This window comes from Nyctereutes procyonoides, unplaced genomic scaffold (assembly GCF_905146905.1).
Source record: "Nyctereutes procyonoides isolate TBG_1078 unplaced genomic scaffold, NYPRO_anot_genome, whole genome shotgun sequence".
Lineage (NCBI taxonomy): Eukaryota > Metazoa > Chordata > Mammalia > Carnivora > Canidae > Nyctereutes > Nyctereutes procyonoides.
This window is the reverse complement of record NW_026575024.1, coordinates 26751182-26816278: the sequence shown is the minus strand read 5'-3', so window position 1 is coordinate 26816278 and position 65097 is coordinate 26751182. Positions and strand designations below refer to the sequence as shown.

Below are 65097 nucleotides of genomic sequence, written 5' to 3'. Positions count from 1 at the left end.
TTCTTGTAGCTTGCTCAAGAAAGTGCTTTCTTGGGGATCCCTGGGTGGCTCAGTGGTTAAGTGCCTGCCTTTGGCCTAGGGCATGATTCTGGAGTCCTGGGATCAAGTCCCACGTCGGGCTCCCTGCATGGAGCCTGCTTCTCTCTCTCTGCCTGTGTCTCTGCCTCTCTCTGTTTCTCTGTCTCTCTCGTGAATAAATAAATAAAATCTTAAAAAAAAAAAAGAAAGTGCTTTCTTAAAAAAGATAAAGCCCTTTATTGATACATTAGAATTAGTGTAACTCTGGGGCACCTGGCCCAGTCCGTGGAGCATGTGACTCCTGATCTCAGAGTTGTAAATTCGAGCTCCACATTAGGTGTAGAGATTACTTAAAAATAAAATACATATTTTTTAGAATTATTTATTTAGAGACAGAGAGAGCATGAGTGTGGGGAGGAGCAGAGGAAGAGAGACTCCCAGCCAGACTCCCTGCTGAGCATGGAGCCTGAAACAAAGCTCCAACTCAATCCTGAAATCATGACCTGAGCCGGAATCAAGAGTTGGATGCTCAACCAACTGAGCCACCTAGGTACCCTTGAAAATAAAATCTTAAAAAAAAAAATTAGTAATTCTGATAAAAATATTTGGATTCAAAACTCACAGTCAAAATAGCCTTGGGATAAACACATTCATGAGGTCAAAACATTTGGGTCAAAACGTCCTATAATAGTATAATTCTCTGTAAAAAATAAAAAATAAAAAAACAACTAACCCCAATAACCTAACAAATCATTATGAAAATGATAAATGGGGTTGCCTGGGTGGCTCAGTGGTTGAGCATCTGCCTTTGGCATAGGTCGTGATCCCGGGATCCTGGCATCGAGTCCCACATCGGGCTCCCTGCCCAGAGCCTTCTTCTCCCTCTGCCTATGTCTCTGCCTCTCTCTCTGTGTCTCTCATGAATAAATAAATAAAATCTTAAAAAAATAAAAAAGAAAGAGAACAAAATAGAAAGTGTTGCAAAAGTCACAACCAGGAAGATCACAGAAAAGAAAATAAGCGGCCTCCAAAGTTCTTATGGAAAATTTCAAACATGCAGAAAAGACTAATCTAACAATCTCCACTTGTCTCCCCAGCGTCTACAATTATCACAATTATCTTTTTATCTGTTCGTGCCCACTCACTTCCCCATCCCCACAACTGAATTATTTATTTTAAATTCGTTTTTATAAATTTATTTTTTAAGTCTTTTTTTTTGTTTTTTTTTTTAGAGATTTAGGAAAGTGACAGAGAGAGAGGGAGAGAGTGAGGCAGTTGTGGGGGAGACAAGGGAGAGGGAGAATGTAAAGCAGGCTCCATGCCCAGCATGGAGCCCTATGCAGGGCTTGGTCTCAAAGTCCTGATATCATAACCTGTGCTGAAATCAAGAGAGCCATGTATAACCGATTGTCACCCAGGTACCCCCTAAGATTTTATTCTTAAGTAATCTCTACATCCAGTGTGGAGCTTGAATGTACAACCTAGAGATCAAGAGTCACATATTCTATCAACTGATCCAGCCAGGCATCCCACCCCAGAATTATTTTCAATAACTCATGTCACATCGTTTCATCTGCAAATATTTTAGCGTATGTCTCTAAACAGTAAGGACTATTTAATGTATGCAACTAAAACACTATTGATGTGTATATACATACAAGTTTTTTTTTTTAAGATTTTATGTATTTATTCATGAGAGACACAAAGAGGCAGAGACATAGGCAGAGGGAGAAGCAGGCTCCCTGCAGGGAGCCTGCTTCAGGACTTAATCTCTGGATTCCAGGATCATGACCTGAGCCAAAGGCAGATGTTCAACCACTGAGCACCCAGGTGCCTGATATATATGAAAGTTTTAACAATATTTCCTTAATATCAAATACCCAGTCAGTATGCAAGTTTCTCTAGTTGCTTCAGAAAAATTATATTTATTTGAATTTTTGGAATGAGGATCCACTTTTTTTTTTAAGGTTTTATTTATTTATTTTTTCATGAGAGACACACAGAGAGGCAGAAACATAGGCAGAGGGAGAAGCAGCACCTTTTTTTGAAAAAGTGAGGGACGGGCAGAGGCAGAGGGAGAGAATCTTAAGCAAGCTCTGTGCTGGGCTCCTGGAAGGGCTTGTCCAGGCACTTGATCTCATGAACCTGAGATCATGACCTGAGCTGAAATCAAGAGTCAGATGCTTAACCGACTGAGCCATCTAGGTGCCCCTGGAATGAGGATTCACCTTAAAGCCTAAGATTGCAGTTGGTTCATTTGCAATTTTGGTTTTGATATCAAGGTAATTCCTTTCCTTTTTCTTGAAGAGATTGTGTAGAAATAGCATTAATTCCTTAAACATTTGGTAGAATTCGTTAGTGAATCACGTGGTTGGTGGCCGGGTGTTTAAATTACTAAATCAATATCTTTGACTATTACAGGGTTGTTCAAATGATCTATTTTACATTGGGTGAATTGTGGTAGCTTGAACTCTTCAAGTAGTAAGTTATATCCACTGCAAAAAATTTCCCTCTAAGCACTGCTTTTACTGTATCCCTTAAATTTTGGTATTTTGTGTTTTCATTTGTCTCTAAATTTTTTTCTAATTTCCTTTGTGATTCTTTGTGATGCCTTCCTTCTTTTATTTATTGGTTATTAAACAGTGTACTCTGTTTAGTTTCCACATATTTGTGAGTTCCCAGTTTTCTGTTATTGATTTCTTCATTCAACTGTGGTTGGAAAAGATACATTAAATGATTTCAATCTTGTAAGTTTATTGAGGGGCATCTGGCTGGCTCAGTCCTAAGAGCATGTGACTCATGATTTCAGGGTCATGAGTTCAAGCTCCATGTCGGGTATAGAGCCTATTTAAAAATAAATAAATAAAATGAATTAAATAAATTGAGACTTGTTTCTTGGTTTAACATATAGCCTATCCTGCAGAACATCTCATGTGTATTAAAGAATGTGTATTCTGCTTTTTGTTGGGTGGGGTGTCTGGTAGGGTTAGCTGGTTTATAGTGATGCTTAAATTCTCGACTCCTTATTTCCTTTTGTGTATATTTTAAAGATATTTTCTTAATGGTCACCATGGGGATTACAATCAATGTCTTTTTTTAAAAAATATTTTATTTATTTATTCATGAGAGATACAGAGAGGGAGAGAGAAGCAGAGACACAGGCAGAGGGAGAAGCAGGCTCCATGCAGGGAGCCCGATGTGGGACTTGATCCCAGGGCTCCAGGATCACGCCCTGGGCCAAAGGCAGGCGCTAAACTGCTGAGCCACCGAGGGATCCCCCATAATCAATGTCTTAAATTTACAACAATCTTGTACTGATATCAATTTGAGTAACATAAAAAACTGCTCCTCTATTGCTCCATGCTCCCCTTTTCTATTATTTTTGTCACAAATTGTATCTTTATACATTATGTGACCATTAACACAGATTACTAGGTTTTTTATGCATTTATATTTAAAAAAATATTTAAGTAATCTCTGCATCCAGTGTGGGTCTCGAACTCATGACCCTGAGATCAAAAGTTGTGTGCTCCTCCAACAGAGCCAGCCAGGCACCACCTTTTTTTATGCATTTGTGGCTAAATCATGTAGGAAACAGTTACAACCTCAAAATACAAGAATGCTTCTTTTATATTTTTCCTTGTAGTTACCTTTATCAGAGATCTTTAATTCTTTGCATGTCTTCAAATTTCACTGATTTCTGTCTACTCTTTTCCTAATTATTTCCTCCTTCTGCTTGCTTTGAGTTTACTTTGCTCTATTTTTTTTTTTTTTTACTTTGCTCTTCTTTTTCTAGTTTCTTGAGGTGGGAGTTTAGATTATTGAATTGAGACTTTTTCTCTTTCCTGATGTGTGCAGTTATTGTACACATTTTCCTCTCAGGACTGCTCTCACTGTGTCCTGCGCATTTTGATATGTTGTATTTTCATCGCATTTAACTAAATATGCATTTTTTTTTTTTTTACTTCCCTAGGGTCTTCCTCTTTGACCAATGAATTAGTTAGAAATGTGTCATTTAGGGGCTCTTCGGTGGCTTAGTTGGTTAAGCATCTGCCTTTGGCTCGAGTCATGATCCTAGGGGTCATAGGATCAAGCCCTGCATTGGACTCCCTGATTGTGGGGGTCTGCTTCTCCCTCTCCTTCTGCTGCTTCCCCTTCTCAAATAAATAAATAAAACCTTAAAAAAAAAAAAAAGAAAATGTGTCGTTAAGTTTCCAAGCATTTGGAGATTTTCATATTATCTTTCTGTTGCTGATTTCTAGTTTGATTCCACCGAGAACACACTGTGTGATTTCAATTCTTTTAAATTTGTTGAGGTATGGGGCAGCCCTGGTGGTGCAGCGGTTTGGCGCCCCCCCAGCCTGGGGTGTGATCCTGGAGACCCCGGCTCCCTGCATGGAGCCTGCTTCTCCCTCTCCCTGTGTCTCTGCCTCTCTCTCTGTGTGTCTATGAATAAATAAATAAATTTTTATTTTTATTTTTTTTAATAAATAAATTTTTTAAAAAAATTTTGTTGAGGTATGTTTCATAGACAGAGCATGGTCTGTGTTGGGTTGTATCCAGTGGGCACTTGGAAGGATTGTGTATTCTGCTGCTGTTGAATGCAGCATTCTAAATATGTCCATTGCATTCTATTGTTTGATGGTGCTATTGAGTTCTTCTGTATTATTGGTGATTTTCTGTCTAGTTGTTCCATCAGTTGTTGAGAGGAGTGTATTATTAATTGTGGATTTGTCTGTTTCTCTTTTTAGACCCATCATTTTTTGCTGCTTGTGTGATATATCTTTTTTATCCCTTTCCCCTCCATCTTCTGCTATATTTGAAGTGAGCTTCTTATAGGCAGTACATAGCTGGTTTTTAAAATTCACTCTGCCAGTATCTTTTTATTTTTATTTTTTAAGTAAGCTCTACCCTCAACATGGGGCTTGAACTCCTAACCCGGTATCAAGAGTCACATACGCTACAGACTGAGCTAGCCAGGTGCCCCTCTGCCAATATCTTTTTTTTTTTTTAAGGTTTTACTTATTTCTTCATGATAGAGCGAGAGAGAGAGGCAGAGACACAGGCAGAGGGAGAAGCAGTCCTCATGCCGGGAGCCCGACGCAGGACTCAATCCCAGGACTCCAGGATCATGCCCTGGACCCAAGGCAGGCGCTAAACCGCTGAGCCACCCAGGGATCCCCACAATATCTTTTAATTGGTATATTTAGACCATCACACTTAATTACTGCTATGCTAAGACATATCTCCCAATTTTTTTTCCTTTTTTCCTGTGTGTTTTCTCTGTTATTCATTTCCTTGTTTTCTTTTTCTGGCTTTCTGTGGAAAAATATGAGTTATTTTTATAATTCCATTTTATTTTTTTTAATTTTTAAAAAGATTTTTATTCATGAGAGACACAGAGAGAGGCAGACACAGGCAGAAGGAGAAGCAGGCTCCTTGTGGGGAGCCCGATGCAAGACTCAATCCCAGGACTCCAGGATCACACCCTGAGCCAAAGGCAGATTCCATTTTATTTTTTCCATGGTGTTTTTGAGTGTCTTTTTTGCATAGCTTATTATTTATTTATTTATTTATTTATTTATTTATTTATTTATTTTAAATATTTTATTCATTTATTCATGAGAGAGAGGGAGAGGCAGAGACACAGGCAGAGGGAGAAGCAGGCTCCGTGCAAGGAGCCTGACGTGGGACTCGATCCCGGCACTCCAGGATCATGCCCTGGGCTGAGGGCAGGCACCAAACCCCTGAGCCACCGAGGGATCCCCTTTTTGCATAGCTTTTTAGTGGTATTACATTATGTGCACATACCCTACCACAGTCTACTGGTGCCATCGTTTCCCAATTTGAGTGAAGTATAGAAATATTACCCTCTCTACATTCCTTTACCCACTTTTATTGTTTCCAGGTAGGGGTGGGATTGTGGGCTCCCAGTGTGGCCTCCATCAACATTGTATGAGGAGGAGGAGGCAGGAGAGTGCTCATTACTGGCCAGCAGACATGAAGGTCCTGACCTTGGCCTCATCTCACAACATCCCACGTGGGTAGGGGTGTTGGGGTACCTTGACTCATGTGGGTGGATGGGAGTTGCCAAATCCCCCCTTGGCCTTTGTTGATGTGGATAGAGCCATAGTGTTTTTCAGTGGTGTTTGGCTGGAGTAGAGCTCTTACAGTCTAAAAGTTTTCTGTCCTGCTGGGTTGCTCCTTTCCTAATCCTTTGACTAGTGAAAGCAGGCCCTGGAGGCTGTGTTGTCTTTTCTGTGTCCATTGGCTTTTTTGGGTAGTCAGCTCCAGCTTCTTTGGCTCCAAGTCTGGGATCTCTGGGGCAAAAAGAAAACCCATGGAACTTGCCATCATGTCATTCCTGGGGTCCTGAGGTCCCTGGCTGGTTTGCCTTGTCTTCACCTTCCAGAGTTATCTTGCTCTTGTTTTATATAGTGCCCAGGGTTTTTAGTTTAATTAGCAGGAGAAAAAGGGAAAAGTAGATCTGTTCTGTCTTCCTGGAAGAGTGAGTATAGAAGCAGGGTCACTTGTCCCAAGGAGTTCCCCCCGGTCTGCATCTTACTGATTACATTCCCATGTAGTTTTTATTGTACCCCTGCACCCCCTGCATTTTCCATCTATAGTGGTTACATTTAGAGGCTTTGGTCACATTTAGATCTGACTTTTTGACAATAATATTTCATGGGTGTGCTGTGTTCCTTGGCCAGGAGGTACATGATGTTTACTTAGCGTCTTCATTTGCCATTTGCAGCCTTCGTTGGTCATTGTGTGGATTCATTAACTTATCAAAGATACAGATGGCCTTTAAATTATTAAAAAATGCCAACCTCAATTAGACTTTTGCAAATGAAATTTTAAAGTATGGGATACTATTTTTTCATCAACCAGATTCACAAAGATAAAAGAGTGTTAACATGGATGTTGGCAAGGGTGCAGGAGACATGCAGTTCCACAGGATGACAGCTTTGGCTGTCTCCATCAAAACAACAAATACATACATTCTTTTGCCTGGTGATTCTACTTCTGTGAATGTCCCGTGGGTATACATTTACGTGTGCAAAATGATGGATACACCAGGTTGTTGACTGCAGTATTGTCTGGATTAGCAGAAGTTGAGAACTACGCAATTGTTCCTCCCTTAAGGATGGTTCCCAGCTGGTGTGCTTAGTCTCACCAGTGGTGGTAGATGTGTTGTTGCCCCAGCCATGTGCCTTCAGCCCACCCTTGGAAGCCATGTGCAACTTTGGCAGATAGTTCTCATTCAAGAGAACAGTCACCTGTGTCTTTTTGGCCATAGGTTTATGCTTTAGCCCAAGAATGGGTTTGGCAGGAAGTGCCAAAGGCTGAGGAGAAGCCCTCAGCCAAAGAGGGACAGGGGTTGGTGGAGAAATACCTCAAAGTTCTTTTCCCTAGAATATACCACAGGTCTATCAAAGGATCCCCTGGGAAGGAGCCCCATTGTCTGAAGTGGCAATTTACTTATCATTGCACCCTGTCTTGGCTTCCTGTCCTTTCCAGCCTCACCGTCCTGGCTGTTCTGGGATCACCACTTACACCTGAATCCTTACTTTTAGACTTTGCTTTCAGAGGATATGCATACTAAGACACAGAGCTTGGGGCAGTTGGAGCCTCAAGACTAGTCCCCTCAGGGGTCTGTGGAGCAGTGGTAGCAGGTGTGGGAGTGGTCTGACAGCATAGCGTATTAATATTTACATTTATGGTGCCGGATGCCATTTTTAAGCGCTTTACAAACATAAAACCTGCATTAAATCTGCATAAACACCTCTTACTATCATCTCCATTTTACAGGTGAAGAAACTCTGGCACAGAGAGGTCGAGACACTTGTTCAAGGGCACCCAGCTATCCCAGGAAGTATGGTTTGAGAGCCCTGCTCCTAACCACTACACAGCTGTCCCTCCGCTGGCCCTCATTGCTTCACCAGGATGAGCTGAACATGGCCAAGGTTGGGCTCTTCCTTGACATCTACTGCAGGGGTCAACCACAGAGCATGAGGCCACCAATCTTCCAGGATGGGCCTCCACAAAGTCTGCGAAGCCACTGGAGGAATTTGTTTTCCAGGTGCCCAAGGAGCTTGGCATGAAGCCCAGGTGAGATTGATGTTCCTAAAAGGGATGGCCAACCAGCTGCGGAGTATTGTCCCACCACAAAAATTGTTTGCAAACAAGGGCTTTATTGTTCTTTTCATTTATTCCTGTTATTTTTACAAGGTCATAGGACAGGGAACAGTTTTTTGGTTTTGTTTTGTTTTTCAGGGGGTAAGGGACACTGTTTTTTACATCAGTGCAATTTGAGCCAAGCCTTCCTCACTTGGGGACTGGTCATTTCCCCACTCAGCCAACAAATTTACAAACTATCTTGTTGGCTAACCACTAGGGTGTTTATATTCCTTTTTATGTAAGTACTCTATACCCAAAGTAGGGCTCAAATTCACAACCCCAAGATCAAGAGTCCCATGCTCTACTGAATGAGCCAGCCAGGCACCCTTGGTATCTCAGTGTTTTAAGAGCACCCAGTTGTCAGTAGAGCACGCAACTCTTGATCTCAGGGTCAGGAGTTCAAACACTGCACTGGGTGTGGAGGTTACTTAAAAAAAGGACTTCCTCAAATTTTAAGATCGACAAATATGATCTCAATAAATTTGTCTTATCTGATTTTTATTTTTTATTTTTTATTTTTTTTGGCTGATTTTTAAATAAATGTCCATGCACTAATGTTAGAATTCTGGTCATATGAAGTATTAATTCCCTTCTAAATTATTTAAACCACCCCATTGCAGTAGGTTCACACATGAATCATTAGCTTGAATAATTTCATGTAAAAGACCTTGTGAATTCTTATGAAATTTAAGTGGTTTTACTACAAAGTCTGTCCCTTTCTTTCCTTCTTGTTCTTTCTCTCCTTCCTTTCCTCTCTTCCTGTGTGCTATTTGGCCTTGCCCAGGTTTAATAAGTTGTAGTTTTCCAAAAAAAAGGAGAAGGAGGAGGAGGAGGAGGAGGAGGAGGAGGAGAGGGAGAGGGAGAGGGAGAGGGAGAAGAAGAAGAAAGAAGAAGAAGAAGAAGGAGGAGGAGGAGGAGGAGGAGAAAGGACTCGAAAGCTTTATATCATTTCCTGTATTCTGGAACTTAATTTAGAATACCTGAAATGAAAAAGTTCATTTGGACTTGAAATCCACTTGAATACATTATATTTGTCAATTAAATAAAGGGAAGAACTGTTGGAACATTTAAATATAATTTCAGTTGTAAGCTTTGGGATGGTTAAAATTTTTATCACCAAAATTTGAAGAAGTCATCATTAATAAGCCTTGATGGGGGATAAGCTTACTATATAAAAGCTTATATAAAATATGCATTGTTTCAAAGTTAATACTTCATTATGAAGTATGTTGTATTTCATTTTTCTCATCGTAAAAATAGTATATTGAAATGGAATGGATTTTCCCCCAGTACTCACGTAGGCAGTCTGAAAGCCCTTCCAAAAACTTTCCTTCAGTGTGCAATTCCAATATTTTATGCATGTGCATGTATTAAGGTTGGAAATCACTGAGTTAAGAGTCTGGTTAGAATACTACACAGCTAGAAAAAATAATGAAGCTGCCATGAGTGTTGATAACTGTTGAAGGTACCCGATGATTACACAGAGATTCATGTATGAGTAGGAAAAGTTCTAGAAGATACATTATTTAGGGGGAAAAGGCAAGGCAGAGTGGTGGTTACCATTTGTTTAAGAAAAGGCAGGGGGAGGCCACGAGGATCAAAATATACTTATATCTATGTATTTGCCCGTATGTGAAAAGATGTTTCCAGAAGGATCAAAAATCTGAAGAGTGGCTCAAGTGGCTAAGGTTAAAGGGCAAGGGCAAGGGCAGCATCGTGGGGCTCGGGTAGAGGGAAAGGCTGGAGACTTTGGTGTTGAACTAAGAAGAATGATGACCCTAGTCCCAGGAGAGCAGAGGCAAGCTCTGAATCCACTACCCAAGGCCTGGAAGTGTGGAGGTCCCTCTGGTGAGCCGGGCCAGACACCAAAGACTGGCCCGCGGGAGGCCAGCGACAGGGGCGTCGCTTCAGGTTCCCCCCTCCAGCCACCAGGGGGCAGTCAAGCCCGCTCCTAAAGGCGGGCAGGGCAGAGCGTCCGAGGCAGCCTCCCGCCCCCAGCCCCGCCCCTGACCCGAGTGCCCGCCTCTGAAATCCTCGCTCGCTTCCCCAGACCCCTCCCAGTCCTCTGGCTGCTCCAAGTGGGAATCTGTGGGGAGCCCCTCCTCCCACCTCCGGGGGACCAGCCCGATGGTGCGGTCATTGCTGCCCTGCCTCCCCATCCAGCCCTCCCCCAGGCTCTGTTGGGTTATTTCATTCAGTCTTGACCACAATCGCGCGAGATGGGCACTGCCATCAATCCCATTTATAGGGGAAAGTCGGAGCTTAGAGAGGATAGGTAACTTGCCCAGTCACATGCCCAGGAATGGTGACCCACAAGAGACACCTGGCCTGCCCACCCTGAGAACCAGAGCCTTAACCAAACCATGATTTCTTCACTGGTCTTCAGGTTTCCACTTTGCTTCCCTCCAGAACTTTCTCCACACAGGGTGTTTTGTTTTGAGGGCTCTAAGGGGGGCATAAAACTCCCTGACTTACAACTTTCCTTTGGCTCTCAGGGCCCTCAGGATCAAGTTCAGTCCCCTCACCCCACCTCTCTGACATTGTCTTGACCCAGGAGACCCTTCTCAACTCCACACACCAACTTTCCTTCTGTCTGAGGAAAATTCTTACTCATCTTGTGCACTTGCTTCTTGACCAGAACCACTCTTCTTGCCTCCCCCATTCTTTTAGCTAACTCATATGTTCTTCTGGCCATAGCTCTCATTATCGCTTCTCAGGAGCCTAGACAATCTCAGGTCCCATATTAAATACTGTTGGACACTTAACTATGAGCCTCTTGAGCTGCACTGGCCTCAGACATGTGCTTTACTTTTGTAATTATAATGGTGACACCATTCCAAAAACTCCAATCCCCCTGGATTCCTTTTTTTAAAGATTTTATTTATTTATTCATGAGAGATACAGAGGCAGAGACATAGGCAGAAGGAGAAGCAGGCTCCTTGCAGGGAGCCCAATGTGGGACTCAATCCTCAGACCCCAGAATCACACCCTGAGCCGAAGGCAGATGCTCAACCATTGAGCCACCCAGGAGTCCCTCCTCTTTCTTGAACTATCTCTAATCCATCAGTAAATCTTGTGGGATCTACTTTTAAAATGTTACTTCAACTCTGGAGGCCTCTGGGTGGCACAATCAGTTGAGAGGTGACTTTTGGTTTCAACTCAGGTAATGATCTCAGAGTCATTAGACTGAGGCCTGCATCAGGGTCCCCACTTAGTGTGGAGTCTGCTTAAGATTCTTTCTCCTTCTCCCTCTGCCCCTCCTGCTCACACTCTCTATAATCAATCAATCAATCTTAAAAAAAAAAAAAAAAGTCTGACTCCTTCCTATCTCCTTCCCCACTAGGTCCTTCATAAGTCTTGTCCTTCTTCCTTATGGTCATTTAGCTTCTACCTTTGCCCTCCAACAGCCAGACTGTCTCATCCTTATATTTTGTCTGTCTCCCAAGAATGCGAGTTCCATAAAGGAAGGGCTTTGTTCACTGTAGAATCCCCAGTGCCTAGGAGTGTGCCTGGGCAGAGCAGGACTCAGTAAACACTTGCCAAGTGGCTGTTTGTTCTCCTAGAATGTCAGTTCCTGAGGGCAGAGACTGTGTCCATCCACCCATCCTGCTCACATATACCCATTGCTTAGCACACAGCAGGTGTTCAATAAAACCCCCATCAAAGAATAGGTGGAGAAATTCAGGCCCAGGTGGAAAAAGGGACTTGTCCAAGGCCCTCCCCTGAGGGCAGCAGAGCCAGCAGTGATGCGCAGCTCCCCTGCAGCCCTGTTGCCAACCGCACAGCCCCTCCTTCCCCAGCCCGGGGCACAAAAGAGCCCAGGCCCTTTGCTCACTGAGTCAACACAGTTTATTACTGAACTGCACTTTCACCTTCACACAGACTATTTCAAAGAGCTGGAACAAGTGTGGGGGGGGGGATTGGGGGGGGGGACAGGTGCCCCTTAGGAGCCAGGACCCCCAGCTGGCTTCCCCAGACCAGGGCAGGGGAGGGAGCATCAGGCCGTTCAGTCTCCGGGCACCAGCTCTCCACGTGCACACGCACAGCAAGCCAGCAGCTCCTCACACATAAATACAGACACGCTTAACAAAAATAGTATATCATCTTCACAAGGAATAAAAACTAGTCTCAAATATGTACAGCAGAGAGCCTGGGATGGCCAGGGATAGGCCGGGACCCCCAGGGATGAGACAGGCCATGGGTGGAGTAGAGGAGAGGGAGGCCTGAAGGACTCCTGGCCAGGCCACTCTGACCTTGGCAGCCTGGCACCCTAGGCTGAATGGGAGTGGGGCACATATTTGTTTGGCCAGGTACGTCTGGCCCCTCTTGCCACCCCCACCTCCACCCTGTGCATCAGGGTCTCCTTCCTGCCCTTCCTGCCTGAGGTAGGGAAGACTCTAGGGCTCCCACAGCTGCTCCCTGTAGCTCCCCTTCACCTCTGGGCCAAGGCCCCCAAATCCCTGGGCTCCATGGGCAAGTAGCTCCAGGCAAAGATGCCACAGGCTGATCTTCTTGCAGGAAAGTCAGGCAGCTGAAGCCATCAACAGCTCTGGGGCACCTGCCTTGAGCCCAGTTGGTCCCTTAGTCATGGTCATGGGAGCCAAGGGAGGGGAAGGGGAAAGGAACTGGGGTGGTGCTATACTGCAAGGGCCACCCCAGCTTTGGCACGGGGTGCTTCCTGCAGCTACAGCCCTCTTCCTCCTGGGTGGGGCTGGCCTCTATCCAGGGGCCTTTGGAGGACATTGGGATTGGGGTCAAGGACTTTGGCCAGGCCAGAGGTGGGGAGGAGGTCCTGGTCCTTGTTTCTTTATCCCAAGCAGCTTGAATCCCTAATTAGTCAGAAGTGGCCCCTAAGTGGCTCTTGAAAGGGATGAAAGGAAGGGGAGCCTAGGTTCTGGAAGGGATAGGAAATGATTAATTTTGAGGCCACAAACATCAAAACGAAGGCAATCTAGTCTCTCCTTCTGGGGAAAAAGGTCAGAAACTTTCCAGCTACCTGGCAGGAAAGCATTCTTGAGGAGGCTAAGGGGTTGGGGGTTCCACCAATTAGGCAGGGCCTCCAGCCCCCAGCCACAAACACCCCCACACCTGCCAGCTTCCATGGGGCAGATTTTGGGGAAACCTTGTGGGTTCTGAGGCCAGAGAACTGAGGTGTGGGGAAGGCGGCTCTCACAGAAGCGTGGTAGATTCTAAAAAACTAATTGCGGGAGACCTGGTCTATGCCCAACCCTGTGATGGGAAGGTGGCCGTAGGCTGCATGTAGTGGTTCTCCAGGTGGCAATGGTGGCTGGACAAAGGGGCGTGGTAGGGGCAGGACAGGGGTGGGAGGGTAAGTGGGTGGTCAGTGTCTGGTCATTTCCGACTGAAGAGCGAGCCCAGCAGAACCACGCCAGCCACAGTCATGCCTGTCAGGAACCAGCGGTTGAAGCGCTCCTGGCCCTTCCGGCTCTCGGCTGCTGCATTGTTCCCGTAGAGTTCCACAAAAGTATCCTGCAGGGATAGAGAAGAGAAAGGACGGTGTTGTTTGAGTTCTATGACAGTAATATGGGTGGGTGGGTGGGAGAAGGGGCCACCTGCATGCAATAGTGATTTGAAAAACTATAGCCATCCATGCCCACTCTGGGCCAAGTTCATAGCTGCCCTCCTTCTTGCCGCCCAGCTGGGGATGACCAATGCACTTTATAGCTGACATAAGGGTGCAAAGCTGGGAAGAGCTTTGTTCAAGGTGAACTGGCTAAAAAGTCATACTGGAGAACCTGCCTCAGGAAAGAGATCAGCAGGGGCAGGGAAGTAACAGGAGGCTAGGTGGCTGGAGTACAGGGCTGGAGAGAAAGGGATGGGGAGACACCGTGAGCCACAGCTGGCCTATGAGTGGTCTAGAAGCTGAGGAGGAGGGTGGAGTCTGTGCATAGTGCACACCCACTAGGCCTTAGCCTTCCTGCTGATGCACCAATGCAACTAAGAAAGGGAGGGATGGAGGGAGAGGAGACAGGGCTAAATTCCCACCGATTCAGGGGAAGGCCAGGTACTATTGGCCTGAGGCTCCTTCTCCCTCTGGAGAAGGGAGGGGAGGCTGGTGGGTAGACACTGAGGGCAGAGTAGAGGGATACCTTCTACATGCCGGCCTAGGATGGGATCTGTGAAGCCCTGTCGCTGTCCCCCACCCCCTGGTGTGTGTGTGTGTGTGTGTGTGTGTGAGAGAGAGAGAGAGAGAGAGAGAGACAGACAGACAGACAGACAGACACTCTGGGCCCAGAAGGAGGTGAGCAACAGCCCTTAGCAGTCAGGAGGGAAGCACATGATATGGGGAAGGTGGGGCTGTGGGTTAAATTACCCACCCCAGGGCGGAGCCAGCGTGTGGGGCACCCTTTAATGAGTAAGCTTTGCACCCCTTTTGTCCTGTAATGATGCTCAGTGATGCTGCAGTGCAGGCCCTCTCTCCCCATTTACAGACTGGAGCCTCTGGGCCTAGGGAGTATGTGTGTTTAGTGTGAATGCATTACCGATGAATGAACAGAGCCCATGATTTTCCTCTCCACTAAGAGCTCACAGCCTGGGCCCTCATTTCCACCTGGTCCCAACTGGCAGTGGTGGCTGCTCCCTCAGACAACACCTGCCATCTCCAGCTGGTTCCAAGTCCCACCAGGCCAGTTTGCTCACTGTGAGTGAGACCTGCCTGGCCTTACTTCTGGTCTTGATAACCTTGCTCAGTCCATGCTCCATATGGAGGATTTTTAAAAACATAGATCAGATCATGGCACTTAAAGTCCTCCAACAGCTTTCCCTTGAACTTAGAACGCTGGTGTCATTTCTGTTCACACCCCTGGTACCTAGCAGAGTGCCATGAGCATTGAACTGCCAAGATGACTCATATACTTCTCAATATTTATTAAGCCATTAAGGAGGTAGCAGTGACACATAAGCTAGAGCCCTTACCAGAATGTTTACCATGTAAAGGTGGAAAAAAACACTAGAAAAAGTCCCTCCATTCAGACCATGTCACTCCTTCCCATCTCATCCCAAAGTCTCAGCCTTCGCAAGGCTTCCCATTACACCTAGAATAAAGTCCCCATTCCTTACCATGGCCAGGGAGGTCTAGTGGGACCTGCCCTCTCCCCACTGCACACTCCCCTCATCACACCGGCTTCCTTGCCTTTCCTTGAACATCTGCTCAAGAGCTTGCTGTTTTCGCTGCCTGGAGCACTTGACCCCAGATCACCACCTGCCTCCCTCCCTCCCTCATTTCACTCCTGAATCTGCTCAAATGTCATCTCCCCAGGGAGGCCTGTCTTGGTCACCTCTTCTAAAATGGCACCCATCCTCATCTCTATCTTGCTCTATTTTTCTTCCTAGCACTTTTCATAACCAGATTTGACACTTTGTTTTGTCTCCTGCACTAGGTGTGGCTTGACAAGGACAGAGATCCTGTCTTGTCTCTATATACTCTGTATCCGGAACAGCGTCTGGCACATGTTGGTGCTCAACAAATACATGAGTGGAATAAAGGTACTACAAGTCTACTAAGTGTCAGGCAGTTACCCATTTCACCTTCGTCAGGTGTATTTGAGCCCTGTTTCACAATGGATAGAAAAGACCTCTTCTGGGTCACTCAGTTAATAGGTGGCATAGCTAGGATCAGAACTAGGATTCCTCAGCTCCAAAGAAGTAAAGCTATAGTGGGATACCTTCCTATGTGGGGGGCTGGGATGATCTGTCAGTAGTACTAAAATGGATTCTAAGAAGAGGGATGTGGGGGAGCCTTGGGTCTGGGGAGAGAAGAGCAGAGGTGTGGCATCAGCCAGCCCCCCTTTGACTTTGTTGCTGCCCAGGCACCACTGGCATCGATATGCTTCCCCATCTTTCCCCCTTCATCCTAGGTGTTGGCAGATAAGAAAATTCTTACAAGGGGATCCCTGGGTGGCTCAGCGGTTTAGCACCTGCCTTCGGCCTAGGGCGTGATTCTGGGGTCCTGGGATCCAGTCCCATGTCGAGCTCCCGGCATGGGGCCTGCTTCTCCCTCTGCCTGTGTCTCTGCCTCTCTTTCATGAATAAATAAATAATTTTTTTTTTTAAAAAGAGAAAATTCTTACAAGAGTTATGATTTTTCTGGTCCCAAGCAAAGTAGGCCCAAGTGGAGTCACAAAAAAGATTGATCCAAGGGGTGCCTGGGTGGCTCAGTGGTTGAACATCTGCCTTCAGCTGGGGTTGTGATCCTGGGGTCCTAGGATCAAGTCCCGCATTGAGCTGGGAACCTGCTTATCCCTCTGCCTACTACAGTTTCTCTCTGTTTCTAATGAATAAATAAAGAAAATTAAAAAAAAAAAAAGAAAAAGAAAAAAAAAAAAGATTGATCCGTGATGGGGGGAGAGCCCTGGACTGTAGGGAGCATGGGAGAAGTGAGACCAAGGCCAGAAGGATCTAGCTATCCCAAGGGGCCTGATGTCTCACAAGAAACCAGGGACACTGGGGTTGAAGCCAAAGTGGGAGAGGCCTGGCTCCCTCGATGGGAACTTTCCTAAAGTAGAGGGCTGGGAGCCACAGGAAACTTTCCTCTCTGGGGCTGAGTTGGAGTAAACAGGCCCTGTCCCTGCAAGGGCACAAAGCACTCACTGTCCAGGAATAGTCATTCCAGGGTAGAGGGAACATTATCATTTCACTGCTATAGAGAACAAGAAGACTCTGACCTGCCCAGCCCCCCCACTCATGTATTCCTGGCCAGGACAACCTTCATCTCCTTTTCAGGAGCTCTTTCTCCTGAGGAAGGGGGAGGAAGATTTCCAGGGGCTGTGGATTCTGGGGACTGCTTTTGCAGACAGAGCATGAGCAAAATGGGGTGTGCTATTCCGGGGCGGGTGCTGGGGAGGCAATGGTGTGGGTATATTTAGCTCAAGGTTCACACGACACACTTGGAAACAAACACAGCCATTTTCTCAGTGGGCGGTTGCCCTGGATAAATAAACAGCATTGCAGAGCAGCCTGGTTCTGGAAAAGCAGAGATAAGCCCCAGTGCTCCTCAGTGGGTCCCTCTAGTTTCAGCTAGAGCTGGCATGGTGGCCATGGGGGTGGGGTGGGGAGGATGGGGGAGTGATGGTGGTGGTGAGACATAAGGGTGAGTTGGAAGTAAGTCTCTGATGTCACAGAAGCTTTCTGGAGACCCAGGCCTGAGGCTATCTGCATCCTCAGCTTGGGTGAGAGCAAAGTGGGGGAAGTTTCTCTTTGCAGCTGTGACCACTGACACAGGATCCATGCAGAGGTTTTCAGGGCCACTGGGGACAAGCAATGGCTGGCTAATGACCTCCATGGGAGGGTCATGGACTCTAAGCCAGGCAGACACCACAAGTTAGGAAGGCCAACTCACCTGCCCATTCTATAGTTTCACAAAGCTGGCTTGTGGTAGAGCTTGGACTAGGAATTGGTGTCTTCTGACTTGGCCCCTCAGAGCGGTGAGCCAAGAACCAGGGTCCCCAGGAGAAGCCAAGACTAGGACCACTTTTAAGGTCTTGCCTGTGCCACAGCCCTGGAATGGCCCCACTTGACATACTCCAGAGGGTGTCTCACCCCTGTGTGTCCTCTAACTGGTCACTCTCCCCACATCATTTTCCTGTTAGCCAACTTCTACTCAGCTTATTAGACTCCATTAGTGTCTCTGTTGTGCTTCCAAGGTTTTGGACTCTCATTCACACCATAAATATTTCTTGAGTGCAAACCATGCTCCAAGCCCAGCACTAAAGACAGAGTAGTGAACAAGACAAACAAGATCTGCTTTTATGGAGCTTATGTTCTAGTCTGCACACTCTCAACGGGAGGGCAATCACCTCCAATGGGACAAAGCAAAAAATTCTTGGATAGTGCAGTGGTTTGTGGTTTTCCACAAGGCCATAGCACATAAAGAGATACAGAGTACAGCTGTGGTATTCAAATATCCTGGGAAGGCAATTAGGACAGGAATGTATAAAAAGATGCCTTAAGGGGGTGGCGATAAGGAAAAAAGGTTGAAAAACACTGTTCTAGTGGGAAGTAGAGAGGATAATAAGAAACAAGACAATTTCAGAGATGACGGGGTTTTGAAGACAGTAAGTCATGGGGAGGTAATAGAGAGTACCTGATAGAGGTAGAATGGTTAGAGAAGGGCTCTCTGGGGAAGTGAGGTTTAAGCTGAGTGTTGAAAGACAAGGTGGCAGTGGTCAAGGGAGGATCAAAAATCCTGGGTAAAAAAGAGCATGTTTCAGTGGTAGCAACAAGTACCTAGACCTGACGCAAGAATGTGAGGCAGGGTGTCCCTAATTCGAGGCCCGTTTGTGTGTCAGTCTCCTTGCCTCAGTCTGGGGTCTAAGTGTAGGCAGGGACCAAGTCTGACCCACGTCTGAAGCCAGGCCCATCTAGACAGGCACAGACTGACTACAGCTAGATCTCTGCCGAGAAGCCAACTGAACACTGTAGGCCACCCTGCGGCCATCTGCAACCCTGGTGAAGTCAGGAAAAAGGCAGGCACAACAATGTCCCAAAAGTAGCAGCCCATCCACCCTGCCAGGGTGTGAAGCACAGCACCTGCTTAAGTCTGATCAATCCTCCTATGCCATTTCTCTCACCTCCCAGTTTCCATGCTTCTTCCTAGTGGTGTGACCTTGAATAGTCCAGTGTCCTCACTTGTTAAATAACAATAAAATAATTACAACTGTTATGGCAGCTGATCTTTATTATACATTTGAATGTTTTAGTTGTGCCAAGCACTGAGCTAAAACACTTTACTATGACTAGGTCATATTCCCTGATTCCACGTACAATCACAATCATTTGAGTGATTGTTTTTTGTCCTGTCTCCCCCACTAGACTGTGTCTGGTTTTGTCCCTTTTATCTCCAGAACCTGATGCTGTACTTGGAGCACAGCAGGTGCCATTCTTAATGAATCTATTTTATAGTTGTTTTTTTTAAGACTTTATTTTTGGGGGCCTGGGTGGCTCAGTCGATTAAGCGTCTGCCTTCAGCTCAGGTCATGATCCAAGAACTTGCTTCTCTCTCCCTACTGAACAGGGACCCTGATGTGGGGCTTGATCCCAGGACCCCGGGGTCATGACCTCAGCTAAAGGCAGATGCTGGGCTGACTGAGCCACCCAGGTGCCCCTAAATTTTTTTTAAAGATTCATTTACTTGAGAGAGAGCGCACACGCGCACACACACGTATGTTATGAGGGCAAGTGGGGGGCAGAGGGAGAGAATCTCTAGCAGACTCCCTGATGAGTATGTAGCCCGATGCAGGGCTCGATCTCACAACCCATGAGATCATGACTCGAACTGAAATCAAAAGTTGGATGCTCAACCAATTGAGTCACCAGGAGGCCATAAATGAATCTATTTTAGATGAACAAATGAAGGACTACTCATTTAATCCTTGTATTTGTCAATGGCTTCATTCTACAGAGTGAAAATGGAGGCTTCAGAGTTCATCTACGCTCTTATCTAGGAAGTGGTGGGACTGGGATTTGTCTGAGGTTCTGGCCTCTTGCACATTCTGATTGATGTCTGATCCTGCCATCTCAGTCCCTGCTGTCCCTACCCACAGAGAATCTAACCTACACAGTGGCAGTGACAGTAGATGCTTCCTGAGCACTTACCCTGCAAAGAAAGCCCTCTCCTTAATCCTGGTGGATTAGTTCACTGAACTGTCTCCATAATGTCAGGCAGTGGGTACTGTTAACTCATCATACAGCTGATGGAACTGCAGCCCTCAGATCATCTGTGACTTGCCCAAGGTCACACAGTGGCTGGGTTGCCTGCACCAATAGTCTGGCTCCAGTGTCTTTGCTCCCAATCTCCATATGGGACTGTGTTCACTTTCAAAAGGACAATACTTACCAAAAAAAAAAAAAAAAGGACAATACTTTTCAAGGCCCCATCATGAATCAGGTGAATATACTTCTAAAACTGAAGGATGACCTTATCTACACCCAGGTAAACTGAGGCTCAGAGATACCAAGAGACCTGCCCAAAGAGGGTATGTGTGGAAGTCAGTTGCAAGGTCCAGTACATGCAGCAACGAACCTCATATTCCAGGCCAGGGCTATAGTCCTGAGTCCCTCTAGGAGGGGGAAGGTTGCCCAAGGCCACCAGCTGAATGAATGAGCTCTGGCCCCCAGCCAACTGAGGGGAACTGGGTGCCACAGGAAAAGGATGTGACGAAAACCAGGAGGGAAAGTGAAACCCTTCCGTCCTGGCTTCGGCAGGGGAACAAGTGCTTGTGCCAGACGGGCCCTTCCTTCCTCTAGGGTGACTCTGGATGGCCGAGCCCCACCACTTCCTTCCTGCTTGGTTATTTTGGGAAAGAGGTAGGTGGAGAAGAGGAAGGGGCTCCTAGCAGCTCAGAGAAAGTGCCAGAGACATCAGCACCATACCTTTCCTTGGCCTCATCACAGACCTGCATGGGCAGGCCATGAGTCACTTTCAGTCATTTTCTGCTGCTAGCCTCAGTTTCCCTAAGGGAGAGACTGATGCATGTGCATGCCTGCTGCATAGATAAATGATGCCTTGTTGGGAGATCCCTGGGAGATGACAGGAAGGGGGGGATGGGGCAAGTGGAGGGGCCTTATCACTCTCTTGGTGGGGAGGTGCAGGCGGAGACTAGGAAGAAGTGAGGTTTGTGGTTGGAATCCACTTCCCTTAGCTTTCCCAGGGGAGCTATTGGCCTCAGCAATGTGAAAGGAACACAGCCTCTTTCCTCTACTGGGACTGGGGTTGGATTTGGATGTAGGCAATTCAGAGAGCCAGCTCAGTCAGGGTAGAAGCAGAGATGGGTGACCACACTGTATTAGGGTAACACCAGTCTAGCCAACCCAGCTGTGGGCACTACACAGCAAGCCTCTCTACTTTGGGGCCTCTTTTTCTCCTACTTTGACCTCCTAAGACAGACAGTGGTGGTAAGATCAGAGAATGAAAGCACTTAGTAAACCAAGGTGACCTCAGTGTTACTGGCTAAAGAGGGTGTCTTGTGGGGCTTAAGCCAACTGGGCTTTAGGGAATATTTGGATATCCTCACAGCAAACTTCATGTTAATCTTTATCCAACTCTGCCCCTGTCAGCTGCCAGCTTCTCCTCCCCTGCCTCCTCCCTCACCATTAGTTCTCAGAAGCTAAGCCTGACAGATGTGCTCATTTCTCAGAAAAGGAAGTGGTTGTGCCGGGAGGAGATAACACCTCCGCTGGGGAATTGAGAAAGCTATCAGGCTCAGCAGTGCGAGTGTGGGCGCTCCATCTTCTCAGCTCAGAACCAGGGTGCTAGTCTTAGAGAGACAATTCAGAAAAGCATTTACTGGGGGGCACAGATGTTCATTTAGGGGCTCACAACCTCCTTCCTTGGGAGGGATGACTGATATTTACTGAGCACTTAACCATGTACCAGGCATGGTGCTAAGAGCTTAGTTCTGTATACGAATTCACTTAATCCTTGCAATAACCCCACAAAGTGCTATTGTTACTTTCCATGTTACAGATGAGGAAACAGGGACAGAAAGTTCGAGGGACAATCCCAAGGTCAATAAAGTTCATAAATGGGCAGCCCCAGTGGCTCAGCAGTTTAGCGCAGCCTTCAGCCGGGCATGATCCTGGGGACCTGGGATCGAGTCCCATGTTGGACTCCCTGCATGCAGCCTGCTCCTCCCTCAGCCTGTGTCTGCCTCTCTCTCTCTCTCTCTCTGTGTCTCTCATGAATAAATAAATAAAATCTTAAAAAATAATAAAGTTCATAAATGGCAGAGATGGGATTTGTACTCAGAAGTCTAGCTCTAGAGCCCAGCACTTACTTAATGGCTCCTGGGAGGCTGCTTCATGCTCCTATGCATTCATTCTCTGGAATTCCGAGCCCTCCCTCATCTCAACTCTCTCATCCCATCCCTAGTGATTCTCTATTTTCTCAAGAATAGATGACGACAGCCATTCATTTTTCTCCCAGTGTCCTGGGTGAGAAGGACCAAGGCTCACCGTTGAAAAAAGTCAGAGACTCAAAAGTGATCTTATAACTATCCAATCTCCCACGTGATGCACAAAGCTTTTCCATACATCCTCATTTTCCAGATGGGGTTCAGAAAGGTGGAGTGCCAAGGTCACATAGTAGGTCTGGTTCACTCCAGATGGTCCATACTCATGGGAATTCTCTATGGCATCTCATCTCTATGGCATTTCTGCTTACACTCTTGTGGGGTGCTTCACCTTTGAACAGCTCTCTTGGAAAACACTTGCCTCTTTCCCTCTACCTCCTCCCACTGGCTGGCATCAAGTTTGGTCCTTTTTCCTCCAACTCTGTCCCTAGGACTGCCCAAGAAGTCACTGAAGGCTGGCAGAGGAAGCTTTGCTGGCCTAGCTGTGGACCAGGTTGTGCTTCTCTCTGAGTAGTTTCTTCATTGGTGGCCTGGCAGTGCTATTTGGATGAGGCCAAAGCTGGTGACAAATTACCTTCTATTTCTGTTTACCAAGCTGGGCTGCCAGAGCAAAGCAGGCAGTTACCCAGTAAGTCTTTCAACTAGACCTAAGATGTTTTGGCTTCAGATATCATCTATAATATGGAGATTAAGGATGTGCTTATTTCACAAGAACACGATGAGGATTCAGTAATACATGTAAGGCTCTTAGAACTATGCATGGCACAGAGCAGACTTTGAGTAAATGCCGGCTATTATTACTGTTCTTATTATTAGACTAGGGTTCAACTTGTGTCTTAGAGCTTTCTCTGGAGTCTGTAAGACCCTGCAGGATTTCCTTAGCTTTGTCTAGGTCCAATCTGCTTCATTCCTCACATACCATGTTCTCTTCAACCTCAGGACCTTTGCCCATGCTAATCCCTCTGCCAAGGTCTCTCCTACTTAGCTTTTAAATCTTCACTTCCAGGTCACTTCTTCAAGGAGGACTCCTGCTTTCTGCCTCCAAGTCTTTTTCAGTTCTCTTGCCAGTTTGATGAGCTGTTCATTTTTTTAAAAGTTTTTATTTAAATTCCAGTTAACATATAGTGTAATATTAGTTTCAGGTGTACAATATAGTGCTTTAGGACTTCCATCACTCTGTGCTTCTCACGACAAGTGCACTCCTTAACGTACTTCGTTTCACCCATCTCCCCAACAACCTTCAGTTCTCTATAGTTGAGGTTCTGTTTCTTGATTTGCCTCTTTTTTCCTCCCAATGACTGTTTCTTAAATTCCACATATGAATAAAATCATATGGTATTTGTCTTTCTCTGACTTATTTTGCTTTAAGCTGTTCATTTTTTACCATGAGCTCTGTCTCTCAGGCCTAGTCTAGGGCTGGGCCCAGAGAAGATATTGATTGATGAGTATGGCTGACTGGTGGACAGTGAGGAGGGTAGGGAAGAAAGGCCAGTTTCCTCTCTTCATTCCCATCTTCCCTGCCTGGCAAAACTAGGAGGAGGCCAGGCCCCCAAGACACCAGGTGATTGGGCAAGGTGACTAGGACTCCCCAGATACCAAGTTCTTTCAGGCTCAGGAAGAGGGACAGGAAGTTTATGGGAAGCTTCTGCAAAAGGCATTTTCTGCATTGTGCTGAAACCTGGGGTTAGCAGCCTACAAAGAATAGGGAGTTGGGTGTCTGGTGCTAACCCTCTCCCTAAAACTCTGCTTCTTTCTGAAGTCTATGCCTCCAAATACTCCATGGTCCAAAGCAGCTGTTCCCTTCTCTTTTCTTCCCAAAGCTATCCTCATCACCTCATCTGGTGATCAATGCTGCATGCTGTGAAGAAGAGAATACCAGGCAGAGACTGAGGAGATGTGGGTTTTGTGTCCCAGGTCTATCACTGGCTTGCTTAGGCTGAATCTATTCTCTTAATTGGGATACTGGGAAAGTCTGGGACTTTCCTTATTTGTAAAATGAAGGGGATCATCAGAAGGACTCCTACTAGTGCTGTAGTATGAAGAAGATGAAAGTAGCTCACACATGGATAGATGAGTGATTACCTGCGTTCCGTCTCTGTAGGGTATTCAGAAGACCCAGTAATTAGTGTGGAAGGTAAGAGGCAACATTCTGGAGTAGAAGGACTCATAGCGCTGAGTCTGCTCCTCTTCTACCTTGAAGCCTGCTGGGTCTTACCCTTAAATCTGTAGGATTCTATAGGGGAAAAGGGCAATGGGTACATCTGTGACCCAGGGTAAGTTCCTCAGAGAGGCCAGATCTTGCTGGGCTCTGCCCCTATGGCCTCAACCTCTTCACCCCAGCACCACTTCCAACTAGTCCAAACAAGTCCCGGGTATTTTCAGCCACCTTTATCTGATCGGAAATGTTTGGAATTCCACAGCAGAAGGCAACAGCTCTGGAGGATTTGAGTATGGGAGCAAATCCCTGCAACACTCTTCCCTCCCCCCCATACATATGAATGCTCACACATATACCTCTTGTAACCAAAAACTCATAGCTGAAGGCTCCTGCTGGGTTACATTTCCTACATTCTGGTTCCTTCTAGTCTTCTCAATTCCCCACCCTAGTCCATCAGTTGCCTCAAGGTACAGAAAAGCAAGATGCCCCAGATGGTGCTCTAGGAGAGCTGGACTACTGCCTGCAGCAGGGTGATGCAGGGGTGGGGGCCACCAGGAAGTTTGCTGTTCACAGTCAACACCCAGAGCACTAGATACACGGCAGAAGATCACTACCGCCAGGAGGCCCCAAAGCAACTTGTTGTCTGCCCCCCTTGTCTCCATGTGACATGTGGATCACTCAAGAATTCATGTGTCATGATCCTGCATTCAGAGATGGTTCAGTTCAACTCCCTCCCTAAACAGATGGGAAACTGAGACCCAGCAGAGGTAAAGGGACTCCTCTGCAAGACCTCTGGACTCCTGGAGTAGGACAATGTAGGTTTTAGCTTCAGCTCTGTGACTGTCTACTTAAGGGACCTTGGGCAAGGCCCTTCACCTTCCCAAGCCAAGGTTCCTGCTTATAAAGTGAGAACACTGTGAGGCACCTGGGTGGCTCAGTCAGTTGAGCGTTGGACTCTTGATTTCAGATCTGGTGATCTCAGGGTGGTAAGATGGAGCCTGCATTGGGCTCTGTACTCAGCAGAGACTCTGCTTGAGATTCTCTCTCTCCCTCTGCTTTTGTACCCCTGCCCCCCAACATGTGCACACACACTCTCTAAATAAACAATTAAATAAATAAATAAATAAATAAATAAATAAATAAATAAATAAATAAATTCTTGAAGAAAAAAAGTGAGAGCACTGTACTTTTATCACAGGCTTGGTAGCAAGAAGTAAATGGTCCACAGAACTCAATAAATGTTAGCTATTGCTATTTTTTTTATAGCTAAAAAAGAGTGGCCTCATTTGTGCTTCTGATGATGCATCTCATTTTTTACAGCTACAAACACATAAAAATAGCTAATATTTACCGAGTTCCTGCTTGAATTCTCAAAATCTTGCAAGTAAATGTTGTTCCCATTTTACTTACAAGGAAGCTAAGACTCAGAGAGGTGATGAGACCTTTCCCTGAGATTACTGGCTACTAAGTGAGGGGGTCTGACTCCAGAGCATATTAAATTTGCCAGTGCAATAGAACAGATGCAGAGGGATGTTCCTAAGCTCTTCCTTCCTTCCCCCTTTCACCCATGCACCTGCCCACTATTTCATGAGGATCTGCTATTTTTGGGCCCTGGAAGTCTGAGATGACTTTGAGGGCACAGAAGAGAAAAGGCAGCATGCTCCCTGGTTCCCTGGGTGTTTTGTGTGTTACACAGCCTTACACAGCCCACCCCCAACCCAGCCTCTGCAAGGCCAGTCCCTCCCTTTATCTGCCATTATCTTGGAAATAGAAGTGATACTAAGTAGCTCTGGTGGAGTTCTTATCTGAGTTTTCTAAGACAGATCATGATCCCTTTGTGGGTTGAGCTGTGAGGTTGCAGAAAGAACCAGACAAGTTGCCCTGCTAGCTCTGGACACTCATTCATCCTAGCAATCTTTATTAAGTACCCAGTAAATGCCAGGCACAATGCTAAGTACTGGGGATAAATCAGTGACTAAATCGGATGAAAATTCCTACCTGCATGAATTCACAATTTTATGGGAAGAGACAGGCAATAAATAAATGTGTCACATGGTGATACGTGCTAAGAAGAAAAATAAATGAGAGAAAAGGGTTAGACAGAAATACAGAAGAGAGGAGGATCCGAATTCGTAGTCAGGGGAAATTTCTTGAGGAGGTGACATTTGATCAGAGCCCTGAATGAACTGAGGGTACAGGCATCACAAGGATCTGAGGAAAGCAGTGAGAAGAGCAAGTGTAAAAGCCCCAAGGCAGGAACATACTTGGGCACTCCCGGAATGCCAGTGTGACTAAAGTGAATGATGGGAGAATGGTAGTGATGGGGTCTGGCAGGAGCCAAGGGCCAGACTATGCAGGGCCTTGAATGCCATTTAAGAAATTGGTCTTGTCCTTTGGTGACATGAGAACACTGTGAGGACATGATCTAACTTTGTTTTTTTTTTTTAATTTTTATTTATTTATGATAGTCACACACACAGAGAGAGAGAGAGGCAGAAACACAGGCAGAGGGAGAAGCAGGCTCCATGCACCAGGAGCCCGACGTGGGATTCGATCCCGGGTCTCCAGGATCGCGCCCTGGGCCAAAGGCAGGCGCCAAACCGCTGCGCCACCCAGGGACCCCTAACTTTGTTTTAACAGGGTCCCTCTGGCTGCTGGGTAGAGACCTCCAGGATCAAGGGTGGAAGCAAGAAGTCTGGTGAGAAGGTGAGGTAGTCATCCAAGAGAAATATGACAGTGATTTAGCCAGGAAAGGGGCAGGGAAGCTGGTGAGAAGCAGTCAGATTCAGAATTTATTTTTAAATGTAGAGGGGCACCTAGGTGGCTCAGTCAGTTAAGCGTCTGCCTTTGGCTCAGGTCATGATCTCAGAGTCCTGAGATCAAACCTTGTGTTGGGCTCCCTCTCAGTGGGGTGGTCTGCTTCTCTCTCTCTCTCATCCTCCCTCACTGTCCCCCCTTTGCCCGCTCACGTGCATGCAAATAAATAAATAAATAAATAAATAAATAAATAAATCTTAAAAAAAAAAAACATAGTAGCGACACCTGGGTGGCTCAGTGGTTGAGCATCTGCCTTCAGCTCTGGGAGTGATCCTGGAGTCCTGGGATCAAGTCCCACATCAGGCTGTCTGCATGGAGCCTACTTCACCCTCTGCCTGTGTCTCTGCCTCTTTCTCTGTGTCTCTCATGAATAAATAAATAAAATCTTAAAAAAAAAAAGTAGAAAGGAGGTTGGTAGAGCATAATTTTTTTTAAGATTTTATTTATTTATTCATGAGAGACAGAGAGAGAGAGAGAGAGAGAGAGAGAGAGAGAGAGAGGCAGAGGGAGAAGCAGGCTCCATGCAGGGAGACTGACGTGGGTCTCGATCCCGGGTCCCCAGGATCATGCCCTGGGCTGAAGGCGGTGTGTAAACCGCTGAGCCACCTGGGCTTCCCATTGTTTTTTTTTTTTTTTTTAATATTTTATTTATTTATTTATGAGAGACACAGAGAGAGAGGCAGAGACATAGGCAGAGAGAAAAATAGGCTCCCAATGAGGAGCTTGATAAGGGACTCCATCTCAGGATCTGGGATCAAGACCTGAGCCAAAGGCTCAATCACTGAGCCACCCAGGTGCCCCACAGAGCATACAGTTTGTTTTTTTTTTAATTTTTATTTATTTATGATACACACACACAGAGAGAGAGAGAGACAGACAGAGACAGAGACAGAGACACAGGCAGAGGCAGAAGCAGGCTCCATGCACCGGGAGCCCGACGTGGGATTCGATCCTGGGTCTCCAGGATCGCGCCCTGGGCCAAAGGCAGGCGCTAAACCGCTGTGCCACCAAGGGATCCCCGAGCATACAGTTCTTGATCTCAAGGTCATGAGTTCAAGCCCCAGGATAGGTATACTTTAAAAAAAAAAAAAAAAGTAGAGCAGAAAGGATTTACAGATGGATTGGTTGTGGGCTAGGGGAGTTGCTAGTCTCTCTGGCCTTATTTTTCACCTACAAAAAGCAAGGGAAGAGGCCTTTGGGGATTTTTTTCCCCAGCTTGATAACTATGGAAACTATATGGGATGTAGAAAGAGACAAAATCATTTCTCTCTGGGAAGCAAAGTCATTTATTTGCTCTCCAGGCTCCAAGGGTGGATGGCAATGAGAGGAGGAAGGCAGGGGCTGGACAGAGACAAAGGAAGGGCAGGGCCTGCCTACACTGTGGCTACCCACTTTCAACAGACACATGACTCAACCACTAGGGACCTGCAGGGCCACAGAGTAGCCAGGCCCGGATGGGGGTGGAGCTGAAGATCTTGCTTTATATTAGGAGAGCAGGGGCATCAGAACTGTGCCCCGTCTAGAGCCTACTAAGCAGAAGATGCCCAGTGGGTGAGTGAGTGAATGAGGCAGTGCCTGCAAGCCAGGATGTATGCAAGAGCTTCCCAAGACGTTCCAAGGAGTAAGCCTGACCCAAGGTATTCATCTCCTGTCATCCCTTCTGCATTGATTACATTCTAGTCTGAGTCTCAAGTTCCCATTCTTCATGAATTCTGCAAGGGCTGAAATCACCAAAGCAGCCTTTTAGAGTTGAAGGGAAGCACAGACACATCTGGCCCACACTATCCACATTTTCAGCCATCGTTATTTTGGCCTTATCCATGTATCATTGCTGTTATTAACATTTATCTATCAATTGATTCACTTAAAATTTTTTTCAAGATTTATTTATTCATGAGAGACACACAGAGAGAGACACGCACACACACCCCCACACACCTACACACAGAGGGAGAAGCAGGCTCCATGCAGGGAGCCTGATGTGGGACTTGATCCCGGGTCTCCAGGATCACACCTTGGGCCAAAGGCGGTGCTAAACCGCTGAGCCACCTGGGCTGCCCCACTTAAAAAATTTTAAATAAATGTATTAAAAATTCTCAATCCCTTGTCCCCATTCCCCAAGAAGAACCCTATTCTTTCTGCAATCTTTTCCCTTTTAATTATTTATTTTTAAAAAAATATTTTATTTTAAAAGTAATCTCTACATTTGATGTGGGGCTCAAACTCACAACCCTGAGATCAAGAGCTACATGCTCCACCGTCTGAGCCAGAAAGGTGTCCCTGCAATCTTTCCCCTTTTTAGTAATGGTTGTAGTTTTATCCTTCCAGGTAGCCTCGAACACTTGGAGTCATCCCCATCCCTAGTTCTGATCTGTCAGCAAATTCCTTTGAACTTATCCAGACTCCCACCACTTCTCACCACCTCCACCGCTGTCATTTGGTTCAAGTCAACACCATTTTCTGCCTACATTGTTGTAACAACCTCCTTATTGTCCTCCCAGCTTCTTACCGCCCTCTACGGTCCTTCACCAGAGAAGCCACAATTTATCTAGTCAAAACACTCCACTGCCTTCCCATTTCATCTAGAGGAGGAGCCAGTATCCCACCTTGGCTCACATAAATCTTCACCTTCTATCACTTTCTCCTCTGCTCACTCTGTTCTAGCCACACTCACCTCCTCTGTTCTTCCTCAAACATGCCAAGCATATCCTTCTCAACTTGGGGCCTCTGTACTTGTTCCCTTTGTCTGGAATGTTCTTACCACAGATTGCTACATGATTTTATTCCCTCAGATCATGTAAATCTCTGTGTATGTGCCTCCTCCTTAGAAAAGCCTTTCCCTTGGGATGCCTGGGTGGTTCAGCAGTTGAGCATCTGCCTTCAGCTCAGGGTGTAATCGTGGAGTCCCGGGATTGAGTTCCACATCGGGCTCCCTGCATGGAGCCTGCTTCTCCCTCTGCCTGTGTCTTTGCCTCTCTCTCTCTGTCTGTCTCTCATGAATAAATAAATAAAATCTTGAAAAAAAAAAAGAAAAAGAAAAAGTTTTATTTTTAAAAGAAAAGGCTTTCCCAATCACTCTTAAAATGAGAAACAAATCTGCCCCCCCCAAAACAACTTCCCCTAATGCTGCCTAGCCACCCTCCATTCCTCCTAATCACTCTGTCTTTTTAGAATATAAACTTCACAAAGGCAGATTATTTCTAATAGCTAGAATGGTGCTTGGCACGGAGTAAGATACTTAGTATTTGTTAAATGAATAAATGAAATGAAAAAGCAACTTACGTTATTGTTACTATAACTAAAAGGCCAGTAACATTTGCCACATATGGAAATCAATATAAAATAAACACTTTTTAAAAAAAAAGTCCATTTGCATATCACCTGTAAATTACCTTGAAGGTCAATGGTACATGTATTGATCTTGGTCCCACACCTTTACAAAAGAGACATGTGAGGTCCAGAACAGGAGAAAGCTAAGGATAGAAGCAGCCAGTCAGTTGGAGGTCAGCCCAGAGCAGACACACAAGTAACCCCTCAGTGCTCTAAAACCACACACACACACACACACCTGCCCCAAACCCCGAGTATACACAAAGCGACCAACCCTTGGGAAGGGATACAGCTAGGTTGAACCAACAAAGTGTATCTGAGGGGCCAGAAAAGCTCTCCTATGAGCCAGACACAGAACTGGAGGCTCTGCTGGAAAGAACAAAGGCCAAAGAAGAGTGTGCCAGGCTGGAGGAGTCTCATGGGACTGCACTGCAGGGGATGGGCACGCACAAACCTGTAGGTAAGGTCCATGGAGACTAGACAGCTGAGAGCAGAAATGAAAACAGGCTGGGTCCCAAAGGGTAGCAGCTTCAATCCCGTAAACACCAGACTGGCATGGGGGTTCAGGTGCAGGCCTGGGGCCCAGCTGAACTCAAGGGGTTGGATGGGACCTTCCCAGCCTCCTGTGTCAGTGATGATGACTCTAAGCTGAGTGGAGCAGAGGTACTGCCAATTGTGCCACTAGGCATAGCAGACAGCAGACGTTCAGGGGGAATGAGACAGAGAGCCACCCTCTTAGTCCCCACATTCCAGATGGTCTTCTCCAGCACCCTCCTGAGTCCCAGCCAGCTCCACCCACATGGGCCCTTGAGGAATCAGTCCCTGTTTGGAGAGGAATATCCTTTCCTCATCCTCATGAGGCTTAGCAAACACAGCTGCAGGTGCAGAGGGTAAAGCTATTGCTGTTGTAACTGCCAGGCCAGCAATGCCTGACCTACATCTCCATGGTTGGTTGCATGCAAAGAAAAATACCAGGGATTTCCGTTGGTGTTCACCAGATGCAGCTGCCAAGGGAAGGTGGTCCTTCTGAAGGCCTGTTGTGAGTAGGCCAGGGCAAATGGTGAGCTGGCTGGGATAGATGAGAGGGCTGGCCTCTAAATTATTTCCTGGGGTTGAGGACCTCCCTAGATTTCAGAGATTATCAAATGTTTATCTTTTTTCTACTTCTGCTGAAGCTTTTTCCCTCTCCTCTTCTAATGTATTGCCCTAAGAATTGAGAAAGAGAGAAAGAAAGAGAATGAGACTCTATCTGGGAAAAAAAACTCCTAAAACTAAACAGTTGTTCCTATTGTAAATTATTGGCATTGGAATGAGCTTTTTAGATCTGCACAGAAAATTAGCAATTTGGAAGTTTTGCATGGTAGCGTAAAAAGATCCTGGGACTTTAGAGTCAGAACATGTGGATTTACTCCTGCTCTGTGGTAGTTCCATCTGGCTGCAGACATGTCAACTGAGGACCCTGGGCCTCACTTTCATCATCTGTCAAGTGTGGACAATGGACTAGATGATCTCTCTAGCTCCAAAGTACTGTGATCATATCCCTAGGCCTTTCCCTTCAGCCTTCTCAAGGGTGCAGTGTTGTGTAAGGAAAAAGTCTCTTAGGAGACAAGAGACTTGAGTTCTAATCCCAAGGTTGCCTTTTATTAACTCACTGTGTGATCTTGGGCAAATCACTTCACTTTCTTCATATGTAAACCAAAGACTGGAAAGTGAATTGGAAAAAAAAGCACTACAGGAACTTTAGTGTTATTATGTCTCCCTTATGTCATTCATCCCTTACCATATGCTTGCCTCCCAAAGGGCTTTTTCTGTACCCAGAATCACCCTAGTTTGCAAACCTTAAGATTCTAGAGACACAAAATGGAGGTGGTTCAAACCCAGGTCTATCTGATTGCAAAGACCGTGTTGTCCCACTATAGAAATGTGGAGGGGGCATGGATGCTGGAAAGGACTTGGGATTTCAAGTCAGAAGACCCCAGTTCCCTCCACAGTAAGACCTTCTCTGCTTCCTAGCATAGTCAGAGGCTCAATGAGATAATGTATGGACACAAAGAAACACTAGATGAACCTATATGATCCTGTGCTATTACTTTATGACCCAGGCCTGGGTTTCCCCACATTCTGAAGGAGAGCTTAAGGTGTAAGCCATAATATCTTAGGAATATTACAGCTCTACCTTTCAGCCTTTTGGCCTACATCTGGACCTCCCTTCTTGTCCATATGAGGCCCATCCTTCCAGACGTCCTTTACTGGGAGCCCCCAAGCCACCCAGCACAGAACCCTCACTCTAACACCTATTTGCTGTACAACTCTGGACTTCATACTCAAACTCTTGAGTCTCAGGGTCTATGTTTATAAAATGGTCATGGAACCCTACTGTGTTCCATGACTGTTTGCTACTATTATGTTATACTTCTCTTCTCCTATGAACTCTTCTGATCCTTTTAGTCTTCCATTTACTTTGTTATTTGTGGTCTTATAATCTAAATTATTGAAAGCTGGGCCTATAGTTTATATTCCTTTCTCACTGGAGCAACAAGCACAGATCAGGTATTCAAAGAACACTTGTTACACAATTGGGAGATGAGTCTTTTCTGAGGCAGTATTAGTGGGGGCCATTGCCAACCCTCCAGTGTCACATGGCAGCCTGCTCTTTGGCTACCCTGTGCTAAGCACTAGGAGTAGGGGTGGGGGATATGGGTAATGGAAGCTAAAGGGCCCTTTCCTCTAAAGCATTCAGCAAGAGCTGGAGAAGCCAGACTCACCCTCTAGAGAAAGCACCAAACAATATGGACAAGTGGAAGAGGCAGAGAGAGCCAAGGGAAATACATGGACACCAGAGTGAGTGAGTGAGGGCTTCTAAGTCTAATAGATTGGATTTGGATTCTGTTGTTATTTGCATTTGACCTCAGGACTTTTTTTTTTTTTTAAGATTTCATTTATTTATTCATGAGAAACAGAGAGAGAGAAAGGCAGAGACACAGTCAGAGGGAGAAGCAGGCTCCATGCAGGGAGCCTGACGTGGGGGACTTGATCCCAGGTCTCCAGGATCATGCCCTGGGCTGAAGGCGGTGCTAAACCGCTGAGCCATCCAGGCTGCTGACCTCAGGACTATTATTTAACTTGTTTTATTCTCAGTTTTTTTTTTTTCATTTAAAAAGAGATTTTATTTATTCATTTGACACAGAGAGAAAGAGCGTGAGAGAACAAGTAGGGGGAGCAGCAGGCAGAGGGAGAGGGAAAAGCAGACTCCCCACTGAGTAGGGAACTCCCTACTGAGTAGGGAGCCTGATGTAGGACTCAATCTCAGGATCCTGGGATCATGACTTGACCCAAAGACAGACGCTTAACTGACTGAGCCACCCAGGCACCCCTATTCTCAGTTTTCTAATCTGGACAATGGGAAAAATAATGTTTCCCTGGCCTTTTGTATAGCATCTTACATGTGGTAGGTACTCAATAAATAGCGGCAACTATACTGTCATTAGTATTATTAATCATAGATGGGTTTTGTCTATGAGCACCTCTAACGGTCAACAGATGCACACCAAGAACCAATGATTTATGGCTCTCTATAGCAACTGGAACTCTGGATGGAGAAAGTTCTCTTAACAAAATCCTAATGAGATCTGGACGTTTTTTTCCATGGAAGGAAGGCAGGCAGCTCAGTACAGACCATAGGCCTCAAATGGACATATGTGGGTCTCCCCTGGGGACTCCATATCTTCCTGGCTGTGTGTTATTTTGGACAGTTATTCTCTCTGAGCCTGATTCCTCACCTGTGTTAGACAATAAGACCGTATGTTATTCCTCCTGAGAGGCAGTCGGATGTTCTTTTTTTTTTTTTTTTTTGGATGTTCTTTAAGAGCACAGGTATTAGAGGATTGAAACCTGGGGTTAAATCGTGCTCTGCCACTTAACTAGCTTGAGTCAATGGCCATGGCATACTATTTAACCTCTCTGAGCTTTAGTTTTCTCATCTAAAAACCTTCCTTGGGATCCCTGGGTGGCGCAGCGGTTTGGCGCCTGCCTTTGGCCCAGGGCGCGATCCTGGAGACCCGGGATAGAATCCCACATCGGGCTCCCGGTGCATGGAGCCTGCTTCTCCCTCCGCCTGTGTCTCTGCCTCTCTCTCTCTCTCTCTCTCTCTCTCTCTGTGACTGTCATAAGTTAAAAAAAATAAAAAATAAAAAATAAAAACCTTCCTTGTTGGTTTCCTTGTGGTATTACCAGATAATGTGCCTGTGCATGGCATATAGTAACAATCTTATTTGATACTATGGAAGTGTTATCTTTGTATCAAAAACCTGGCACTGGAAGGCACTCAATAAAAGTCCTGAACCAAATCCAACCTCAGTGGAAGGGGTGCATAGAGAAAAGGTGCTCCTGTAAACTGGCACTACTGCCACACACCCAGGTTGACAATATCTACCAAAATCCTAAATACATACATCCTTTGACTCTGCAATTCTACTTCTAGGAATTTATCCCCCTCAGATACCTGGTATTCACACATGGGCTAAGTGACAAATACGATGGGGCTAATCACGGAGTATCACTACTATAACTGCAAGAGGCAGCAAAAAAAAAAAAAAAAAAAAAAGTGTGTGTGGGGGGAGCCTACCAATGGGAACTGGTTAAATAAAGTAGAGGACAGTACCAGATATGGAATACTATGCAGCTATCAAAAAGAATGTGAAACTTCTTGATGGACTGTTACCGAATGATCTCTGAGACATTGTTAAGTGAGACAAATCAAGGCACCAAACCGTGTGCATTAGTACACGACTATCTGTGTAAAAACTGGGTGAAACATATAGGTGTTTGCTTGTATCTACTGCATCTACTTTCCCAGGAAGGGAACTGTAGCTAGGAGACATGGGTGGAAGGGAGACATTTGTTCCTTTTGAATTTTGAACCACATGAATATATACTACCCATTCTAAGGAAATATATCAAAATTAAAGAGAAGAGAAAGAATTTGATTCTCCCGTGAGAAGCATTTGGGACTCCCCAGAGACTGGTCAATTATTACACTATGAGAAGAAAAATGACAACTCTAGTATTTGCATGCTGTGATGCCAAAATAACACCACTACTATGTGATTAACTGCACTAGGGTTGCCATTATCTCTGATCCTTTGTCCCAGGATGCTGTTCAGGTGGGGGAGGACCAGAATCCATGATGAGGCTCCATTACCCTCTGGGTTAAGGCTGTCTAGGTAGAATAAAAGGAAAAGAAGGCTCTGGTTAAAATAAAAAATATCCTTAACAGCTCTGGAAGGAAAAAAGGAAGGGTGGGAATGAACCTAGTCCTGGAAGGAATGAGAGTGGTCAGGCTAAAGCCTGCTGATGATGGCACATCCCATTTCTTCCCCTGATCCCCTCTGTTTTAACAATTCATCTCCTGCTTGCCTGCTGAGAACACTCTATTGGGGACTCCTGGAAGTAAATGGAGATTTAACTGAAAAGATGGTTTACAGGGCTCTTGGGTGGCTCAGTTGGTTGAGTGTCTGGACCCTTGGTTTCATTAGACTCTTATTTCAGCTCAGGTCATGATCTCAGGGATGCGAGATTGAGCCCCATGTTGGGCTTCATACTCAGTGGGGAGTCTGCTCCAGAGTCTCTCTCCCCTTTTCCTCTGCCCCTTCCTTGGTTCCCATGCATGCATGCTCCCTTGCTCTCTCTAAAAATAAGTAACTAGGGCAGCCCAGGTAGCTCAGCAGTTTGGCGTTGTCTTCAGCCCAGGGCGTGATCCTGGAGACCCCGGATTGAGTCCCGTGTCAGGCTTCCTGCGTGAAAATCTTAAAAAAAAAAAACCCTTCATGATTAAAAAAATAATAATAACAATAAATAAAAATAACTATATCTTTAAAAAATGCTTTACTTCATAAGTAACTCTGGGAATAGTCCTTGGATATTTTACATTTATTATGAAAATATTTAAACATGTACAAAAGTAGACAGAATGATAAAACAAACCGCCATATACCCATCACTCAGCTTCAATAATGATCAACTGGGTACCAATCTGATTTTATCTGTTACCACTCTCTCTCACTGCTGTATTATTTTGTAGCATATTCCAGACATAATTCAGCATGCATATCTTTTTTTTTTTTAAGATTCTATTTATTTGTTCATAGAGACACAGAGAGAGAGAGAGGCAGAGACACAGGCAGAGGGAGAAGCAGGCTCCATGCAGAGAGCCTGATGTGGGACTCGATCCAAGGGCTCCAGGATCATGCCCTGGGCTGCAGGCAGTGCTAAACCGCTGCGCCACCGGGGCTGCCCTGCATATCTTTTTTAAAAAAAAGATTTTATTTATTTATTCATGAGAGACACACAGAGCGAGGCAGAGACATAGGCAGAGGGAGAAGCAGGCTCCGGAAGGGGAGCCATCATGATGCGGGACTCAATTCCAGAACCCCGGGATCTCCACTGAACCAAAGGCTCAACCACTGAGCCACCCAGGTGTCTAAATATAAGGAATATTAGAGAGAAAAGAATCATAACCATAATACCATTATTATATTTAAAATATGAAAAATTAAAAAAAATCTTAGAAGGGCTTTAAATGTGATCAAAACTCTTTCCCAAAGAGGGCACCTTTGTTCAGTATGAAATTTTAATGCACTGTACATAATAAGCTCTAGCTACAACTCAAGGTATAAATAATTCAGATTTGTAGATGTTTAAAACCTACTGAAGGGCAGCCCCGGTGGCTCAGTGGTTTAGCGCCTGCCTTCAGCCCAGGGCATGATCCTGGAGACCTGGGATCGAGTCCCACATCAGGCTCCCTGCATGGAGCCTGCTTCTCCCTCTGCCTGTGTCTCTCATGAATAAATAAATAAAATCTTAAAAAAAAAAAAAAAAAGAAACCTACTGAAATAAAAGTATCCCACCAACAAAAATATTAAGGTGACATGAGAGTCAATTCCAGATCTATTAAGGACTTAAATGTGAAAAGTAAAACCTTAAAACTTTTTGAAGAAAAAATACGAAAATGTCTTTAGGACCAAATGTTCAGGAAATATTTCTTCAACAAAATGTAAAAGGTATAAATCATGGAAGAAAACACTAAATCAGATTAAATTAATAATTTCTAATCATGAAAAGACACATATAGAATGTGAAAAGACAATCTACAAACTGAGAGCCTATATTTATAACACATGTAGACAAAAGATTAATATTCAGAATATATAAAGAATTTCTACAAATCCCTAAGAAAAAGCCAATCAAAAGAAATAGAGCAAAGACTTGCACAAGTATTTTACAAAAGAGGAAACATGAATGGTCAATAGAAGGAAAGATTCTCTATCCCACTTGTAATCTGAGAAATGCAAATTAAAACCACAAGATACCATCTCACACCTACTAGCTCTATAAAAATTTTAAGGTCCGACCGTATCAAACATTTGAGATGTAAAGCAATGGAAACTCATATGCTGCTGGTGGCAGTGTAAACTCTTACAAACACATAGGAAAGCAATCCAGACATTACTGTCCATCAAGCTATTCTATTCCTGGGTGTACACCCTAGAGCAATGATTCTCATGGGGTGCCTGGCTGGCTCAATCAAGAGAGCATGAGACTCTTATCTAGGGGTTGTAAATTCGAGCCTCATGTTGGTGTAGAGATTACTTAAAAATATAAACAAAACAAAACACACCAAAAAACAAACCCTTCTGGTGATTCTGATGGGCAAACTAGTCTCTGAACTGCTGTGAAGGAGAACATGTGCATGTAGGGAGGCATACATAGAATGTTCAAAACTGCATTTGAAATAGGAAAAACAAGGGAACACCCAAATAACCACTGACAGTAGAATGGATAAATTGTGAGACAATCATACAAGGGGATATGAAAATGAACAAACTACAGCTATACACTTAACATTGATGGATCTTGCAATGTTGCAATGTTGAATAAAAAAAAAGCAAATTGCCTATGAATATACACACAGTATAATATTGAAATGAACCTGGAAAGCATGCAGAATACTCTACATATGGTAAAATATATATATATATATATTTTAAAAATTTTATTTATTTATTTATGAGAGACACAGAGAGAGAGGCAGAGACACAAGCAGAGGGAGAAGCAGGCTCCATGCAGGGAGCCCGATGTGGGACTCAAAACCGGGTCTCCAGGATCATGCCCTGGGCCGAAGGCAGCGCTAAACTGCTGAGCCACCCGGGCTGCCCTATATATTTTTTTGAAAGGCAAGAGAGGGACGCCTGGATGGTTCAGACTGTTGAGTGTCCAACTCTTGATTTTGGCTCAGGTCATGATCTCGGGGTTGCGGGATGGAGCCCTGCGTGGAGGAGGAGAGGGGAAGTCTGCTTGGTATTCTCTCTCTAAACAAATAAATCTTTAAAAACAAACAAACAAATAAATACAAAAACAAAACAAAACAAAATAAAATAAAATGCAAGGGAACAATAAACCCAAATCTCAGGAGAATGGGTAGGGGATGGCTAGAGACAGGCACACAGAAGTTCAAAGGTGTTCATAAATGTTTGATTTCTTAAATTGCATAAGTTTACAGGTGATCATTTTTCCCATTCTTGAAACTTTATATATATATATATATGTATTACATATTCTGTTGTATTTCTGATAACTTTCATAAAGAAAAATGGTGTGCTGGAATAGTGCAAAACTCAGAGTCAGAACTGCAACCACTAACTGGCTACATGTGTGGTATCCAAAGAGTTAAGCCTGTTTCTCCGCCTGTGGGTGGGAGGGCAGGCAGCAGCTGGGGCACAATGGGAGTCCTCAGCTCCAGCTGGCTCCAGCCTGGATCCCCCTGGATCAAGCACCACGCCCAGGAACTGGCACCTGGGGGTGGGGGTGGGGCTCTGGACAGGTGGCACCTGAAGCCCTTGGTGACCTGATAAATGTGAGGGACTCGGCTCAGGCGGATAGATGGCAGCTTCCTCCTACTGGTAAGCCTCTCCATCTGGTAAGGAAGTGTGCTGGTGACAGTTGGAGCTGGTGAGAAGGGGAAGAGGGTCTGGGACTCACGGTGGGGGTGGAAAAGGAACTGGGTGGGCTGGGCTCAGATACCAAGGGAGGCTGTTAGGATTAGCACCTGCTGAGAATGAGATTAAGTTTCTTGGGAAGGGCTCATCTATCTAATGCTCCCTGAAAGCTGTCTCCCTGTGGCTTTTCTCTGCTGGACAGATGGTGTCTGAGCTGCCTCTTGGAGAGTGGGCTCCTTGAGGGGGTGGTGTAGGTGGGGTGGGACCTGCTGCCTGCTTGGTCATGGGACTCCCTGCCCTCCACAAGCTAACTCTTACTGAGGACTCGGTAGATGCCATGCAGTGTCTGAAGCTCTTCAGAAAAATTACCTCCATTTAGTTTTCACAGCACCTAACTACCTATGGCCCAGACAGGAGGTTTACATTTGAGGAAACTGAGGCTTGGTGAAATCAAACACTTGCCAAAAGTCAAACAGCAAGCAAACTAAGACTTGAATGCAGGCAGTCTGACTCCACAGTCCTTTCAGGAAACTACTTACTATTGGCCATGACATCTTCCCCTTCTCATTAAGTGGTAGCAATCTCCTTCCAGTTGCTCAAGCCAAAAACTTGGACTCCTGTCTCACACCTCTTATCCAATCATCTGCAAATCCAATTGGCCCGACCTTTAAATTCTATCGAAGCTCTGACCACTTCTCACCACTTCTGCTACACCTCCACCCTGGTACAAACCACCACTGCCACCCACCTGGCTTCTTACTGGTCTCTTGCTCCTGCTCCTGCTCACTCGTCCAGTTTTTTATTAGTCTCCTGCTTCTGCCCTCACTTATACAGTGAAAACAGGGGCTTTCGTTTGTTCACATCGTAGTCCCAACCTATAGCTCAACGCCTAATGCATGACAGGCACTCAATAAATATTTGTTAATGAACAAATGAATGAATGACCAATATCTCTCAGGAAATGACTCAGATACAGAGGAAGGCCTTCCTGAGTGCCCTTAGCTTTCTCAGCCCTGATGACTTTCAAGAGCCCCGAGGCAGTGGTCAATGTCCTTCCTCACTGTGAAATGTCTTGGGTGCAGAGCATCATCATTGTGTCATCCACTTGTGCCTGCACACACGCACGCACACACACAGGGTCAAGGGACCAGGGCTGCTTCTGAGAAGGAATATGCCTAGGGCACTTCTTCCTAAGGAACTGTCCTCCATCAGCACTGTATACACTTTGGCTTTTATTCTCCTGAGTGACAAGTCATCACAGGGTCTTGTACTGAAGAATAAAGGATCTGACTTCTATTTTTATTTATTTATTCATTCATTCATGAGAGAGAGAGAGAGAGAGAGGCAGAGACAGAGGGAGAAGCAGGCTCCATGCAGGGAGCCTAACGTGGGACTCGATCCTGGGTCTCCAGGATCACGCCCTGGGCCAAAGGCGGCACTAAACCGCTGAGCCACCTGGGCTGCCCCTGACTTCTATTTTTAAAAGATCACTGGTTGCTATATGGATAACAGATTAGAGGGAGGCAAGGGCAGACGCAGAGACAGCCGACCAAGTCACCCAGATGAGAGTAGGAATGAACAACAACTAGGCCTTCCCACATCCTATTTCTAGTCTTTACTCAGGGTAGTTCCCCGGCCAAATAAGAAATAGCAATAGCACATAATGGAGAGGGACTCTATTCAGTGGTTTCCATTATTAATATAGCACCTCATTAACCCCCTCAGTAGCCCTGTGAAGTGGGTTTTAGCAGGACCCTCATTTTACAGAGAAAACCAAGGCTCTGGGAAGTAAAGTCAATTGTCAAAGATTACACAGCAGACTATCAGCATCTATCCAGTATATCCAAGCTCCAAGCCCACCTTTTCCAAGAAGCCCTCCCTGACCTTACTCAAGGTCTACCATTTATTGAATACTGCCCAGGAGCTGGATGCACTGCTGAATGCTTTACATGTGTTATGTAATATTCTAATGACCCAAGGAGCCACCACCCTGGTGAAATCTGTTTTACACATGAAAACAGTAGAAGCTGAGGGAAGCAAAGTCATGAAGCAAATAAGCCATCTGTTGTCCTATTCACCTGGCACTGAACCATCTTTTTATAACTTTCTTCTGATTTTTTTCTTTTTTAAATGTATTTCACTTATTTTTTTCCTTTATGGTCACTGGTCAAGGGGTGGAGGCTGGTATCCAATAGAGTATAGTGTGGTGGCTGCTCTGCATTGGAATCTAAGTTTTCTGTCCTCTTGACCAGACTCTAAATGCTATAGGGCCAAGTCCACAAATAACATTTTTTGTTTACCCATCCATAGATCATGCTAGGCCTATGCAAAAGAGATCAGCAGGGTCAGGAGTTCTTGCAGAGGTCACAGGGCTGAATGAAGGTGGAAGGGAGGCACCGGGACTCTCCTATGAATCCCTTTATCCCTCAAGGACACACTGATCCCTTTAGCTTGAGAAGCCTTCGGGACAACTTTCTCCAAGTAAATGAACGTTCTAACTCTCTCTATTTTTTTTTAAGATTATATTCATCTATTTCATGAGAGACACAAACAGAAGCAGAGACACAGGCAGAGGGAGAACCAGGCTCCCTGCAGGAACCCGATGTGGGACTCGATCCCAGGACCCTGGGATCACACCCTGAGCTGCAGGTAGATGCTAAACTACTGCGCGTCCCTCCAACTCTCTAACAGTGGAAAGCACTGTTCCAGCCAAACCCCTGTGGACAGGTGGAATACCTGTACTCCAGGCTCGTTCTGAGGAAACTTGCAGAGCAGAAAGGAAGGGGCAATGATTTTCAGTTCCTGTTAATATGTCTAGAAGAGGCAGCTGATTCAGCTAGATGATGTCACCTTCCCAAACCTCCTGACCAGCAGCTGAGATGGTAAAAGCAGGAAACTGGGGGATACTCTCAGCTGGTTAAGCCCAAACAGGCCTCTGGCAAAGGCCAACAGTAACCCAAGGCTTTGGGGCATCCTCCTGAAGATAAGCAAAAAGAATCCTCTCAGTTGGCAAGGACAGTCGGTATCTTTCAAGACCCTTATCCCAAGATGATTACCCAATTCCCCTTTTGCTAAGTGGCTTTCTGTACATCCTGAACTAATAATGCTTCGTTTATTCCAAAGGTGGGGCAATGGAAAGAATTCTGGTTTTAGAGCCAGACGAATCTGGATGTGAATCCAGGTTCTCCTGTATAAGCTGCAGGATCCCGTGCATGGAACTTCACTACTCCAAACTTGTTTTCTCACTGGAAAAGAAACCAGGGCCAAAGGACCACTTACCACACAGGCTGGGTGGGAGAATGAACTGAGAAATTGCATAGCATACCTAACATTGGCTATGTGCTCCAGTAAATGGCAGTTACCATTATCCCCCCGCCTTTTTTAAGATTTTATTTATTTGACAGAGAACAAGCAAGGGGAGCATTAGGCAGAAGGAGAGGGAGAAGCAGGCTTCCCACTGAGCAGGAGCCCGAGTGGGGCTCAATCCAAGAACCCAGGGATCATTACCTGAGCCAGGGGCAGATGCTTAACTGATTGAGCCACCCAGGCACCCTCCATTATTTCATTTGGATCTCTGTGAGGGAGATGTAAAGATCATCTTCATCTCTAACATTTCCAAGGGAAACAAAGGCCCAGACTGGCATGCCAGTGTCAGAGCTCAGAATCTGCATTGGCCCAAAGCTTGGAAAAGCCAAATTCAACCCTGCCTTGCATTTCTGTTTGCAAAATCTTTGCTTCAAATCTTCCCAGCCTGGCCTTTTCTCCTTAACTACTCTCAGGTCAAATGTCACCTCCTTGGAGAGGCTTTCTTTGAGCTCCCTGTATAAAAAGTTGCTTCCCTAGGTAATCCATTACTCAGTTTCATTTTCTTTCTTTTTTTTTTTTTAAAGATTTTATTTATTTATTCATGAGAAACAGAGAGAGAGGCAGAGACACAGACAGGAGGAAAAGCAGGCTCCATGCAGGGAGCCCAACGTGGGACTTGATCCCAGGTCCCCAGGATCATGCCCTGGGCTAAAGGCCGTGCTAAACCGCTGAGCCACCTGGGCTGCCCCCCCCCCGCCCCCTTTTTAAAAGATTTTATTTATTTATTCAGTTTCATTTTCTTTACATTGTTTAACCTTTTATTTATTTATTTATTTATTTATTTATTTACTTACTTACTTACTTACTTATTTAAGATTCTATTTATTCATGAGAGACACAGACTGAGAGAGAGAGAGGCAGAGACACAGGCAGAGGGAGAAGCAGGCTCCATGCAGGGAGCCCGATGTGGGGCTTGATCCTGGGACCCCAGGATCATGCCCTGAGTCAAAGGCAGGCACTAAACCGCTGAGCCACCCAGGGATCCCCAGTTTAACCTTCTTTTTTAAATCATCTTAATTGTTTTTCAGGCTAGCTATCTCCCCCACTAACAGAAGAGTTCTGTGACAGCAGCATCCTGGACTATCTTGTTCATCACAGCACCCTCAGTACTTAGCACAAGGCCTGGCATGTAAATGGTGCCCAATAAACATTTGCTGAATCACTAAAATGAATGAATGCACTTAGGATGGCCAAAGTCTGCACTGACTAATGTCCCACATTTACTCTTAGGCTGTCAGTTCAAGGTCCTGGCTCCCATTTCAGATGCTGGCACTGCTACCTGGGACCAATAGGCAGCCAGGATGGGCCTCTATGCCTGGCAATGACTCATCTATTAGGATACCAAGGCTGCCGAGGAGGGCCTCAGAATCTTTCCTTGGCACCCAAGGCTCCCACAAATTTGGCTCCAGCTGACCTTTTTGGCTTTATCATCAAGTCCTCTTAGGACCTTTCTAAAAAACAAACAAACAAACAAAAAAGAAGGGCCTTTCTACACACACACACACACACACACACACACACACACACAGTCCAAACTGGACTACTACTGCTAATGGGTCTCTTTTTGAGAGTCCATCCCAGCTGGTATATCTTAGCTAACATGAACCCCTTGCTGGGATCACTAGCCCTCCTTTTTCCTGACTACACTAAGTCCCAGCTCTAACGGTCCCTTTGCTGTGATGTGCTTCTCTTACTTGGCATTTAGCATTTATTGGTGGGTTTCACAAGATCTCTTTTCATGCACATTATGTTGTCCCTCTTTAATTCAGGTCAAAGTGTCTTGAGAGGGATCCCTGGGTGGCGCAGCGGTTTGGCGCCTGCCTTTGGCCTGGGGCACGATCCTGGAGACCCGGGATCGAGTCCCACGTGGGGCTCCCGGTGCATGGAGCCTGCTTCTCCCTCTGCCTGTGTCTCTGCCCCTCTCTCTCTGTGTGTGACTATCATAAATAAATACAAATTTAAAAAATTAAAAAAAAAAAAGTGTCTTGAGAGAAGAACTGGGTCTTCAATGGCAATATCTCAGTTAATAAATCTGGGGAAAAGGTTCCCTTTGAAACAAAGTTGGCTGGGTCCATCACCAAGGGGTTGAGGCAAGAGCCAGGCTCCTCCCTACTAGACTGGCTCTTTTGGTAAATGAGAAAGAAGAGATCATGCTGCTTCAGTCTAGGAGCCTAGCTGATGAGGTGGTGAGGGACCCAACAAATCCTGGACTATTCTATGCAATCTGGGACAATCCCAAGGTTGTGTGTGTTCTTGAATTTTATTTTATTATTATTATTTTAAGTAGGCTCCATCCCCAAAGTGGGGCTCGAACTCATGACCCCGAGATCAAGAGTCATGTGCTCCACCAACTGAACCAGCTGGGAGTCCTATGGTTGGATTAAAAGAAAAACAATAAAACATTTCAAGAATCTGGGCATAATTTAGTCATTAATCGTAATAACAGGAGAAAAACTTGCTCAGTTCAAAGGGACTCATGTATCCATTTCTGTGGACTTATTTTAGTTTCTGGCTCTTGTTTTCTTACCCGTAATTTTCTTTCTCCTGACACCCCTAGCTAAATCCTAGTTACGTGAGTTTTCCTAAGTTGCCTCCAACTCTTTGTAGAATAGAATGAGGTTCTTTTTTTTTTTTTGAGGTTCTTTTTTTTTTAAATATTTTATTTACTTATTCATGAGAATACACAGAGAGGAGAGAGAGGCAGAGACACAGGCAGAGGGAGAAGCAGGCCTCATGCAGGGAGCCTGATGTGGGACTCGATCCTGGGTCTCCAGGATCACACCCTGGGCAGAAGACAGGCGCTAAACCGCTGAACCACCGGGGCTGCCCTAGAAAGAGGTTCTAATAAAAAATAAGAGTTGGTCTAGTTTTCTTTTAAATGCTACAATGGTATACCAAAAAATGGTGTCCCAAACAACTCATTATAACAATAAAGAAAAGTGACGAAAATAATGCATGTAAATCACTGAATACAGTGCTTGGCACTTACTTAGTAACCATTCAAAAAGTTGAAACAACACTTTCAATTCTTAATGGCTTCACTTCTCTGGGCCTCAGTTTTTTCATGTGTAAAATGAAAACAGTATCTCAGGTTTATTCATTTGTTCAATCATTAATTCCAAAAATCATTCGCTGAATATTCACTACCAGCAAGGAACAGTTTTAGGAACTACAGATAAAATGATGAACAAACCAAAGCCCTTATAATCATGAGGCTTGTATTCCAGTGGAAGAGACAGACAAAAACCAAGTAAACACACAAAAGGAAAACATCAGATAGAGGTCTGCGCTATGACAAACAATACAAGCAGGTAAAAGACTACAGAATGATTTAAAAGTAGCTCAGCTACTTACCAAAGGTCAAAGAGAACTCTCAGAGGAGGTGACCTGGGAGCTGAGTTAAGGGAAAGAACCAGCAAGGCACACACCAGGGCAGAGCATTCTAGGTAGTAAGAACAGCAACTACAAAGGCCCTCAGGCAGGGACAAATGTGACAGGACCAGGAACAGCAGAAACCCCTCTGGCCAGAGTACAGAGAGGGAGTGGCAGAATGGATGGAGGATGGAGAGGCAGCCAGGACCAGATCATGCAGGCCTTAGAGGATTTGGTAAGGACTCTGGATTTTATTCCAAGTGGGTGGAGGGTTGTAAGCAAGAATTTGGTAAGATCTGAACCAGGTTTTTATTTAATTAATTAATTAATTAATTAATTAATTAATTAATTTTTGAACCAGGTTTTTAAAAGATCACTCTGGCGGAAGTGCTAGGGCAGTAGTGACTTAAGGTCCCTTCCCAGCTCCAAACTTCTGATTCTTTCCCTGTCATTGCAGGCTCCCACAAACTGGTTGCAAGCACAAGAAAGATGCACCCTCCTCACGGGAGAGGGCACAAAGAGGAGTGGTTTCTGCCTAGGGCGGAGTAGGGAATCAGTGCCATCAGGTTCTGCAGGAGATGGAGGGAGTGGCCCAGTCAGGGAGGGGTGGGAATCCCAGCTTGGAAAACATCCCCAAGCCACCTGTATTGTTTTTGCCTCCTGTGTGGAAGTTTCTGCCAATGACACAGAGCTCTGGAATGCTCCCCCTCCCCCGCCCCCCATACAACCATACACACACCCAATCTTCCGTTTAGAGAGGCACAGTTGTACTTTGCATTCCTCCCAGGATTTAGCTCAAATCTGCCCTACAGGAAATGGTCGATAAAGAGCTACTGATTGATTAATGAAGACAGGGAATATTCTCAGCCATTAAGCAAATATTAATGAGTATTATGAGTACTATGAGTACTATGTAGGTCTTTGGGGATGCAAGGTGATTAAGATGGGTTTCTTGCCTTCACTGAGCTCAGAATTCAATAGATATAGACCAAAAACCACAGACAGCTACAATGTTGGATACAAAAGTAACAGCAGCAACATTAACTGGGCCCTCCTTATGCAACAGCAGAACATGGGGGCTTTGGGAAATGCAGGCCTGGGTTCAAATCATGATTTCACCACTTACAGCTGTGCATCTATGAGCAAATTCTTTAAACTTCCCTATGCCTCACTTTTCTCTATGAGAATAATGAGTACCTACCTCAATAGTACTGTTTTGGGAATTCAAAGAATACACATGAAACACTTAAGTTAATTGCACAAGAAATGTTAGCTATTGTTGAAGTTCTCTAACATCTGTGCTGAACCTCACATATAAGAGAAAACCCTATGAAGCACGTATTACTGTCTCCATTTTCCAGAGGCTCAGAGAAGGGGAAGAAGGTGCCAAGATTGAACAGCTGGTCTGTGATGGAGCCCAGATTCAAACTCAGCTCTGTCTGACTCCATAGACCACAATTCTAATAACAAAAGATCTCATATTCTTAAAAAGCCCCCACCATAGTGCTCAACCCACAGCAGGGGCCCCATAAAGGGAGCTTTGACTATTATTCCATTGTCCCTGGAAATTTTCTAGTAGGAGTGCTGTGGAGCCCAGAGTAAGGGCTTCTTTCAACCCGAAGGGGCCGGCTAAGGGTTCAAAGGTACTGACCTGGGTGCCAACTGCAGGCTTTGCTCTGGAGTTCCATGGGTTTCCCTCACTGAGGCTTGGGGTACTAATTCGGAATGTCAACTTCCACCACTAAATCAGACCAGAAACTGCCTCCAGGTGCCCAGACACCTGCATGGACAGGCAGGCAGTTTCCTCTGGGTTGACTTCGTGTCTGGCCCTATACATATATGAAACTGAGAGTAGTTTCGTCACTTAGCCACCAGCCTGGGGCCTCATGCTTGCACCTGCTCCTTGGCCCAGTCCCAGAAGACCCTGAGCCTTAGACTTGGGCTCCCTCCCTTGACCCTGCCCCAAAGGGCCATTTCTGATGACTCCCTGAAGATTTCTTTGATACGGTTACCCCTAGGGTTCCATATGAATGTGGGTGCTGTCAGTAAAGGGAAATTTTTCTAGCTGAGTAGCAGACGGAGAGTGGGTAGAACAAGGGATAGATGTTCTGTTCTGAATCAGAGGTGAGCATGGGGTGAGGCCCACTGTGCCTCACACTTTTATGTTTAAACAGTACTGATCCTGGGGATCCCTGGGTGGCGCAGCAATTTAGCGCCTGCCTTTGGCCCAGGGCGCGATCCTGGAGACCCGGAATCGAATCCCACATCGGGCTCCCGGTACATGGAGCCTGCTTCTCCCTCTGCCTATGTCTCTGCCTCTCTCTCTCTCTCTCTGCGTGACTATCATAAATAAATCAAAATTTAACAATAAAATAAATAAAATAAACAGTACTGATCCTGGCTGGGTCAGAGTTCCTACTCAGCAGTCCAGCCTAGGCGGGTGAGAACATCCTGAGATTAGGAGTTAATACTCATTTCTACTTCCCATTTGAATCACACTCAGAATTCTGGCCTTATCTGGTAATTTGACTACCGAAGGCAACCAATGGTTCAGCCATCAAGTGCTAGGCCTAATGAGACAGTTTTCAGCCTCAATAAGCTCAGAGTACCTTAGTCTTTCTCCCAACAATCCTATGAAAAGAGTATTATTTCCATTTGACAGATGTTCAGATTTAAAAAACTAATATAACTTGTCCAAATTCATGAAGCCAGATAAGTGGGAGAGCTACCTATTGCTTCCACTCAAAAAATGCTTGTGAGTTGAACAAACGAACAAATAAATGAATGAATGACACAGCAATGGCTGTGACCTCAATCAAGGAGAAGCAACAAGACCAAATATTTATAGTTCTCAAAGTGCTTTTTCATCTATCATCTCCCTGGGTCTCACAGCTAGCCCATGAGGGAGGCAAAGCGGGTGTTATCTTTCTACAACAGATGAGGCAACAGGCAGAGCTTGGGCAAGAGGCTTAAGGCCACAAAGCAAACAAGGAGTGGAGCCATCCTCACAATACCTTGTTTAATCATTCAAACACATGTTACACACCTACTATGTGCTAGGTGTGCTCCTATGTACTTTATTTTTTAAAAGAGCTTATTTTAGAGAGAGAGAGAGAGAGAGAGAGAGACTGAGCAGGGGGAGAAAGAATCTCAAGCACACTCCGTGCTGAGCTCATAGCCTCATGTGGGGCTCGATCTCACAACCCCGAGATCATGACCTGAGTTGAAACCAAGAGTCAAACACTTAACTGACTGAGCCACCCAGGCACCCCCAAAGATTTTATTTTTACGTAATCTCGACATCCTACATGGGGCTCGAACTTAACAACCCTGAGATCAAGAGTCACATGCTCTACTGACTGAGCTAGCAAGGCACCCTAAGTCCTATGTACTTTAAATATTCAACTCACTGATATGCCTGGGTGGCTCAGCAGTTGAGCGTCTGCCTTCAGTTCAGGGCGTGATCCTAGAGTCCTGGGATCGAGACCCCCCATGAGGACTCCCTGCATGGAGCCTTGCTTCTCTCTCTCTGCCTATGTCTCTGCCTCTCTCTCTCTCTGTGTCTCCGTGAATAAATAAATAAAATCTTTTTTAAAAAAGTTCAATTCACTAAGCCTTCCACTCAGTTGACAAATAATGACCGTGTGCTTTCTATGCTCCAGGTTCTGTAGCAGGTTCTAGGGACAAAACAGTAAACAAGGCAGAGGAGGAGGTCCCTGCCCTCTTGGAAGCCCTTGGCAAAGACTGAAGAAAATATACCCTATTGTCAAATGCTAGGTTAGCAACACTTACTGTGTACAAAGCATGACTTGGGGCACTTGTGGAGGAGGGGGAGGACAAGGTTATGGGCCACAGTCCTCAGCTTCAGGAATCTTAAAATCTCTAAGCTCTTGGTTCAAAGGATAACCATATACTCACTCTCTCAACCCAAAAGTTTGCTCTTGGAGAGTAGCTCCAAAAGTAATCATAGCAACTTGGTCACCTGTAAAGACACTCTGATAATAATAGCAGTAATAGTAGCTGTCATACTGAGTAATTACTATATGCCAGGCTCCATGCTAAGTGTTCCCTATATCTTACCAGCTATTTTCATGCTCCCAAGAGTCTTTCAAGAAAAGCACTATATGTTATTATCTCCTTTTTATAGATGAGGAAACTAAGGCTGGGGGAGACTAAGTAATTTGTCCAAGGATACTATAGAGTAAGTAGGATTCAGTAATTGCCAAATTTTGTACCTCTTAACAGTGATAGAATTTGTCCCATGGAGGCTATGGAGAGGTAGACACCAGGAATACCAGGAGTAGCTACTGCCTGGGAGGGCTGGAGCCTCCAGAGCTCCCAAAAGATTCTTCTTCACTCCCTTCCATCAAATCTGAACATCATGAAGATGAGAAGGTAAGGAGGAAATGGGTAGGAATGCTCAAAGTATCTCTAGGGAGGGCAATAGGAGTCTCTCCCTCAGGATGCCTGGGTAGCTCAGTGGTTGAGCATCTGCCTTTGGCTCAGGGCATGATCCTGGAGTCCTGGGATCTAGTCCCACATCGGGCTCCCTACATGGAGCCTGCTTCTCCCTCTGCCTATGTCTCTGCCTCTCTATGTGTGTCTCTCGTGAATAAATGAATAAAATCTTTAAAAGAAAACAAAACAAAACAAAAGGAGTCTCTTCCTCTCTGCTAAACCTCCAGGGAAGAAGTTTGTGACTTCTATTTGCCATCCACCACCCCCTAGAGAGAGAGACCGAAGTAGGTAGGAGTGGGAGCAGGGCAGTCTTTTCTCCCTGGGGTTGGGGGTTGGGGGCACATCAGGGAAGAGAGAAACCTGATTGGACAAGAAGTTTGTACATATGATATGGTGCCTGTCCTTCACATGGAACCCCCTTGGAGGAATGCCAGCGCACCTTTTGGACCCAAGAACCGGTACAGCCCTAACCTGGAAGCTAAGCTAACAATTTCTAAGCATTGTAACTAGGTCATCAGGTTCCTAGAGAAGCCAGCTGTGGCTGGGGGATGGGGAGGGAAATTTTGTAGTCTACCAAGATCCCTACTTCCCTTCAGGCCCCGCCCTCCCTGAAATCTGCACCTGCTCCCAAACTGACCCCTTCCCCCAGCTGGGCCCAGATGTCAACGGCTCCCAAAGCCTGCCCCTGCTTTCTATGGGCTAGAACCACATCTTATTGCCACCTGAGCCCTTCAGAAAGGGAGCTGTAGGACAGGAAAGGAGTGGCCTCTCCTGGTAGGTGTGTCTTGGCTCCATGAGGGCAGCAAGAAAGTTGGGCCCCTTTGGGCCTGCCTAGGGTACCTTCCTGGCATTGTTGCCACAGGTGGCAGGAGACAGGTGATGTTTACCCTGCTGAGACAAGAGTTGCCAAAAGGCTTCAATCAAACCTTTGAATCTGCACCTGGCCCAGAGGCCCAAAATAACAACCAGGGTAGCCTACCTGATCCACAGGTGCCCCAGGCTTTTATCTCCCTACAGTTCTGCCTGCTATATCCCAGCTGGCAAGGGATTCTTTTTCCCAGGGGTGAGGGGAGACCTGGCTGCATCCCTCTAGTGTTGGGCCTCTCCTCATTGGTCCCACCTGTACTGTCAACTATTCCTATCTCTCTGCTCAGAAGCCTCCACTATCAGTCATTGCTCCCTCTTCCCTGACCAGCTTTACTGACCCTTCTCAACCAGTTTGCCTTCTCACTGCCTCCCAAACACATCATATACTTTCTACCCTCTAGGTCTGCCTGGGTGGATCTTACCTAATGAGGCTGCCCTTGTCACATTCTTTCCACCTAATTTAAGGCTTCAAATGGTCCACATCTTTCTAATAGATAATAATGATGCCTAACATTCAGCATACTATGTCAGGCACTGTGCTAGCTGGGCTAGCACATGAGGGTCACTCATTCAACAAATATTTGCTGAGTGTCTCTTATGTGCCAAGCACTCTGCTAGATGTTGGGGATGAAGGAAAAAATGAGACAAAACCCCTACACTCTGGGGGCTTAAATTTTATTGGAGGAGACAGATAGCAAACATGGGTAGCCTCTTGAGAGGTGATATTCAAGTTGAAAGCTAAATGGTAGGATGACAGCCCTGATCATATCTAGGGGAATAGTGATCCAGGCTGAAGAAATATAGCATGCCTGAGAAAGAGATTGTTACTATTATGTTCATTAAGGGATGAGTATATCTTCATTTTACAGATGGGGAAACTGAGGACTCAGTATGAATTGCACAAAACTACACTGCTGAGAAAGCTATTATTTAAGCCTTTAGTGATCTTTCCCCTTTCTAACACTTTCCATTATTGGCACAGAAGAGGGTCTGGGTTGGTAATGCAGTTGGCAAGGGAGAAGGTGCATATTGATGATGCAGTCTGAGACTGGAAGCCTCTGGACCAAGTCATCAACTGAATAGCTGATGGTGGAAGTGGGCTGGTTTGGCAGAGGTCCAGGGCACCTGTGGGTCTGTCCTCTTCTGCTTCTGGAAACTATACCACAGACTTGGCACAGTTTGCCTTGAACCATTCACCAAGTGCTTCAGGTCTATTCCTCCTGCTGCAAATTAGTTTGCTTCCTTAGGGACAGGGACATTTTTGTCACCTAACCTGCATCTAATAATAACCCTTCATGTTCATTGAGCAGATGCTGGCTGAGCCCTTACCAAACCTCAGGCCTAGTGCCAGGAACTCAGGGTAAAATAAGCTAGTCTGGACCTGCTAAGAAGCAATGACACAGAGGCTTGAGGGTAGGCTTTTGGCATCAGATACATCTGAGTGCAAGACTCAGATCTGCCTCTTAAAAGGTATGTTAGTGTGGACACGTTATAGAGCCTCTAGAAGTTCTGGATTCTCTGTCTTGACACAGTTGTGAGGACCAAACAAGATGATTACGCCAAGGGCATAAACACAGCACTTGGCAGGGCAAACACTCAACACACAGTATCTGTTATTATTATTAAAAAATACTTTTGCATTTCTGTAATGAACACTGAGAAAGACTGATGAATCAATGACCTTGACCTCAAACTAATAATACATTACATGTTAATTAACTGAATTCAAATTAAAAAAATACTTTTGCACCTCACTTTCTTGCTCAAGCCTTGATTACTCTGATGGGTTGGTATTATTCTCTCATATTTAAGGGTATTTTAAGCTGATATGCCTCGTACTACACCACAAGCAATATATCAAGCTAAACTTCATATCTGAGTCCAGAGTTTTATCTGTGGGTATGTTTTTTGTTTTTTTTAAGATTTTATTTATTTGAGATAGAGCGAGACAGAGCATAAGCAGTGTTGGGGAGGTGCACAGATGGAGAGGGATAAGCAGACTCCTTGCTGAGCAGGGAGCTGATGCGGGGCTAAATCCCAGGACCCTGGTATCATGACCTGAGCCAAAGGCAGATGCTTAACCACCTGAGCTACCTAGGCGCCCCTTATCTGTGGGTGTGTGGAAGATGATCAATGCATACCAACTATAACAAACCCTGCCTGGTGTGTCTAGCAACAGAGGGGGTGGGTTGGTGATATACATAGACTGATTCAGATGGCAGAAGGATACCAGCAAGGTCAAAGGTATGGGGCATGGAAACGGACCACTGAGGGATGGGTCCCAGATCCACTCAACACAGTATGTACAGTATCACCGGCACTTAGCACATATAAAGCATTCATCAGTATTTGCTGATTTAACAAATGAAACAAAACTCTGAGGGAAGCTCCAAGTAATGAACAGCCTTAGGAAAGGCAGGCTTGGTCAATAACACTGCGTTAAAAGTCAGAACGTTAAAAAAAAATAAAAGTCAGAACATGGATTTTCTGATTCTGCCATTAACTGTGGGACAAGCCTCTTGCCTTAGTTTCCTCCCTGTAATGGAACTGAACATACCCACCTCATCTACCTCACTGTGAAATGAAGTATACAAAAGAGTCTGGTAAATTAAAAAGCATTTGCACGCACGTAAAAGATATTATCATCATGCTACAGAACTACTAAGGCAGTAAAGTGTTCAAAGTGTCACCCCGAGTCTGAATCCCAGATTGCCCTAGTATTTATTAGCTTATGAGCCTCTGAGCACGTCACTTTTCTTTGAGCCTCAGTTTTCTCAATCGTAGAATGACAATAACCTTGTAAGGTTTTAAAGGAGGGTAAAGATAAAGAACAAAGGCTTTGGAGTAAGGCAGTCTTGGTTTCAAATCCTGACGGTTCCTCCTCTAACTAAGCCCTCCAAATTACAGTGTTCTGTAATGATCAAGTTATTGGGAGAGTAACACAGAGATGATGTTGGTAAAAGGCCAGTCACATAAGTGGCACTGGATAAACACCAACCATCATCTAGCTGGTACGGTGAGGGGCGGGGGCAAGGTGCAGTATTTAAAAGTGGGAGTTTGGAAGAGGCTATGCCACTTACTAACCGTGCTACCCTGCATAAGTTGCTTAATTCTACCTCAGTTTCCTCATTTGTAAAATAGGGATAATAATAGTACCAACTTCAAAGTGCTGCTAGGCGAATAGAATAATAAATACATGTAAAGCACTGTGAACAATGCCTGGCATAGAGTAAGCACTCAATAAATGTTAAATGCTATTAATAGTAAAGTTAACAATAATATTAATCACCAGTGGAATAAGAGGGAGGGACTGTTTAATCCTGGGATATGGGCATCCCATGGAATAATTCCAGGGAAGTCCCTGGACAGTTGTTTGTAGAGAAGTTTTCAGCCTCTGAGACAAAGACTCTTCCATGGAAAGGACAAGAGGCTGGGGGGGAAGGGGGGATGTTCCTGAGCTAAAATCCCAGTCCTGCTGACCAGGAGGCCAGCCTCTGGGGAGGCAAGTCAGGCTCCTTGGAAGGGACACTGTGTTCCTGGCTCCGCCTGACCAGGGGAACAAAGGCACGTGTGTGGCCAGGGAGGAGGGAGGGGAATGTTTCCCTTTCAAGAGCGGAACAAAGGATCTGAGGCATAGTTGAGCGTGTTCCAATCCCCTCCCAAGCTAGCTCCCATTCCTCAGATGATTGTCCAACAAGGTTTTCAACCTTTCTAGCTTCCTCCTGAAAGGTGAAGGGGGGAGGGGCTGGCTCCACTTCACTCTATCCTCTGTCATCAATCTCCAAGAGGCAGGATTTATACACACCAAACCTCTAAGATCTCTCTTAGGAGTCTCCATCCTGTGCGGGGGTGGGGTGGAGACCTTTGTGGGAACTCAAGGTTAATGGATGACACAAGGCACTGCAAGTGACAGGCTTAATGTCCCTCTAGGGGGAGTCCCAGACTGGAACTGCTACTGAGTGATGGAGCCACGGAGAGAGCCCAAAGAGTTCTGACCAGTCCCCTAGCACGGGATTGGGGGAAAGCCTGACAGAACTAAGTGGAAATGCATTTTCAAATCTTAAAGGGCTGATCAAGGGCTGGAGAGAGAAGCTACGTAAAGGGTAAAGGGGGGAGCAAAGAAAGTAACTGACAAGAGGAAAGGGAGGGACATGTCCAAAAAAAAGTAGTTTGTGGGGAGGGGAGCCTTTAGGGACATTACTTTCCAGTTTCTATACTCTCGCCAGCAGGAATCCAGCAGGAATCGACTGCAGGGCTGGGACAGGAAGCAGTCCATGGAAGTCATTGCAATGGCATTTCCTGAAGAGCCAGAGAAAACCTCTAGTTCCGAGGGGAGCTCTGGAGCTTGTCTAAAAAGCCCTGTAGCTTGGAGCTAGCTATAAGGCTCCAGCTTGGACTGAGAGTCTCATCAGGGATGAAACCAAGTACCAGAAGGTCCCAAAAGCAGTTTCTTTCTGCAAAAACACTATTTGCAAAAATCAATATGTAATAAACGAGAAGCCAGAAGGAGGCCTGGGATGCAGCTCCTGTTTGTGGCTGATACACACAGTCACAGCTCTGAGAGCCTTAAGATATGGATTAACTCACGGAGCCTTCAGAACAAGGCACTATTATGACCATTTACAAGTTAAAAGATTTGCCCAAGTGGTCAAATGCAGATCCTAAAATCCAAATCCTGTCTTCCTCCTGATGTCTGATGTGTGACCTCGGTAAGCCATTTCACCTTCCTGAGCCTGACTTCCCTCCTGCTCTTTCCTGGGTGGCAATCAGCATCAAAAAGGCAAGATGGATATGAAAGTGCTTTCTGAGCTGTAAAGTGCTATAGAAATATGGCTTATTATTATAGTGGGGTCAGTAAACTACCCCACATTGACACTGGGATTAATTTTTGTATTTAAAGATTGTATTGTAGCTGTTGGTAAAAAAAAGAGCCATCCTCAAATGTAACTAATGTGAAATAGGGCCTTAATCAAATTGGCCAGTGACAACCAGGATTCCTAGACTGTCCACTTCAACTTTCCATCTTACAGATATGGCAGAAACTAGAGCCTGGGGGTGAAGCAAGCTGGCTAAGGCAAGACAGTGAATCAGAGCAGACCGACAGCAAAACAGGGATCCTGACTCTAAGTAAGACCAGTGCTTCTACCACCATGGCACAGAAGCACCAAGAGCCCTGCCATGACAGAACACTGCTAGGACCTGCCTGCCCTGAGGATGTGTTGGGAGGGCAAAAATGGAGAATGCAGTCCAAAAACGGAGAATGGATGGTGAATGAGTTTCTGACTCGAGTTCTATGGTGAGGATGGTAAGAATTTTGATACCAACATGTGCCAGGCACTACACATCTCAGACATGCCTCATTAGGTCTTTGCCATGACCTGATGCAGCATGTATTATTTGCCCCAAGTTTCAGAGAATTCGAGGAGCTTGCCTACGGTCACACAGCTAGATGTGGGTGAGCTGGGACCTACGCCCAGACAAACTGCAGTTATTCAGACTGAAATATTGCTAGAATGGAGAAGGACCATTAAGGACACATTTGGAGAGAGCTATTCCTAAAGACATCTAGCTTATTTAGCCTTGATTTCATGACCTCCAAGTGGTTAAAAAAATGTGGCTTCCATCAATACACCATGTGCAAACATGGCTATGTTCTCTAGTCCCTTCTCACTACTTCTACCTCCACCTCCTGATCCAGACTAGGATCTTTGTTTTCAAGTGGCAGTTGCACCAGTCTTGTCACCAGTTCCTGGCTTGCTGCTCTTGCAAGGGCAGAATTCAGATCACTTCACCCCTGCTCCAAACTTTCTCCTGGCCTCTCTCTCATTCAACCACAGCCAGGTCTTCATCATGGCCTTAGTAATGCCCTATACAATGTGACCTTTGGCCACCTCTTCCTTCTCAATTCCAACCACTTTCCCTCTTGCTATTTCTTCTTTAGTCACATTCTTCAGGTCTTGGCTCAAACTCTACCTTTTGGTGATGCCTTCCCTAACCACTTTTTTTTTTTTTTTTAAAGATTTTATTTATTTGAGAGAGAGCAAGAGTAAAAGCATGGACAAGCAGAGGGGAGGAGCAGAGGAAAGGGAGAAGCAGATTCCCCACTGAGCAGGGAGCCTGACTTGGGACTCAATCCCAGGAGCCTAGGATCATGACCTGAACTGAAGGCAGAACACTTAACTGACTGAGCCACGCAGGCACCCTTCCCTAACCACTCTTGAAACTGCAGCCCCACCTCCCTTGCAAGGCATGCCCTATACCTTGATCTGCTTTATTTTCTTCGTAGCGCTTATTATCATGTGCTATGTTATATGTATGTAATTAAACGTTTATTATCTGTTTCTCCCCAACCAGATTGTGAGCTTCGACAAGAAGAGAAACTTAATTTTATTTAAGACAGTCTCCCTAGTACCTAGGACAGCCTGGATACAGGAGCTCACTAAATACTCTTTGAATCAATGACTGAATGATCAGATCAGTGAAAATTCCCATTACTATTATTCTGTTTTGGTAACCGTTTGTTTCTTCAGAAATTTGGTGGACCATCTCTTTCCATTGAGTACCTGCTATGCCCAAGACCTGCTCAATACTGAGGAAAAGTGTGGACAAGATGTGGACTCCACCTTCAGGAAACTCCTAAATCTGGTAAGAGACAACAGTGTGAGAAATGTCTTTACACTAATTTCATGCTACCAGTTATTATCCTTTCATTTATCCAAGTTCTGTTGGGTACTCTACCAATAAAAATGGTGTAACCCCTCTTCCTCCAGGCATTTGACACTGGTGATAAATTTTCTTGAGTCTTCTCTTCCCCAGGTTAAACAAAATGACCCAGTGGGACTGTCTACTGTCTGACTCAGGTCTGTCAACTGGGAAAGGGGAAGAGAGACTGTCGGCTGGAAGGAAGAAAAGAAGCTGCTCCAGGAGCAGAGTGACTCCTTCAAAGAAAAGAGAGGAAGTCCCTAGGGAGAACTCTGTGGACTTAGGGTTGGGGTAGGGACAAGGCCCTGCTAATGGAGGTAGTAGAAGATTATACTTCGGTCGAAGAGAAGCTCACTAGGAATTACCCCTAAATCTATCCCTGCCAAACCCAGACAAGATCATGGTTCTGAAAGTGAGCCCCGTGATAGAAGGCTGAGGATGTTGGAAAATGATGACTTCAGGACAGATACATGCTGGGGAAAGGACAGCTAACAACTGCTGCTTCCTGCAGCCCAGACAAATCTGGTGACTGCCCACACAAAAGTCAAGAAAACCTTCTGGGTTCTGTTGGGACCCCTTGAAAAAACACCTGGGTAATTTTCTTCCAGAAGTTGAAGGGCTCTACAGGGCCACTGGGGAAATTAGTCCCAGGAAGTCTGGAAAATCCTGTGATAGTGACAGAGTTTCAAGAGCAACCTCAAATATACATCCAGAAGAACTGGGTGTTTTGAGGTGGAGTCCCTGAGACATTTCTACCTCACTTTGGGACCTGAATGAGATTACTAAAAATTTCCACGTTTGGGGTTTCTAATGGGGTTTCCCCAAGAAAACCACAGAATTGCCAACAGCTGCTGAGATCTGTAAAGGTCACTGAGGTGCTTCAGATACCATACTGCCATGCCAAAGAAGCCAGAATAGGCAAGAAACCTACAGAAACTACAAGACCACAGAGCCATGCAGCCTGGGAAAGGCCAAATTATTTTTCCTCTCTCCACACACTGTTCATCGCTCTTGACAATGGTTTTCAATCGAGCTAAGGGGTTTCCCAGGGACAGCAATTCCAAAATGGCCTAGCCCACCTGGGTCCTCACCTTAAAACTGTCCACATTCCCACTGGAAAGCTCCCAAAACGCTCTGTCCCTATATAGGTCACATCAGGTTCCATTCTAGATGAGTATCTTAGGAGTTGGCTTTGTTTCTTGAGAAACTATGGGACCAAAGTTCAGTTTTCTGAGGCAGATGACCTACTCACAAAACAAGGTGCTTCCACCCTACAATTATGGCCCAGGAAGGGCTTTTGTTCTAGATTATTTACTAGAGTCAAGCTATGGCAGGTGGCTGTCATTATTCTATTTTACATGTAGAAGAGATGGATGGACAAGAGAGACGAACAGGTTCAGCATCTTGCCAGGTGACTTCAAGCAGGCAGTGGTGTGGCTACGTGTGGAATTCCAGTCCTTGGAGCTCACCCATAATTAAGTAGATATATCTGAAGCAGGCCACCTTCTCTCCACATGCACATGATTCTTATCTATTGGCAGAGCCCGAGAGGGTTTAACAATTAAGAATTAACAAGAAGGCCACTCTGACTAGGCAAAACCCTGATGCCTACTCGAGTTTTACCAATGTCTGAATCTGAGGCTATACACATTCCTTTGGGAATATGCTCCTGCCAACAAAGGCACCGTTCTACCTGCAGCTACCTGAATAATGTCAGGATCACAAACCAGAGTGAGCACCTCCACAAGCATGTTTTGTTTGGCCCAACAGCATTTCTGCCTTTTTGTGCCAGGATATCTGGATCAATTTATTACTCCTAGAACAACCTGATACGGATGGAAAAGACTTCAGAGTCAGGCTGACTGACCTAGGCGAAAATTCTCACTCAGTCACTTAACTGGCTGAAGGATACCCGGAGCCAGTCATTGAGCTATCAGGGGCTTCACATGTAAACTGGGAATAAACCTACCTACCTTGAAAAGTTATTGTGTGAGATATGTGAAATAGCATGTCATTTCCATGAGGGAAGGTATCATGTGCAGCTAACTGCCAGCATCCAGCACAGTGCCTGCCTCATAGTAGATGATCAGTACGTTCTGGCTGCATAAGTAAAAGACTCAAGACAATGCCTCATACATAGGATGTACTTCATAAAGGCTCATTTCCTTCCACTTTTCTGTAGGGATGCTAAATTTAGAGCATATCCCAGCGTGGTAACGGCCCATAAGTCGTACCCTCATGGATTCACCACAGCCTCCAGGAAGGTTTTGAGATGGCTACTGCAGTAGCCAGCCTGTGCAGCTCAAACAGGATGGTACGAGAAAGGGAAGTGAGTGGGTAGCTTCCATCCAAAGGATCTCTACTTAAATGTTCTTTACCTCCTGGCCTCAGGGAGCATGAGTGCCCAGAAATGGTGCTGACATAACTGGCTCTTCTGCACACATCCCCTGTTCACCAAGAGGAAGTACATATGGTATGTTGCCTAACGGGCTCTGAAAATTCTTGAGCAGAGACAGAAGATGGAATTTCAATCCAGGGGTGATCTAATGAACTTTCTCTGTGCTGCTGTCTAAAACCTCTTTCCGTATATACAGTACTGGGTGACCGGCAATTCTCTGATCCAGGTAGTCCTCTGCAGAGGCTGGTCGATAGAATAGGCACCTCTCCCAGACTGCCTCTTGTTAATAGCTGGCAACAACCCACCTGGTATTAGCACCCCTGGCCAAAGACAATAGTCAGGCAAGGTGGGCACAAGGCCCAAGTCTCTACTAGGAGATGCCTCAGAGGCTTTGTCTGAAGTGCTGGAATCCTGTCTCTCCTGTAATCAGCTGAACAAATATTTGCCCCCAAAGAGAATCAAAGCAGGAGGGAACAGGCGAGGTCATCACACAAACCAACAGGAACTATTTAATCATTTATCCCCCCAGGGAGTTCACTTACAGAATGGCTTTCAAGTCTGGTCAGCCTTAGCTCTAGAGCTCTCCACCTTTACCTCCCCCAACCCCACCCCAGTCATCTGACCTCTATTGACTTGACCCCTTTGTGTTTTACAAGAACTGGCAGCAGGAAAAGTTAATGAAGTTGCAAAGAAATGGGAAATAAGACGGGGGAAGGGCAAACTAGGCGGTCTCTGGCTCAGAGGTAAACTGAAGTGCCACGCCCTAGGCCCAGCCTATGGATAATTTGCATTCTTGACATTCCTGAATCTGTGGTACTTGGGCCCTTCCACCTCAGCTCCTTCAATAGATGACTTATTTTCCACAGCCTGCTCAATTTTCTGGGTGTTCTGAGGGGACCGAATACCCCTCACAAGCCCTGCATCTCCCCTAGGCAAGGAGATAAGCAAGGAAATGAGGATTGAGTTCACTGTAGGGCAAAAACTGCCTACAATGAGCACTCCTAAAGAACTTCTCACCACTATCTGCTCCTAAGTTGGTGTTGGGCAAGAGAATTCTCCATTGCGGGGGAGAGGAATGAGGGCATGACTCCTAGGCCCACAAAGTGTGTCTGGAACCAATAACTACTACAGAAACTTGCTGGTGCCAGTCACTGCTCTCATTAGCTCCAGGATTTACAACACTCTGCAAGGCAAAGAGGGCTTGCCCCATTTTTTTTTAGTGTAAGAAACTGAGAGGCTCAAGGTAAAGTGGCCTGTCCAAGGTCGCACAGCTGGGTGAGTGACGACAGGGCTGACACTCAAACCTATGTCAGTTTGTTTCTAAAGTCTGTCACTGAATCTCAATATCCCAAAGAGCCCCCACAGACCAGGTTCTTGCTTTGCCAGCCAACAGTGCTCCGTGAAGAGGCCCTAGGGCCCTGGCCGGAAAGCAACAGGCAGAACAGCTAGAGCTCTCCAACGGACCCCAGGCAGTGAGGTGCAAAGTCGCCAGGCTTACTGCGTGACACAGCAAGAGCTCCACAAACAGGCCAACCATACAGAAAGTTTGCACACTTTAGAGCAAATGAACAGAGGAGTGCAGCACAAACGCAACCAGCCCACTGGCACAGCTTACCACTGCCCTAAAATCTGACAATCCTCAGCCATCCAAGCCACTATAGGAACTTCTGCCTGGCCATGCCCCATTCTGAGAGGAGACGAATATGTATGCATCTGAGACAAGAGGAACATGTATGCAAACTCTGAAATAAACGGAACTTAATTTGTGGGAGGGAAGGAAGCCCAGGATAAGATTGACATCCCTGGGGGAGTAAGAATGAAGGGGCTCAGAGGTATTACACTCATCAGCCCTTTTTGTGGTGAGCCATTTTGTCAGGCTGTGGGGGAACACTAGAATAACCTCCCACTCGCAAAGATTTGGGGCCAAATAAACACACAGGCTATGTTCTCCTCTGCTGAGAAACTGGAACACAATTATGAAAGAGTGGGGTCATGAGAGTGACCAGGATGAAAGATGCTTGGTCCTTTCAAGACTAGGTTACCCGTATTTGAGAACAGTTAACCTCTTGTGGTGCAGGGAGGTCACCTCTCCTTAACAAGCAGTCTCCAATAACCACCCAGCACAACAGAAAGAGATATGGGTGAGAAGGCTATTGGAGATCTCTTCGATCAGAGGCTCAGGGAAAGGTAGTATACACAAGGGGCGTGGTCCTTACCCAGCCGCCGTTCTCCTGGATCCAAGGCTCTAGGTGGTCATTCAGGTAAGTGGCCATCCAAGCTGCGATCCGACTCACCAATACCTGCATCTCCTTGTCTACGCTCTCCACGCACAGTGCCCCACCGAAGGAGAAAAAGGCCACAATGCGACCCCAGTTCACCCCATCCCGGAAGAGTTCGTTCACTACCTGCTCAAAGCTCTGATATGCTGTCCCTGGGGTGATGTGAAGCTGGGATGTCAGGTCACTGAATGCCCGCCGGTACCTCAGTTCAAACTCATCCCCAGCCTCCCTCAGCGCTTGTTTCACCGCTGCCATGGGGATCACCTCCCGGGCATCCAAGCTGCTGCTGTGGCCAGTGGCTCCATTCACCGCAGGGCTGTCTGCCAAGTGCCAGGATGGGTTGCCATTGATGGCACTGGGGGTCTCCATCTCTGATTCAGTCCCTTCTGGGGCCTCAGTTCTGTTCTCTTCCACATCACTAAACTGACTCCAGCTGTATCCTTTCTGGGAAAGCTTGTAGGAGAGAAAGTCAACCACCAGCTCCCGGTTGCTCTGAGACATTTTTATAATAGGGATGGGCTCGACCAGTCCATTGTCCAAAACACCTGCTCACTCACTGAGTCTGGTCTCTGCTTAGTGGTTCTCTTCTGAGATCCAAAGCCAAAATAAGGTTCTGATGGGAGAGAAAGAGCTTCAGGAAAAAAAAAAATTAATATGCATGCCATTTAACCTACAATATTCCATTCCCCTTCCAGGTACCAGAACTGGTTTCTTTGTGGTTCTTAGGAAGGTCTGGGTCTAGCGTCCAAAAGACTTCAATGAAGTCAAATTGAAAGCACCCGTGGGCTCTTTCTGAATCACCACACCGGCTTTTTTTTTTTTGGTACCTCAGCCACCCCCTTTTCTCTGAAACGCCTTCCTCAGAAAGTCACCCCCACGGACAGTCTGCCCCCACCCCCACCTCCGCACCACCTACATTTAAATCCGTCTCAGGCAACCGCAGGCAGGTGCAACCCCCGGAAGATCTTTTGTAACATAGGTCGGGAGAAGAGGTGGCAGCCGGGATGCCGGCAACTCAGCCGGCCTCACGGCGGCTGGCAAAAAAAGGAGCTCCGGCTGGAGGGATCATGCGACCCGACAGGCTGAGAACCCAGAAGGCGACACAGGAATTACGAAGCTCAGGAACCGGCCCCCTCGCTTGCTTCCTCCTCCATCGCCCGGATCGAGGGCGGCCACTCGGCAGCGGCCTCCTGCCACCCGGGAGCCCAGCCCCCTCGCTCTTGCACGCCCCTTGGCTCTCCGCCTCCTACTGGGAGCCAGGAGAACTCTCCCGGAGGTGGCTGGTGTGGGCTTTAGGTTTTTTGTTGTTGTTGTTGTTTCTATTTAAGTGCCAGCTCGGGGTAAGGCTTCCGAAACCCTGAAGGGACTTCTCAATGGGGCTCAAGGTTTCGAGAAGGGGCAGAGGGAGGGGGCAGCTGCCTCGGATCTGCGGTCTGACTTCGGAAAGGCCATCCTCGGGCCTTTCCGGGAGGCTGACGGCCGGGGACCCCCCAGAAACACCGCTGATTTTCTTTGAATTCCCCAAAGGCTCTGGACGCGGAGGCGGTGGGGGGGGATTGCCGGGCCCTCCATTCCCCGCACGGACACAATGGCCGCCGGCGCCCTGCACAAAGACGGGGTGAGGGTGAGGCGCCAGGCCTCTCCTCGGGTCAGGCAGAGGGACTGAGGCCTGCTCGCGGCCCCCCTACAGCTGAGACCACGTTTTCCTGAGGACAGGCCCAAGGCAGCTTCCTGGCGCCCCCGGGGGGCTGGGGGGCCGGGGGCTGCGCCTCTCCGGAGCCCGGGGCGGGTGGGCTGCGGCCTGGCGGCTTCTCCCGCGCGCTAGGCCGGGTACCCGCCGGGCCACCGCCCCGTTGCCAGGCAACTGCTCTCCCTCAGGGGCGCCCCCTAGCCCTTTCAGGGAGGAGGGGTCTCGCCCCCGGCGGCCCGCCCCGGCGCAGCCAATCAGCGAGCCCAGTCGGCACACAAGCGGGACGGCGAGGGCTCCCATTGGGCGCCGCGCCTGCCACGCACAGGGGAGGCGGCGCTCTCACCTGCGAGCCCCGCGAGCCGTGGGGGGCCACATTCCCCCTTCGTCGGCCAGGTCGTTTCCAGACGCTAGGGCTTTTCGTGGCCAAGTTCCGCGCCGCGGACCCGGGCCGGCCTACCTGGCTGACGGCCCGCGCTGTCTCTTCCGATCGAGCCGGCCTCAGTTTCCCCTGAAGAGACCGGGGGAACTTGCAAGCTCAGTCACTTCCGGTGCCGCGGCAGCGCGCGCGAGCCCGAGACGCAAAGGGAGTGCGCGCCTTGA

The 65097-nt window shown here is 46.1% G+C and overlaps 1 protein-coding gene across 1 annotated transcript; it reads right to left on the bottom strand.

The window, feature by feature from the left end:
• Nucleotides 1-12010: 12010 nt before the first annotated feature.
• BCL2L1 (BCL2 like 1) lies at nt 12011-64796 on the bottom strand. Its single transcript, XM_055304593.1, has 3 exons — nt 63724-64796; nt 62745-63438; nt 12011-13689 (listed from the first exon to the last, which is right to left on the bottom strand). Exons 2-3 carry the CDS (start codon nt 63306-63308, stop codon nt 13552-13554), a joined length of 702 nt encoding a protein of 233 aa, XP_055160568.1. The 5' UTR covers nt 63309-63438; nt 63724-64796; the 3' UTR covers nt 12011-13551.
• Nucleotides 64797-65097: the final 301 nt, after the last annotated feature.

Coding starts and splice junctions, on each gene's coding strand:
- BCL2L1 (XM_055304593.1), bottom strand. CDS start 63,308: ATGTCTCAGAGCAACCGGGAGCTGGTGGTTGACTTTCTCTCCTACAAG. Junction 13,690..62,744: donor TCCAGGAGAACGGCGGCTGG/GTAAGGACCACG, acceptor CTATCCCTGCAG/GATACTTTTGTGGAACTCTA.